Below are 71426 nucleotides of genomic sequence, written 5' to 3'. Positions count from 1 at the left end.
CAGTTGTGAAGAAGAACTCAACCCAGCAGCACTGGTTCTATGAATGAGAAGGTGAACAAAATATTAAAATAATTTTTATGAGCAGTACAACTATATAACAAAGCTTCAAACGAAAAATTATAGGAAACATTTATATAACACAGATAAAATCTATCAAATGGTAACCCAATCTCACGAGTAATCATTAATCATGAATGATGAACCTGATACTACTATCCCCTCCCTTTTTTTTTCTTTTACAACATAAATTAGGTCTCAGAAGTACTATAATAGTGCAAAATTTTCTAATAGCATACCTGGTCCAAATCTGAGAAGACAAGCTCTAAGTTTATAACATCAATATCGGACTTTGGATCAACTTTCCCATTCACATGAACAACGTCATTATCCTCAAAACAACGTACAACCTGTAACAGTAATGAATGTGTGTTTTCAAAAAACATAGAATGGAATATGTATGATATGATACACTTTCAGTTGATGGAAATATGTTGGCACTCTTCTAAAGTTGGGTTGGGCCTGTACAAAGATACATTGTCTTAAACACTTATGCTGTGTTTGGTTGGGGGATTTGAGGAGGGATTTGGAAAAGAAAAGGGAAAAGGTGTGTAAAACTAGATGAAATATAGGCATGTTTTATTCACATTTCACCTACATTTTCCATTTCCCTTTCCAAATCCCTCTCCAAATCGCCCAACCAAACACAGCATTAACATAGTTCAAACTTGAAAATTTGGTTTGAAATAAAGAATTGAATCATACTAGTCGAAACATGAATTATGAATTAACCATGTTTCGGGAATTTGAACAGGAGATGCTGCTCATGTAAAAAATTATACATAGAGCAAGTATTGAACTATACATGCTTATACATGCACGCATACGCAGAGGGGCAGACCAAGAGAAAGAGAGGAGGAGGGAAGGAATACATAAAATAATACATTCCTACAATTCAATTTGTGAATTTTGCATCGAGATCAGGAACCACTCATACTAAAAGGGAATTGCATGAGCATCTTATTATGCTTTGATAAAATTTTCACAATGCACTACAGAAAGCTAGAAATAGGTACATGAAATAGCCAAAACCTGAAGAATGGAGTCAACTTCACGGATATGCGATAAGAATTTATTACCCAAACCCTGTAATTAGACAATTTGATAAAGAAAATATCCATTACAACACAGCATTCACATGCCAAAATAATCTAAAAAGACAACACAACATGGATATTTGACTGACACCAAGAAACATCAGTGCCAGTAAAATGACTCGAGTATTCTCACCTCCCCTTGACTGGCTCCCTTCACAAGGCCAGCAATATCTACGAGTTCTATTGATGCTGGGACAGCTCGTTGAGAATTGCATAGAGCAGAAAGCACATGGAGCCGAGGATCTGGAACAGCAACAATACCTACATTCGGCTCTATGGTACAAAAGGGAAAATTAGCAGCCTGAGCCTTTCCATTTTCAACCTGCAAAAAGGATAAGCCTCAATATGAATAGTAGATAAACCTACCAAGGAAGCATCAATGCTAAGAATCAGACAAAGTAACTGTCCCCCAACCATTAACGCAGGAAAAAACCTCATCAAACTAAGTAATTGAAGCAAAGTTTCTTGTATCACAGGTTACAATACATAATTGGTCCTCGCATAGAAGGCTAGAAATGTGCTGTGTTTGTAAGTCTCTAGACCACCTGATATTTGTCCTAAATCGTGCACAGCCTAACCCATGTGTAGTTATGCAAATGGATTCATTCATCCTCAAGTGAAACAGCGGAGATACAGTCTAGATAGATATCCAATTAACATGAGAAAAACCCATCACCTGCTCTCCCTGGCACCTTTCTTTCTTTTTTTCAATAGGAGTTGGACAAGAAATTATACGCAATTGTGTTGCGAGTGTTGCCATTTAAAAAAACAAGTAAATAATTTCTTCATAACCAAAAGGGTGATTATGACTCTATATTTGTCATTAGAAATGAAATCGACCTAGCGTGGTTAGAGAGATGACAAAATACACAAATTGTCACGACTACGAATCACACAACTTGATCCATTTGTTAACTTTTGGAACACTGATTCTTTAATTTAGAAATTACCAAGCAAACTATGAATGCCAATCCTCCAAATTAAAAACAGTTTCGAGGAAACTTACTTAGTCCAGTAAACTATAACATCGAGGCGAATTAACTCCTCAACTGAATGAATTCAAGTAAAACGAAAAATCATCGAGATTTTGGGCATGAACGAGTGTGCTTGCTTGCTAGAGAGAGAGAGAGAGAGAGAGAGAGAGAGAGAGAGAGAACTCACAACGGCGTTGAAGAGAGTAGATTTGCCGACATTAGGGAGACCGACTATGCCGGCTTTCAAGGTCATGCTAATCTTGGAGGAAGAGGAAGATGAAGATGAGAAATGCCTCTGGAAGTGAGAGGTTTGTGCAATGTTTCGAGAGAAGAAGAGGGATGAGTTCTTCCATGGAAGAGACACCGCTGGAGCTATTAGATGATGACACGCTACCCTCGCCATTGTGTATGTAGGAATGAAGAAGAAGAAGAAGAAGAAGAAGAAAGACAAGATAGCCAGCCGCCTCACTTCTTTGCTTTATATCTTCTCCTCCCTCCCTCAACTCCACCCACCCCACCCCACCCCACCCCCATCCCATCCCATCCAAAAATAATTAGGGGTGGTTTGGGGTGTCCTAAATAATTGTATTTTTTTGTTTTTTTTTAACTAAAAAATTGAAGAAGAAAATATAGATGTTTGGGTTAACTTTTGACTTTTTATAGAAAAATGTGTAATAAAAAATTGTAAAAATTGATTTGTAAGAAAAAATTAGAATTGGGAGTTGTGCAGCTGTAATTGTTGACTTTTGGTGAATAGTGTTAACTTTTTAACTTTTTGAGTAATTTTTTGACTTTTTGACTTATTCTAGACTTGCCAAACTTGGCCTTAGTACTCCCACTAAAATTAAATAAATATATGAAAAATACTTTAAAATATATATATATATATATATATATATATCTAAAAGAATTTTTTTTCTTATTTAATTTACAATAAAGTTTATAAAAATTAGGCCTTGTCTGATTTGAATTTCAAATTATAATTATTTAAAAAGAAATATAAATTACTTTGATAAAAATAAATATTAAAATAGGAGATTAAAAATTTTTTTCAAGTGTTTGTATCCTAATTAGTCTATAAAATATTTTTGTATTCCAATAAGTCTTATTATTTGAACATTTGATCTAATAAATCTTAATTCTCACATTTAAAGTATTTTATGAACATTTCTACACTTACAAATATGTTTCGAACGGTTAGCAATTTGATGATGTGAATATTTATATTTTACAATGTGAATGTTCGCATTGACAGTGTAAACATTCACGTTGATGATGTAAACATTCACATCACGAAAACATTCACACTGTAAATATGAATATTATTAGAAGTATTTTTGATAACTATGGCATTTATAGGATTTATTGAAATATAAAAAAATAATATGAATTAAATGAAATATAAGTACGTGAAAAGATATTTATGTAAAAATATGCCTATTAAAATTTATTCATAGTTTTAAAAAAGGATAAAATTACATGAAATAATGAGTATTTTTTATTTTTAAATTTTTTTATTAAAAAAAATTGAAAACTGTTTTTGAAAATCAAACTAAGCGGACCCTTTCAACCAAGCATATTGGAAATTATTTGAGAGAAAATATTTCATACAAACTAGTGTGTTTAATTTCTATAAAAGTTTAGGAGAACAATTTGTTCTATTTTGTTTTCATTCCCGAATTTAATTTATTGTGAACTAAGGCCTCGTTTGGCAAGAGGCTATTTTAGCCAATTAGTCAAAAGTTACTAAATTAGCCAAAAAGTCAACAACTCATACCAAAAAGTCAAAGATTCTCTTTTCTCTCTACTTTTTGCACATCTTTTCGTAATTAGCCAAAAAGTCATCCCAAACATACAAGTTTTTTTTACCTACCTTTTTAGCCAAATAACCAAAAAGTTACTAAATTAGCATGTTCCCAAACGAGGCCTAAATAATGAACTTTTCACTACTATGTGAAATTGGCCTTCCAACATAACAATTTTAAAAAATTATCCTTATGATCATTGTACGGGGAGCAAATATTTCGGCAAGCCCGTACTTCTTTCTTCCAAACTCCTGCCTGTCCGATCGACCTGCGAGCACAACGGCGATGAGCTACTCGGCGGTGTGTGGCCGGAATATCCCTCTGACGATCAAGTTAGACACACACAGGGATAGAGAGAGAGAGAGAGAGAGAGAGAGAGAGAGAGAGAGAGGATGGAGTGTTTAGTGTAAATCTCACCAAATGTTCATCTGCCTCAGCGTGGGGGGCGCAGACTCGCTTATATACCTTCTGTGCCCCAAATCTACTCTCATTAGTCTCTCGACACGTGGTGCTGCTATTTCATCTGTCAGCACAAATCTAGCTGAATATCATCTAACTGCCAGCCCACACCACTGGAAGCTCGGCAGCCGGGCTGCAGCATCTCGACTGTCAACGGCCGTGTTGCGCAGCTAGCTAGAGCACTCCGCTTGCCAAGCTCAATGACGACCGAGCTCGGTTGCATTCTAGCTTAGCCGAGCTCGGGATAAGTCATGCTGGTTAGCCGTCGGCCTTCCTGTCGAACTAACACATGAACCGTAGAACCCAGTGAGGCAGCGGACATCTCGGCCGAACCTCGCTTGACCGCTAGTACGACATCAATTATGCAACTATGCCATTACCGAGCAAGTAGCTCGGTTTCATAGCAACTATGCCATTACCGAGCGAAAATCCTTTCTGGATGGGCCAAGGCTGCCACGGCCCAAATGTGTTCGGCCCACAATTTGTCCGGCCCTTACCACGGCCCAATCCAAATCATAAATCTCTCTCTCAATCACAAAAACAAAAATAAAATAAAAATTGAGATAAACAAAATTCCTAAATTTTTATCAAATAAAAAAAAAATTCATTCCCAATTTAAGCGATGTTTGGTTCATAAATTTGGATAGTGATTTGAAGAAAATAATAAAAAAAAAGTAAATGAAATGTGAATAAAATAAAATTACATTTCACCTGAATTTTATACACATTTTTCTTTTCCCTTTCTAAATCACTACACAAATCTATAAATCAAAACAGTCTTATTATATTCTCAACTTTTATCTTATCCCTCATAATGAAATTTTTAGTACGACTTTTAATTTTTTGACTATTTTAACTTAATTAAAAAAGTTTCATTTGAGAGGAATTTTTAGTTTTTTTATTTATTTATAATTTTGTGAAAAAAAAGTAAAATAATTATAATTTGAATATGATATTTTATTTTATTAATTTTTTAATATATTTTATCTTTTAGTTAACTAAATTAATCTCAACCTACCTTTCAAATTAATCCCAACCTACTTTTCAAATGAAGAGAGAGAGATTGGTTACTGGATTGATGGTGGTTTGGGGTAAATTTTAACTCAAATGGGGAGAGGCCCCCCAGTCCCATATTGATTGGAGAGACTCTCTTTAAAATATTTGATAAATCAGTCGAACTGCACTTAAATTTTAATGGTTCTTGTGTGAGTAATTTTCTTGACCACACTACCCGTTTAGTAATCAGCTAGAGAGCACCGGCAGAATAGATGGCTTCAGTTAACCCGTAACAGAAAGAAAAGGCTCTGGCGGTGGCTCTTCCACCCGGGGGCACTCCAACGATCAAGTCAGTATATCTCTCAAAGATAATCAAGTGCTAAACTCACTGCTCAAAGCATAAATTGCGTACCTTAGACCCACGGGGGTGCCTCCCTTTTATAGTTACCTTAATCCTAGTCCCATCGGAAGCCTGACTTCTGTGAACTCCAATTCAGTACTTACCTTGGACTTTTCAAGAGATAAAGATAAACTCTCCAAGAGCTTTATCCTTATCTTAGCTAAATCTCCTCTTTATTCTAGGACTCTTGTCCCTTATCCGTTTATCTCGGATTCCGATATCTTCGGAGATAACCTCGACATAATTACCAGGACACGTGGCACCTCGGCTGACATATCGGCGTCACCTTGCCACGTGTTGGTACTCAGAAATATATCCCCACAACTGCCCCCTAGGTTCTATTACCTCGGCATTCTGAGGTGATGGAACCTATATCGATACTTCCTCCTGTATATCGGCTCAAGAATTCCTCAGCCGAGATCATTTTATGGCCGACATGTTTTCTTCAGCAAACAAGAATTCCAGTGAATTTTTTCACGTATGTGAGCTGTCACGTATCATTTGCTTAACCGTTTCATTCATGCGTATCCACCTTATTGGACCGTGTTGATGACGCGCTTGCAAGTTGTCTCTCTCTCATGTGCGCCGTCTGACGTATACGTTCTTCTAGGCGTATTGATTATTTTTTGCCGCCGTTTTCATTTTTGACAAAACCTTTCCCCCTTTCTTCATTTTTCCACTTTTGCATTCGATTTCTCTTCGCTTTTTCTCTCTTTAGCTCCTGGATACGCCATTGTTTCAGTCTTCAAGCTCTGCAACTGCCTTCCATTCTCCCTTCCTGTGAAGCTTTCATCGTTCTCGTTGCATCCGTTACTGTCGTCTGACTTCGGCAATCTTCATACCGGCTTCACTTTTTTCTGGTAAGCCACTGTTCCTTTTGTTTTCAATTCTGTTGATATTCTTCATTTCTTGTTGTCATTATTGTTTCAAATTTTGCAAATCACATATCTGATCATATATATTCAAATGGTTTTGATTTTGCCCATATCTTGAATACATACTATTCACCACTTTCTTGCACCCTTGTTACTATTCTTGACCATTTATTTCTCGTATTCTTTATGCTCTTGATAGCCCATCTCTGTTCTTGATTCTAAAGCACGTCTTTGCCTTTCTGTCTTCCAGATCCGTGCCTTCGACCCTTGCTTTCATAGATCTAGGTTTGGGATTTGTTGTGTAGAACCTATGATTTAGTAAAAAACTGAAACTAGTACTTTACTTAAATTTTTGTCGAGGTCTTATTAACCCTCTCGTGACATTTTTTCTCTGAAATCTAACCCCTCTAATTCAGGCCGATATCATGGATATGTGGAGACATAGGGTAGATACTCCGACCAAACTTGAATATTTTAGGTAAGAATTCTATCCCTGCCGATGTCCATCTGAGGCTGGCTGGAGATAACGACTCCATCATGCCCATAGATGATTCGATGCCTTTTCCCATTGTAGCTTTCACTGAGTGCGGACTCCGGCTCCCACTCAACATCCTTTTTCGTGAAATTCTTCACTATTATAAGTTGAACCCCATGCAACTGGCAATCAATTCCTACAGAGTGATCAATGGCATCATAGCCTTAGCTAAACAGGAAAATGCTAGGATCACCCTAGCCGATATCCAGTATTGTTATACCACGTGTGCCCTTAATTTGAAAGAAAAATGCTACATTTATTACCTTAAGCCGAGGTCTACAGAATTCAAAATCGTAGCCAACCTCCTAGACTCCAACAAGGGGGCTGGAGATGACTATCTCATTACCTCGGGAAATTGGGAGTTTGCTCCAGATAAGGACATCCATCTCTACCCTCTTCCTCGATCAGTTTTAGAGGGCAAGGGTAAGAGCCCAGTATTCAGCTCTGCCTGTTTTCTTTCAAAGTCTTAAATACTTTGTCGGTTTCTGACGTATGTTCTTCTTGCAACTGTTCGTCAGCCACCGAAAAAATTTTGCCACTCCTTTGTTCCCAGCAAGGATTTGAAGAAACTTCTGGACTTGCCAGTCCATAAAAAGAAAGCGCCTGTGCTTCTCAATTTTATTCCATCATACAAGTCAACTTTGCCCGACGTTCCCAAAAGGAAGAAACAAAGCCTTTCTCCACCCTCTGCTACAACTCCGTTGACTGCATCCACATCATGAAAAGATCAAGGATCAACATCTGATCCAGCTGATCAGCCATCAACTTCGGCTCCATACCTGGTCCCAATATCAGAACGAAAACGTCGGCGGTGACTTGTCCTTACTGCCGAAATGGGTCGCCCTAAGCCTGTTGCAAAAGATCTTCTGGCCAATATTCCATCATCTGTTGATGAGCAGCCAACACAAAACCAACCTCCACCGAAGCCGAAAAGAATAAAGAAGGCTCAACCAAAGGCTAAGATAGCTTAGGTTGAATCTGAAAGCACTCTGCCTATTTCAAAGTTGGCTGAGAGTGATAAATCTCAGCCTTCTGCTGGGAAGAGGCGCTCTGAGTCTCAACCACCAGAATCCCAAAACCCAAAAAAGCCGAGGTCTTCCTCTGCCACAACCTCAGGATCAAAAAAACCTGATGCCCCCTGGGCCTCTACAATTACTTTGGAAGACAAGCCTGTCATGGCAAGTGATAATGCCGATGATATTAACGTCGGCGTCGCACTCAGTACCGCTATGCTTCTTTCAGGCGATTTGGAGCGAAACGCCCAGTACAGTGAGTACGAGAACTATGCTCTAATGCTTCAGCACTCCGTTCAGGTAAATGTCTTCTTTTTAATAATTTTCTTCTTTCTTTCTCTTTATTTTGTACTTTGAACATTCTCTAATACCTCTGTTTTCTTTCAGGCCATCCAACATGCCCACTATTTCTCAATGCAGTCTTTTGAGAATCGGGAGAGGCTTGTCGAGATGAAGAGGGAGTTCTCTTCCCTCCAAAAGACCAACAAAGGTCTTCAATCAAAGATGAAAAAACTGGAGGACCAAGCTGAGGCCGCAATAAAAGCTCAGACCAATGCCGAAGAGAAGGCTGAGGCTGCTGAAGCCATCAGGAAAGTGGCTGAGTCTCAGAAGAGAGAAGCTGAGGAAAAAATGGCCCAGGCCGAAAAGGAGCTTCAGGAGGCCTTGGCACCAAGGACGCCGAAATCAAAAAAGCTGATGAAAAGGCGTATACTCAAGGTATGGCCGATGTTACTGAGGCCTATGAACTTCAAGTGAAGCAGGCATGCAACAAGGGTTTCACCCTTGGTTGGATGTCCCTTTTGAAGAAACTCGATGTTCCTAAGGACTCACCGTTGAGGAAAGCCGATGCCATCCCTCTTCCATTCCCTCCAGCTCAACCTCCAAGTCAAGACGTCAGCGAATCTGAGTCTGAGGATGGTGACGAGGAAGAAGATGAGGCTTTGGTGAGAAAACCCAAAGATGTCGATGGGGCCAAGTCCCCTCTTCAAAATGAGCAAGTCCTGGACTTGACTCAAGATGAAGAGGGCAATGGAGTTGTCAAGGAAACTAACCCGAAACAGGCATCCTCCGACGTTCCTGTAGCCGACAAAAGCATTAATGAAACCCTTGCCCAGATTGATGCCGAGATCGCGGAGGAGAAGGCGACCGAGGTAGCTCTTTCAGAACCTTCCGAGGTCCAAACCCAAGTTGCTGTTGATGCTGATGAAGCTTAATTTTCATGTTTTTCCTGTCTTGTCTTTTGTACTGTTTTGTTTCCTTAGACAATGTAAGCTTTTTCATATGGCCGATGTGCCCCTGTTTCAACTGAATGCTTAACACAATTTTCCTTCAGTGAATGCTTGTATCTTTGTCTTCTTCTAACTGCTCTTACATGATTATATACTTAGAATATTTTGCATGTCTTATGTACTCTTCCTTCTTTGTGCAATCTTCTCGGGGTGACACACCTCGGATAGACAAATTTCTTGTAAACTTTTAACAGATGTTAAACATCATACTAGTTTAACTTAACTTGTAAATTATCTATAAATTTCAACAAGTGTTAAATAATGATTTCGGTTTAACTTCAACTTGTAAATTGTCCATTAATTTCAACAAGTGAAGATAAACAATAATCTCGGTTTAACTTCAACCTGTAAATTGCTACAAATTTTAACAAGCATTAAGCATTACTTCGGTTTAACTTCAACTTGTAAATTGCTACAAATTTTAACAAGTGAAGATAAACAATAATCTCGACTTAACTTCAACTTGTAAATTGCTACAAATTTCAACAAGTGAAGATAAACAATAATCTCGGTTTAACTTCAATTTGTAAATTGTTACAAATTTCAACAAGCGTTAAGCATTTGTATCTTCTCTCTGCCCCCAATGTGAACCTAAGTTCCACTTGAGTTCTCATTATTCAAAAACAACATTATGCATCTTTTATCAACTCACAAGTCTTGGAAAATTCTGCTAAGATTTTATTGATGACGTCGGCAAAAAGAAAAAAAATAACAAGGAACATCTAATGATAGAAAAATTTCAAATTACAAGTGTTCCAGGGTCTTGGCAATGCTTTGCCCTCATTATCTTCAAGCCGATATGCTCCATTGCCTAATACCGAAGTAATTTTGTAGGGTCCTTTCCAGTTTGGGCCAAGCTTGCCCTCTTTGGGATCCTTTTTGTTGCCAACAACTTTTCTTAGGACTAGGTCACGAACCTAAAAATCCCTTGGATTGTCCTTCTTGTTGTAAGCTCTAGCAAGCTGTTGTTGGTACGCTGCGAGTTGAATTGCAATTTTCTCCCTTCTTTCTTCTAAGAGATCTAGATCTCAGGCTAGAAGTATGTCATTAGTCTCATTCTCTACTCCCTGGGTTCTGATCCCTGGGATACCGATCTCCAGTGGGATGACTACTTCTGTGCCGTAGGCCATGGCAAATGGGGTTTCCCCTGTTGATCTTCTCGGTGTAGTTCGATATGCCTAGAGTACATTGGGCAACTCGTCTACCCACTTTCCTTTTGCTGCCTGCAGCCTCTTCTTTATCCCATCCAAAATTACTTTGTTGGAAGCTTCTGCTTGCCCATTGCTTTGGGAAAAACTTAGTGCTGAAAAGTAATTCTTTATCTTGAATTTCGCACAGAAGTTCTTGATGAGTTTGCTGTCAAACTGCGTTCCGTTGGAATGCCAAATCTGGTGATGATGTTTCTCCATATGAAGTTCTTGACGTCCACATCTCGGATTTTGGCAAGAGGTTCTGCTTCTATCCACTTCGTGAAGTAATCTGTTGCTACCAGTAAGTACTTCCTTTACCCTGTTGCTTGGGGCAACTGCCCAATAAGATCCATGCCTCATTGGGCAAATGGATACAGAGTTCAGGTCAGCAACTGGCTGGTGTATCAAAGGTGCGAACCTTTAGCATTGTTCACACTTCTTCACGTAGGCTTCTGCATCTTTTTGCATGTAGGGCCACCAATATCCCTGGGTAATAGCCTTGTGAGCTAGTGATCTGCCCCCAGCGTGGCTTCCACAAATCCCTTCATGAATTTTATATAGAAAATCTTCAACCTGCAAAGGGTGTACGCACTTTAAAAGGGGTCCAGTGAAGGACTTTCTGTAGAGATGTCCGTCCGCTGTCAGATTGAATCTTGTCGACTTCAATCTGACCTTATGTGCTTCCTTATGGTCTTCTGGCAGCTTTCCCTCTTTTAGGAATGCAACAATCGCATCCATCCAGCTTGGTCCCAATTCCACACACATTGCTTCTTGTTCTGTGATCAGTGGTTCTATGCTCGGGTTTGACAAATAGTCAACCATTATTGTCCTTGTTTTTCCAATTTGTATTGAACTTACCAAGTTGGCCAATGCGTCGGCGTGGCTGTGATCATCTCGGCTAACTTGCAGAAGTCGGCAGTTACGAAACAAGGCTGCCAACCTGATGACTTCCTTTGCGTATGCCGACATCCTCTCATCTCGGGTTGCAAACTCTCCTGTTGTCTGATTTACTATAAGTTGTGAATCACAAAAAATTATTACCTCATTTGCTTCTGCTGCCACTGCCAGCTTTAGTCCTGCAATCAATGCTTCGTATTCTGCCTCATTGTTCGTGGCCTTGAACCCTAATCGAATAGACTGTTCCAATATTTCCCCATCAGGAGATATTAACACTACTCCTGCCCCCGCTCCTTGTCGGTTTGAGCTCCCATCGACAAACAGACGAAAGAAGTCGCCGATGTAAATGCTACAGGGTCTGAGTTTTTCCTTTCCTTGTTCTTTTGCCTTTGGCTGGGCTTCTCCTTGTTTGCTTGGACATCGTTCATCTTGGCTCAACGGAGCCCGATGTTCGATGGATTCTGGCGTGAATTCAGCCACGAAGTCGGCCAAAACTTGGCCTTTAATTGCTGTTCTCGGCCTGAATTTCAGGTCGTACTAGCCCAAGGCCACTGCCCATCTTGCTATTCTTCCAGTTAAGTCTCCTTGTTGTAACAAGAACTTCAGTGGGTGCTCTGTTAGCACTATAATCTTGTGCGCTTGAAAGTAATGGTTCAGCTTCTTTGAAGCCATTACTAAGGCCAGCATTAATTTCTCTAGTGGTAGGTACCTTGTTTCTATATCGGCCAAGGTTTTGCTTACATAATAAACAGCCTTTTGCTCCCCATTTTCCTCTCGGATTAGCACTGCACTTACTGCGTGTTCTGAAACTGCCAAATACAAAAACAGTTCTTCTCCAAGTTCAGGTGTTGGAAGGACTGGAGCCGTGGTCAGATACTTTTTTAGGTCGACCAAAGCGGCCTCATATTCCTCAGTCCATAGGAAATCCGTAGCCTTCTTCACCAGGTTGAAGAAAGGTTTACATTTGTCTGAGCTTCTGTTGATGAATCTGTTTAGGGCTGCGACCCTTCCAGTTAGCATCTGCACTTGTTTTGCCGACGTCGGGCTCTTCAACTCTAGGATGGCCTTGATTTGATCTGAGCTGGCCTCAATGCCCTTTCTTGTTACCAGGTACCCCAGAAACTTACCTGATCCAACTCCAAACGCGCACTTTGATACGTTGAGTCGGAGCCGGTATGTTTTGAGTATATCAAAGACCTCTTTTAGGTCGGTAAGATGACCCTTAGGTTCCTTGGTCTTTACGACCATGTCATCAATGTAGACCTCTATTGTTCGGCCAATCAGGTGTTTGAACATTTTGGTTACCAGCCTTTGGTAAGTTGCTCCTGCGTTTTTCAACCCGAAAGGCATTACTCTGTAACAGTACAGGCCTTTTGGGGTGATGAATGCGATTTTTTCTTCGTCTGGGGGGTACATGGCGATCTGGTGGTACCCTCTGTAGGCGTCTAGAAAACTCATTCTTCCATGTCCTGACGTGGCATCTACTAGCTAATCAATTTTGGGCAGGGGAAAGCTGTCTTTGGGACAGGCTTTGTTGAGACTGGTAAAGTCTACGCAGACCCTCCATTTACCGTTCTTCTTCTTTACCACCACTGTATTGGATAGCCATGTTGGGTAGTGTACTTCTCTAATAGCCCTGGCCTCCAAAAGTCTATCTACTTCTTCTTCTACTGCTTCGACGTATATCAACGTCGGTCTTCTGGCTCGCTGTATTACAGGTTTGGCCGACCTGTCAACATTCAGTTTGTAGCAAGTGACCTCAGGGTCAATGCCAGGCATTTCGTAAGGTTTCCAAACGAACACCTCAATATTTACTCTCAAAAAAGTTTCCAACTCTTTTTCCTCTTCTTTGGCTAAGCCCGAGCCGAGAAGAAAGAAGCGATCTTCATCCCCATCCTGGACGAGGATTTTCTTTAGTGCCTCTTCGCTCTTCTCGGCTGGTTCTTTGCCGACGTCTTCTAGGATTTCCACGTCCTCATCTTCAATTTCTGCCTTCTCTGGCTTTCGCACGCTGCAGATAGATTTCATTGCTGCCATGGAGCAATTCTTCGTCTGTAGCTGATCGCCTCTAACTTCCTCTATCCCATGCTCTGTTAGAAATCGCAGTAGTTGATGCAATGTTGAGGGGACTGCCCCCATTGCATGCAACCATGGCCTTCCCAAGATGATGTTGTAAAGGGAGGGGGTGTCAATCACCATGAATTCTGTCTTGATCTTCTTAGTGCCGGCTTGTACTTCCAAGCTTGTTGCGCCCAGTGGCCACGTCGGCGTCCCATTGAAGCCGACCATCGGCCCATTAGATTGCTCCAAGTCATCAGAATGAAGGCCCAGCTCTTTGTAACATCTAACATACATGATGTCGCAAGAGCTACCTTGATCAATCAGGATGCGTTTCACTTGACACTCCCCAACTTGGAGGGATACTACCAAGGCATCATTATGTGGATGTTGGACCATCTCTAGGTCGACTTCAGTAAAGGCTATCGTCGGTCCCTGGCATTCTTCAGGCCGAGGTCTTTTATGTCCACCTGATTTATGTGCTGTAGGTGTTTTACCTTCTGGGTCTCCCCTCGTATGTCGTTTTCGTTCACTTTTGAGTGAATTACATTAACCACCCGTGGTCTTCCTGCACGTGGTTGCTAAGCTGGGGGAGGCGGAGCTGCTGGTGCTTGAGGCAATCTTGCCTGTTCTTCCCTTGTCCTGGCTTCATCGACAAGGTCCCTCAGATGGCTTTGCCTTACCAAGTCTTCTAAGTGTGCTTTTAGGACTCTGCAACCCTGAGTTGGGTGCCCTTCTTCATTGTGGTAAGCACAACGCCTACCGACGTTTCTTTCCATAAATTTCCATGGTGTTCTTGTCGATGCTCTGAAATAGGGTTGGTTCCGCATTTGATCCAGGACTTTGTGGACCAGGATTCGGAACACAGTCGTCACTGCCTGTTTAGCCCTCAATTCTATTTCTTATTTGATCGATCCATTGTTACCTCGGCTTCGCTTCGGCGAGCCGTTTCCTTTTCCTGCTTTGTCTCTTTGTTTCCCGACGCATCTTCCTCGGCTCTGGCGTACTTCTCGATTCTCGCCATGAGTTCTTCCATGCTTTTTGGCAATGTCTTTGCCAAAGACTTCCGTAGTGGGCAGTTATCTTTCAGGTCGTTCTTGAAAGACACGACTGTCACCTCTTGGTTGCATTCGGGTATTCGATTGAACACCTCGTAGTACCTTTTTGCGTAAGCCCTAAGGCCTTCATCCTTGGTGATTTTTAAAGCCATCAGTGCGTCGATCCTCAAAGACTGTAGTTTGTTCGTCACAAACCTGGCCACAAACATCTCGGTCAGGCCTTCCCAAGTCTTTACGCTTCCTTTTGGTAGTTTATGGAACCAATCTGATGCAATCTCCCCGAAGGATGAGGGGAATACTTTGCAGAGCAACGGCTCATTCCCACTATATAATGCCATTGAATTCTGGTATAGTCCAACGTGAAAGTTGGGATCTGACTTACTATCATATATTTAGAACCTCGGCATACTAAATCTCTTTGGTGCTTTAAATTTGTCTAGTTCTACCGAGAATGGTGTCTTCGGCTTAACCGGGAAAGTTACCTCGGCTTCAACATTCTGTTGCTTCCTCTTGAGGTAATCTCTCAAGTCTTTTTTACTTCTCCCTGGAGCTCGGCTATCTTTAGACTTCAATCTTTTCGACACACTACTTTCGGCATCGTGGTGAGCCCGTTTTGATCTTTCTCCATGGGTTGTGTCAAAGCAGAAAGCCTGCCCTTGAACATGCCGATGTTCTTTGGGCTCTGGGTCCTTCGTGTGATACGTCCTGCGGGACTCCTCTTGTCTCAGCTCCTCTCGTCCGATTTCCCTAGAAGGTCGGTGAGAGTGCCTTCCGCTCCTGGTGTGCTGAGGGGCTTCGGGGATTGTTTTCCTTCCTCCCTTCTGGGTATTAGTTGCTGGAATCGGCGTGTCATGCAGCGGGTACAGTGGCTGCATGACATTGTTTTGCATCATGAAGTTGACGACCGACTGCAGGTTTGCCAACTTGTTTGCCAATTCTTTTACTTCTTCATCCCTCCGCAGGCACCTATCCCTCCATACCTGGAGGTTATCTTCGTTATAGTACTTGTTTTGGTCTGTCTTCTTCGAAGTGTCGCCCTCCTGGCCGACGTCTTTCTCTCCGTGGCCCTGGTCACGAGTTTCTGCATTGTTGTTGTCTCCTTCAATATCAAGGTCGATAGGTCTGCCACTCCCAGCAGGAGTGTCGTCCCCAATCTTTTCTCTCTGTCCGTTACTGGCCATCTATTCTTCTAATTTCCCACAGACGGAGCCAAATTGTGTGAGTAATTTTCTTGACCACACTGCTCGTTTAGTAATCAGCTAGAGAGCACCGGCAGAATAGATGGCTTCAGTTAACCTGTAACAAAAAGAAAAAGCTCTAGCGGTGGCTCTTCCACCCGGGGGCACTCCGACGATCAAGTCAATATATCTCTCAAAGATAATCAAGTGCTAAACTCACTGCTCAAAGCATAAATTGCGTACCTTAGACCCACGGGCGTACCTCTCTTTTATAGTTACCTTAATCCTAGTCCCACTAGAAGCCTTACTCCTGTGGACTACAATTCAGTACTTACCTTGGACTCACCTTGAACTCTTCAAGAGGTAAAGATAAACTCTCCAAGAGCTTTATCCTTATCTTGTCTAAATCTCCTCTTTATTCTAGGACTCTTGTCCCTTATCCATTTATCTCGGATTCCGATATCTTCGGAGATAACCTCGGCAGCGTCGAGATAACCTCGGCATAATGACCAGGACACGTGGCACCTCGGCTGACACATCGGTGTCCTCTTGCCACGTGTTGGTACTCAGAAATATATCCCCACAGTTCTATTTGACAAAAATAAAAATAAAGTAGCTGATAACATGATAGTAACTAGAGATGCTAATAAAAATTCAAAATAATTAGATTTTAAATCCCAAAATTTGAGTTATAATTCTTGAAAGTAATGAAGAAAAAAGTGTACAAAATAAGAGAGAGCCACCCAACCTTGCAATGGGTTTCTACTGCTTCTGACTCAGAGCAGTGTACTCGAGCATTGTTTAGAACAGCCCCGAAAGTCCAACAAATTTCATTTTATAGCATACACATAGATAAAAATTAAAACAAAACCCTATTGATTTCAATTGAGTAGTGCTAGACCTACACATTTGATCCACAAATATATCCACAATAATGTAGCAAGAGAATGGGTCATCAATCATTATTAGGTGTAAAAATCAAAAGTTGACATCTATCCTAACATATCATTGTGGCTAGAATTATGAGAGGCTTTTAGGATCTTAAACATATTCCGATTTCAATTACATACCATCCATCATATGAAAGGTGGTCATCTCATTCCATCACCTCAGTGCCTTCTATGACGATCGCGATCACCCGGCTTGTTGGTCGACTCATCTCTTTTGTCTCTTCTATGATTATCAACATTTAACCTTTTATGACCTTCATCATCCCTCCCGCTTCCCCGGCTATCATTGTCCACACTTCTTTTTCTATACTCTCGCTCGTCCTCATTTCGCTTCTTAAATTCCCGGTCATCTCTCCGGCTGTCATCTTTATGCCCACGTTTCTCCGTATACTTTTCTCTATCTCTTCTCTCTTCATGATACTTATAGTCCCTCCGGCTTCCACTGGACTGACTAGTTCTACTCTCGCGGTTCCTCTCATGATCCCTGCATTCTCTACTTCTGTCACTGTGCCTTTGCCTGTCACGGGAGTTCTCATATTCCCTTTGCTTAAGATCCTCTGAACTTCGGCGTTCAACCTTTCGTTTCTCAATGTTGTCGTCTATTTCGTAGTCTCTACGTTTCTTTTCTTGTTGTGGACTTCTAGCAGTGTCCTCATCAAATACCATCTCAAACCTGAAAATTTATATTTCAATGTATGAGAAAGAGAGTCATCTTTTGATTTCTGTTTCAAGTATGGTAGGAGATAAGTCTCTTCGTTGGTTTGGTTGTTAAGTGGTATGCCCCTTTGAGTTGTGTATGCTTTTTCTTGTTTCAATAAAATTATCACTGACGGCCAAAAAAATGTAGAGAGAGAGAGATATTCATAACCACAAACAAAATTACTAACCTCGAGTTATCGTCTCCACCTCGCTGATTGTTATCCTCTTTTAACGTGTACTTTGGAGGTTGCTGTTTGGTGGAGGGATCCCCTGTACAATCCTTAGCAATGTGATCTGGAGCACCACATTTGAAACAACCTTTTCCTGCACCAAAATGTCTACAAAACGTCAAATGCTTCCCTGGATTAAGAAAAGTTCCAGGGATAAAACGGAATTGGGGTATTGGAGCTCCATATACAAGATACAAGCTGTGAAGCAAGAATGAAACTATGCCCGTGAAGAAGGAACAAAGAACACAAATGAACTTCTGGGCTCCTGAGAGTTAATTATCACATTTGCCTCGACAAACCTATCAAATATAGTTAGTTGCCTCAGTGAACAAGCACTTTTCAACATGAACTATCATAAGTAACTTGGCTGCAATGGAAACACAACCATAGGTTGGGTACCGTACTATAAACTTTATAAGAGAACAGCAGAGAAGTGTTAAACTAGCAGAAGATGAATCCCACACAAACCTTGGGTTTACAGACATCAAAAACTAAAAACCAAATACAAACCTCACGACTCAAAATCAAAGCAACAGATAGAAATAATATACTTTTTGAAACATGTAATGCTTAGGTGCAGAAACATCATGATGAGGAAAAATTAGTGGCCAACTACTGCACACCAGGTAGTCAAAAACCTGCATGATGCTCTATGTGGAAACAAATAATGCTAAGCTGCTAATCCAAGAAACTATAGAAATTACTCCAACACGACAATTCATGCCCCAGTACATCCATTCACTGATTGAATATAAAAGCATCTTACCTTTAGCCATTTGGCTATCTCTGCGTCTGTATTGGGACCACAATTTTGAAACACTTTGACTAAAATCCACATGTATCCTTCGATCATCAATTAAAGCGTTGTCCATCTGTCATAAAAATTGAATAAATCAAGGTGAACAAAACCAGTTCTGCCACCACTTGGCCAAAGCAATTCAACAGATTAGCTGTTATTACAAACTAGAATTAAGAACATAGCTGCATGCTTGAAACAAGAATGCAGCACTCTCCTTTTATCAAGTAAAACCCTAAGACTGCTTGCTATGGCAATTAACTGTCATTGTAGATTCATTATTAGTCATAGCATGCAAGAATGATACAATAGAACCTGCATGACTAGATACATGGATAAACATATGAGGGTGACAAGTTATGCAAGCAGAGAACAGATTCAAAACATGGGATTAAAAAAATCCAGTTGTTCAGCATACCTTAAAGTAAGCTTGTTCACAAGCCTCATTCGTTTCAAACTCTGTCAGAAACAGAATAGGAAAAAAGTCAGATTACATCATCAGATGTATGATGATTCTACATCAACAAAAAGGAAAAGCCAGTAAGAGAATCAATGATCAGAAGCACATCAGTTTGCCTATATCTAGACCATGTGGAAAACCGTAGAGAGAGAGAGGGGGGGGAAAGAGGAACCTTGACATCCATGATAATTAAGTTTTGCCAATGCAGTGAAAAAGTTGCTCACAGTTTGGGAGAAACCTTTTTCCAAATCACTGCCAACATTTCCTGATGTAAAGAAATTTGAGCGCACAAAGTAACATTTTCTTCTTTTTTCGGTATTTCTGAATTTTTTACGGAAACAATTCTAACTTCAAATTAGATTTGTTATCTCCCTGTAAATACAAATGGGTGGAAACTAGTGAAAACAGGCTGAATACACCATCGCACCAAGTAATTTGAAATGGACCAAAGCAATCCGAAATATTCAAACTAGTATGAACTGGAGGGTTTCCCAATTCACTTTCTAATGGAACAGAAGTTTCAGCTTAAGCAAACTAGGTTGCAACTGAGCCTTTAAAAATAATGCTCCCCAGTAAAAAACAGAACATATATATACTAATCCCTCTTTTCTCTTTAGATTTTCATTTTGTTTTCCATTTTCTCCTATGCAAAACTGCTCGCTATTGCAAAGCATTTTATTAAAATGAAAAGAAAAATACTCATTTGTAATTGCTCACTTCACAAATATCTTTTCTTTTTTTTCTCTTTTTTTGATAAATAAATAATTTTATTGAAGAAGCATCAAGATGATGCAACAAAAACAAGACTACAAAAGTATAATTACCAACTCCTAACCAAGAATGTCGTCTAGGAAATCTAAAAAAACAAACAAATGAGGATCAAACTTCCGTTCCATCCAACTATACAAAACTATTAGAAGGCCACTCTCAAGCCATGAAACACTATGGTGAATCTCTTGAAAAGTTCATCGATTACGCTCCAACCAAACTAACCACATCTGATGTGCAAACTGATTCCACATCTGTTCATGTTGTGTTTCCTTAAGTCTAAATCTTGTTTTCACAATGACTTGCATGCCAACATAAGTTCAAAGTCAAATTTGATAATCACAGTATTCTAAATAACCCAAGCTCAGAAATAAAACAAAAGCAAGACTAAACATCACAGAAGGGAACCCAAAATGTGCTGACACTTTTGCCATACCACATGCACCACCAAAAAGAGATCAATTAAAAATTATTAAATATCCTAAAGAAAAAACATAAAATGGTAACATCAATAAAACTGGCTGCCCTCGTGCATATTGACCATGAGTATGACTTGTCAAGCCTCAGGTCAGGGGTTCAAAGGCTGGTAGAGAGAGACGGAACAGAGAGGATGGGAAATATTAACAATAATAAAGTACAATAACACTCACCAATGAAGGCATAGCATAAGCTGTCTCCAGTTTTATAATCCCGGATAACTTCAGCGCTGCCAACATTTATTTATCATGAGCAATAAATTTTGCAGTACAAAAATAAAACAGAAAGAAATTCCAAGCATTTGGAAATTACGATGTCACCGTTCCAAAACGTGAAAAGATAGTATGCAAGTCCTCATCCTGCATTTCAAATTAAAAAAGCAGATGAATACAGGATTTTATGATAACAAACTGCAATAAAGAAACAGCATACAGAACACATTAGCATCTTCAAGATTATAGCACAGTAGGCTCCACAATCAGTGACAAATGAGAAGATAACAAGCTCTCACTTCAGTTACTGGATTTAGTTTACAAACAAACAGCACATTGTCAGGAGGCTTTATGTCAGCATCCGGAATGTCCCCTATCTGTGACGCAAATAAGAACAGTGACTTTAATGAAAATGTTCGAGTTGGATTGTAATTACTAGATGAGATAGCATATAAAATGCTTACACTCTCAAGCACTACTGCACTGGAATGTGCGTCTTTTGTACGGAGAATCTCCTCAAGCTCTGATGCACCTAATTGCTCATCCATGGGCACCCAGTCATCTTCAAGTCGTACATCATTTTCAACCTGATCACAACGTAATTAAATAATTATGATCATGAAGGAAAACAAATGTCAAAAAGGCACCTTATAGAAAAGAACCCAGAATAGATTACAGAAATAGCATGTAAAAGTGACCAATTTGACACAAATTAACATACTTTATACTAATCATAATATCTTGTCTGTGTTGGCATTTAAGGTTACTTGCCATAATTTGTTTCCCTAGACCCATCCATATAAATTAAGTATGTTTTGGTTTTAAGAAAGAGAAAACCATGGCATCATGCACATCAAGCTTGAGAAGAACTTTAATCTTCAAATCCAGTTCGGACCACCCTAAAAATGACCTTATTTTATGTTAACACTAAAAATAAAGACAGAGTTCAATAAGAGACTAAACCAGCTAACAGAAAAAGGTGCTTATAAACACAAATAAAGATGAAATCATCACATTCTGGTTTTTGCTTTTGATACTAGTGTTCTTATTCTTAAGATCAAATAGAGTAAGTCTCTTTGCATTTCAATCAACAAAGCATCCTTGCAATTTACCAAAAGGAATATCATTCCTGTTTTTCATGATCCTTTTGGCGAATTCGGTTATATATTACATATAAGTAACTTCAGTGATCAAATTAGAGAGGCATCAATTTTATTTTTCCATTTGGTTTCAAACTGCCTCAAAAGTTCAGGAAATCAATGGAATCTGCAAGTCATTCATTACCTCATCTTTTGGTTTTCCTTCAGGAGAAGCATCTGGAATCAACTCAGATAGTTGTGAAGGATCGTCAAAAGGATCATCTAATATGTAAGTGTGTTTGATTCTGTTAAAGCATCATATTCATTAGTTACTAGTCAACATATAACATCACCAAATACAAAAGGTGTGAGAATGCACCGTATATTTTTGTATGGTCTGCTTTTGTCATCCACGTAAGCTTCATTTATCCTCTGAAGTGTTTCATGCCCCTCTGCAATCTCCCCAAAAACCTGCAAATATGAAAAAATTCATCAGAGAATTTAAGATTTTATCACACAAAACCATAGGAGACAAGGATCTCCTTCAAAGGAGAATGGAAAACGAGCATTACTGACCCACGTCAACTGGCATGTTTGTTTTATAATGCCTATGAAAATTCACAGCTATTGCACAAATCTACGCCAATTGGTGGTTGTGGGTTATAATGGGAATACTACAATGTGTGAGAACTTCAACCCACCAAACGGCATGTTTGTTTTATAACAAAGTACAGATATGTTGATTTTAAAGACCGGGTAATTTTTTGTGTACTTCTATTCTATCCACAAGAACACCAAAGAAATGAAACTTGTTGCCTTGAGTTTTAACCATCTCACTTCTTGCTTGTGCTTGCATTTTGTATGTGTTCCTAAGTTTTAAATTTTTCTTTATAAAAGTGCTGACTTGCTTCTAAGGGGGGGGGGGGGGGGGGGGGGGGGGGACCTTTAGAAGCATTAGTCTTTGCATTACCTCTCACAATTCATTCTCATCATTTCTTTATGATAAAAGGTAGAAATTATGTACATGACACGTCAAAGGAATTGAAAAGACCTATTACAAAGTTTCCTGAAGACCATAATTTACATAAACCAGCAACAAAACTTTGGGTTAATTATTGAGACACCTCGCAGAGTAACCATTTTACCCTCTCAATTTCAAAACCGTACATTTGGACCCTCTCAGCTTTAAAATTGCATCACTTTCACCACTCTAGAAGAGGGACAGTTGTACAGTTTTTATAGTTGACGGGCAAAATGCATGGTTTTGGACTTGAAGGGGGTAAAGTGATGTTCAATGATACGTGAGGAAGTGTCCATCTAATTAACTCAACCCTTTTCATGGAAAATAGTTGAGAATGTCAAATTGCAAATCAACAAAATCATACAAGAACATCCTTAAGTTGTGAGCGAGTCACAGCTTTTACAACCATTCAAACAAAAAGAGTTTTAAGGCAAACATGGAAACAACATCCTTTATTTGATTAATGGAAAAATATTAAAACAAAAACTATTAAGAATTCCGGATTAGGAAACTCACAGTGTGCTTCCCGTCAAGATAGTCAAGATCGTCACGCAGTGTGATATAAAACTGTAACAAAAAAGAGTTTTGTGATCTCATAAATGTCATATGTCCAAAATTTTGTCACTACAACTGCATCAATTCACAAGTTAAATTTAAACATATATAAAATATCAAAAGAAACTCAAAAAAAAAAATAGTTGGAGAAATAAGTTGAACAGACTATTTTATAATTGGGGAATATTATGTATCAGAAGTGAATCCCCTGGTAGATGTGAAGCGTTATCCACATCTAGTGAATAAAACATGGGACTAAATCAGACAAGGGCAAATAAAAAATAAAACATTTTGGAAGTTCTAATCCTTATAAGAAAAAAAAAAAGCAATACTTGTGAAGCATTAAGATCCTCTCCAGCACTAGCCATGGCAACAGTGCCCATCTTGGTGTGTTTTAATTCCAAACGAATTTCATCCCCAAAAAAGCGAGCTTGATCACCGTATAAGAACCTGAAAGTATACGATGTCCAAATCAACATGTCACATCATTACACAGTCACTGATCTAACTGTTAAATTGGATAGACTAATAGAACAGCTCAATGAGGATTCTAAAAACTGTTATTGCAGTTTGGAAGAGGTTTTGATATGCATCTGAAACTAAGGCATAATTAGAGGAAATAAACACTATGGTGCAAGTCTTATCTATCATTGTGAAAGACAATGGATAGCTGGAACCATGGATAGAGTTAGAAACATTTTACATTGGTCATTAAAATGTGCCAGTTCACTTACTTGTAGATGGAATCACCACCAGTCCCTGTTCCAGTAGGATCACCAGTTTGGGCAGTAAAATCCTTTTGAACCGTGTGAAATAAACAACCGTTGTAGTATTTAATCCTGCATCAACAACAAGAAAGGAAAGAGCCGTGTTATTGGTCTAATCTATACGTAATGATGATACCAGGTGTGTCAAAACATGCAATATATGTTGCATAGTACATTATTAAGTTCAATTAGAGATTGCTTGAATATACATTACATGTGAAAAATAAGGTGGGTCAACCAATCTAATATAAGAAAAATCAATTGAAATAAAAAATAAAGGGCATTATCCAGATTTTAGTTTCTCATTGGCACACTGGAATGTGACTTAAATAGGTCGCCGTAATTTCAAATAACAAATCTATCATTCGAAATCCAGGCCCATGCATATTCATCAGTAAATTATATATGTACACAAATATAAAGGAGGGCATCTTCATCAGAAGATGATATGATGCTAAATCGCATAGGCAATTAGCCATTATCTTGAAAATCAAAAAACTGATGTAATATTATCAATTGGAGAAATGAAATCCTTTGTTTTATTGATCATGCTATAAATGACACGCTCACAATAGACACATTCCAGAATCATGAAGCTGCCAAATACACCCCTAAACAAAATACCCATCACGTAGTAATGTGTCATTGAAGAAAACCCATCTTGAGGAGATGCCTAAATTTAATCAGTACCCATTAGTCCACTGACCTATGCCACTTCTTTCAAGAACAATTCAAGTACACAAACACATATGACAGTTTAATTACTGATTATCAAGGCAAAAAACCCTAAACCAAATTCAACAACTTGGATGTGTCTAATTCCAACGAATTACACCAATTCAGGGAGAGGTTACAGATATACAAGATCCACTGAACAACCCAATACGCGTAATAAACATTTTTATTGTTTGTCTAATCTCCAGTGTTTTCTCAGCGACCAAACAAAGGTGAGAAATCAAAGAACAGTGTGATTAAACTTACTTGCAAAGCTTCAAGAAGTTCTTGGTGGTGAGGGGACAGAGATCGGTATGCAAGTCCACGACGATATCTCCTAAGCTCGTAACTATCAGAACCGACATTCTTCTTCGCTTTTTTCTTCAGCAATAATTACTAGGGCACCGCTGGTCTGGTACCCAGACTGGCGCTTTTCCGTTCGGTGATCGGTCTCTTGGCCAACCCTGTTTCAGTTGGCGGACGACCTTACACGTTTTTTAATTAGGGCTAGCTTGTCGTACAGCTAATTGGTTATCATTTTTCAAAAATACTTTTTAAAAAATTTTATTTTTTTATTCAACAATGATTCATCTCACTAAAAACATCACCACTAATAGCACTAATGCATTAAAAAAGTAAAAAAAAAAAAAAAAATACAACTTCAAGACCAAAACATCACATCATTAATAACGGGACCCACTGCCACCTAATTAGTGGGAGCACTAATTAGTGCTCCCAAGCATTTTTCTTTTTTATTTTTATTGAATTTTTTTAATATTTTAAATAATTTTTTTAATTTTTAGACATACCTAACATATATATATACTTAAAAAGTAAAAAAAAAAATAAAAATTCACTAAATACTAAAAATATAAAAAAATACGAAAATTTAGTACATTTTTTATATTTTTATGTATTTATTAATTTTTAAAAATATTTTTTCATAAATTTTTTACTTTTTAAATATATCTAAGTAAGGTGCATCTAAAAAAGTAAAAAAAAATGTTTAAAATTTTAAAAATATTCACTAAAAACAAAAAAATACGAAAATCAAAAAACTCAATTTTCAAAAAACTCAATTCAAAAAACTCAAACCAAACACACTGAATACTTTTTTTTTCCTTCTTTATTTTAAGTAATTTTTAGAAAACTATATGGAAGATTTTCAGTTCTGATATAGAGTACTAAAATAGCAACTCTAAAAGGAGCTCTAAATAGGTGACATCCAATGTGTGAAACTGTAGCTCATTTGCATCTACAGTATTTGCACTGTGTAAAAAAAAAGAAAAATTTCTGCTCAAATGTAGATCTGAGCTCATATATATAAAAGAAAAAAAACAAAAGAAATTCCTGCACATTTGCATATAGATCTGAGCTTCTCTTCTATCGTCTCTCTCCTCCACCATCCGGCATTTCCCCTCTCCTCTGTTGTCCCTCTCCCCTACCGTCCGATGTTTGCTGTCTCTTTTGACATTTGCAAATCTGTCCTCCGCCGATCATCTTCTCCACCGTCCAACATCTTCTCTCTCCTCCACCGTTCGGCGTCTTCGTCGAACTTGGACTTCCACCTTCCTTCTAGTCAGGTTTTGTCTCTATCACATTGCAAGATAGATATTAAAAATTAAAAATAAAATAAAAAAAGTTCATGAAACCAATTAGAAGTTTATACTTCAGGTCCAAACATTTGAGTTCATAAAACCAATTAGAAGTTTATACTTCAGGTCCAAACATTTGAGTCCAAACATTAGAAGTTTATACTTCTGGTGAGACATTTGAGTTCAGAAATCCCCTTTAGAAGTTTGTACTTTAGGTCCAAACATTGGTCAGACATTCTGTTTATGTACATTTAGGACTGGGTTATGTATGTTTATACTTCAATTTTGGTTTCGTATGGATTTTGCTATATATATTAGTTTAACACACATTCTATTCATGTATGTTCCCCCTCTCAAAAAAAGGAAAAAAAATTTGTGAGCAATCCAAACAAGTTTAATCACCACGATAAAGAAGCAATCTTTCGGTCCATTATTCAACACCCTCCACATCTCAATCAAAGTTTAATCTGTTATTAAAACACAATAATCTGTTATTGATTTTTTAAAATAATCTGTTATGATAATAATCTGTTATTAATTTTTGAATAATCTATTATTAATTTTTGAATAATCTGTTATTAACAGATTAATAACAACCTCAATAATGATTAATTTTTGAACAAATTAATAACAGATTATTGTATTAGTCTATTAATCTATCAAATCATTTGATTTCAGTTTAATTTTTGAATAAGCAGAAATGGAGATTGATTCAAATAGTGGTGCGTCTGTTTGGTAACGTTTACGTTTTTAGTTTATATTTACAAATATTGTAACGCCCTTAAAATAATAGATAAAACCCATCTCATTAGACATGCATTGATATAAAATAAGCTAACCATTTCTATTTATCAGAGTAATTCTACAACTGTATTACATGTTAACAACAAAAGCAAATACCATAAGGGCTTACAGCTTTCCAAGTTAACACTTGGTTACAAAAAAGAAGAGTACTAACTCAATACATATTAAGCCCTTGGCTTGAATTTACATGTAATACATCAAAATAAATAAAAGAAGAGTCTTCAACTCTCATCAACATCCAGGCTATGTCCTTGAAGGTGGCATACTACCTGTACCTGAAAATAATGTCCCATAAAGGGTGAGTCAACGCCCAGTAGAGATATGTTAAACACAGTATGAGCAATAACTAAGACATTAGCAATTGATAAATGTTCAGTTTCCATAAACCAATTCATAACTCGGTCTAATTTCATTTCAATTTCCATTTCTTATCAATTTCACAATTCACATCAACGGCTCAGAACCTGGCCAATCCTTTATATGAGACAATGACTCATATTAAAAATTTCCCCATTTTCAATAGATAAACATATTAGTTATATCAACATCTCAACAGATAAGCATACAAGTTGTATCCACACTTCAACAGATATGCATATTAGCTATATCAACACTTCCAATGACAAGCATATGAGTTGTATCAACACTTCCAATGACAAGCATATGAGCTGTATCAACACATTATCTGACAAGCATATGAGCTGTATCAGTGGAGTCCATCCCCTATCTCCTCCCAAACAACATCCAGTTTAGAGGTCCATCCCCTATCTTCCCCTAAACCGTGGAATACATCCTTTATCTTCTCCCACACACACACAATGCATATATACACAAAGGTCATATACGCAATCAATCAATACATAACGTTAATGTATTCTATCAACTACCATACTCTATGACATATCCAATTGATTAGTTTTAGTTTGCCTAATCATCATGCATTGTCTACAACAATCAAAACTACCCTCCACCGGTAGCCCAAGCAATTATTTCTAAACAGATAATAAAAGCTCTAACAGATAAAATATCAATATTTTCAAAAGTGAGCGATTTATAAATCCAACTCCATCATTTCACAACATAATGAGCCAATTTCATTATTTCCAACTCAATTCCATAAGTTCACGATTTTCCCAAATTAATTATACCAATTAATTTTAAACAATAATTAGGGCTTTTACCCCCAACTCTCGATATTAACCCAAAGGTTCCAATATCTCCAACCAACAACAATATCATCATTTGAAATCCAAAATAACATATTATGAGCCAAAAATCATAAAACCCTCTTTAATACATTATGAAACCCTAAGTCCCAAAATCAACCAAATTCAGCACTTTATCAAAACAATTAAAAATCTAGGTTAAAGACTATAAGAGTGAGTAGGAATCCTTACCTCAAAAGATGACACCCAACGAAGAAGATGATGAAAACGAACTTGCTCCAAATCACGAGTTTCTAGGATCAAAAGATAGCCCTCGACGATCAATAACTCTTTTGTAAAGGCCAAAGATGAGGAAAGCACCCTAGCTAGGTCAATATCTAGAGAGAATGCAAGGTTTTAGAGAGAGAGAGGCTCTCAAATGGCCTTTTCGGAAAAGTAAGAGAGAGAAAGGATGAGAAAAAGTGATTTAAAACTGCCTCACAGCCAACTGATATACGACATTCTCGCTCGAGCGGAAAACACAACGCTCGAGCGTCAAGAACAAAAACTAGGTCCGCTCGAGCGCAAAAGGACCCGCTCGAGCGCCAAGACACAAGAATAAAGTAAACCCGCTCGAGCGCGAAAACCAGTCCGCTCGAGCGTAGATTTTCCCCTCCCAGAACTTACACCCAAAGGTACTACCCGCTTGAGCGCCAAAGTACCCGCTCGAGTGCCACCGCTCGAGCGCAAAGAAACTCGCTCGAGCGTGAAAAACACACCTGCAGAAGTTTTGTAGGGACACAAAAAACTGGGAGTGTGCAATCTCCGCTCGAGCGCAAGAAGACCCGCTCGAGCGAACCTCCTAAAAACTGGGCAACATAAAAACTGGGCAACAAGAATTGAAACCAAAGCCTAACCAACCTGTAACAACTCTACCTAAAACATCCTAAAACTCAATTAAGCGGAATTAAAGGATGACAACAAGATAGATACAACTACCAACATCACGAAACCGAGTCCGGAATACAACAGAACAGTAAAGGGACAACCATGATCGCTATAAATATTTTATAAATTGGTTTTTGTTTATTTTTTGTTTATTTTTAGAAAAACATAAACTACAAACGCGTTTGGTAATTGACAAAATGTTTAAAAAATTTAAAAAATATAAAAAAGAGTGAGAAATGGCAAGTGGTGGCAAGTGGCGGCAGAAGACGGTGGTGGAAAGTAGTGACGGTGGGTGGCGGGTAGCGGGTGGTGGGTAGCGGGTGGTGGTGGCGAGTGGTGGGTGGTAGCGAGTAGGTGGCGGTGGCGGTGGCGGTGGCGGTGGTGGTGGTGGTGGTGGCGGGTGGTGGTGGCAAGTGGGTGGTGAATGGCGGATGGTGGGTGGTGACGGGTGAATGGTGGTTGGTGGGTGGGTGGATGACGGTGGCGGGTGGTAGCAAGTGGGTGGTGGTGGTGGTGGCGGCAGTGGTGGCAGCGGCGGGAGACGGGTGGTGGTGAGAGGTGGGTGGTAGCGGGTGGTGGTGGTGGTGGTGGTGAGTGGGTAGGTGGGTGACGGTGGTGGGTGGTAGCGAGTGGATGGTGGTGGCAAGTGAGTGGCGGGTGGGTGACAGGTGGCTGGGGGTTGGTGGTAACGGCTGGTGGTGAGACGGGTGGTGAATGGTGGTGGCAGGTGGGTGGTGAGTGGTGGTGGCGGGTAGGTGGCAGGCGGTGGATGGTAGTAGCGGGTGGTGGGTGGTGGCGGGTGGTGGGTGGTGGCGGATGGATGGTAGGTGGGTGATAGGTGGGTGATAGGTGGTGGTGGTAGCGGCAGTGAGGGGTGGGTGGTGGTGGCAAGTGGATGACAGGTAGGTGGTGGTGGTTGGTAGGTGGCAGGTGGGGGGTGATGGTGGCAGAAGATGGTGGTGGAAAATGGTGGCGGGTGGTGGCTAGTGTTGGGTGGTAAAAAAAAAAAAAAACTCAAAACTCAAAATGGAAACACATTTTTTGAGTTTACATTTTTGGCCAAATTTATAAACTGAGACCACTGATTTATAAATCAAAAATTTACTAAACAAGTTTTTATTTGAGTTTTTTAAATTTTTGTAAATATAAACAGAAAACTGAAAACGTAAGTGTTACCAAACGGCACCGTAGTGTTTGGTAACGTTTACGTTTTTAGTTTATATTTACAAAAATTTTATAAATTGATTTTTGTTTATTTAAAAAAAAACATAAATTACAAACGCATTTGGTTTAAGCAAAATATTTTAAAAAATTTTAAAACATAAGCTAAAAAAATATGTTTATTCAAGCCCTAAGATATTTATATTTATTTTTTATTATTTATGACTATGGGATCATACACATTATAATTGAAAAAAAAAAAGATTTAATTAAAAAAAATTAATTGGAAAAAATTAATATATTTGAAAAAAAATTATTTGAAATTTTTTTTTTAATTTGTTAGTCAAGTTTTTAAATTTCTGTTTAAAAACCAATATAAACTCATTTTTTAAGTTTACGTTTTTTCTCAAATTTACAAACTGAGACAACCATTTATAAAACAAAAAAATTATCAAACAAGTTTTTATGACAGTTTTTTAAATTTTTGTAAATATAAACTGAAAACTGAAAACTGAAAATAAAATAGTTACCAAACAGACCCTTATTAAATGAGAGCGAATAAGTTGAGGAACCTAAGAGAGGTATGTGTTTTACCCCAAAGCAAAAAGCGTACACATTTTATGCCAAATATGCTAAACATGTTGAATTTTCTATAGCTTATAAAACGCAAGTTATTGGCGATGATGGGAAATTAAGATACTTTGGGAATGAATGTTCTCGATCTGGGAAGAGAATAAAAAAATCAAAAGTAAACCCGCTAAAGTCATTTCTATCCACAAAAATTGGTTGCAAAGCAAGGGTATGAGTGAGCCTACAAAAGGATAGAAGATTTATGTTAACCACAGTTAACCTTGAGCATAATCATGACTTGATTCCCACCGACTCACGTCATTTTGCAATGAATAAGAAAATTCTTACTCCTATGAAGAGAATATTAGAAATTAATGATCAAGCAGGGATTGGGGTATCTAGGAATTATAACTTTGTTGAAGCTAGGGGTTTTAAGTCATTAACATTTGATGAGCGAGATGCAAGGAATTACATTGACAAAGGTAGAAATTGAGGCTTGGAGAAGGAGATTCCGATGCACTTTAAAAAGTATTTTTTGAGGATGCGCGCACAAAAATCGGGCTACCATCCACTCGCCACCATTTATAAATCAGTGGTCTCAGTTTATAAATTTGGCCAAAAAATGTGAACTCAAAAAATGTATTTCCGTTTTGAGTTTTGAGTTGTTTTTTTTTTACCACCCAACACTAGCCATCAAGCAGAAGACGGTGGTGGAAAGTGGTGGCTAGTGTTGGGTGGTAAAAAAAAAACTCAAAATGGAAACATATTTTTTGAGTTTACATTTTTTGACCAAATTTATAAACTGAGACCACTGATTTATAAATCAAAAATTTACCAAATAAGTTTTTATTTGAGTTTTTTAAATTTTTGTAAATATAAACTGAAAACGTAAGTGTTACCAAACGGCACCGTAATGTTCGGTAACGTTTACGTTTTTAGTTTATGTTTACAAAAATTTTATAAACTGATTTTTGTTTATTTTTAAAAAAACATAAATTACAAACGCATTTGGTTTGAGCAAAATATTTTTAAAAATTTAAAAACATAAGCTAAAAAAATATGTTTATTCAGGCCCTAAAATATTTATATTTATTTTTTATTATTTATGACAATGGGATCATACACATTATAATTGAAAAAAAAAGATTTAATTAAAACAAATTAATATATTTGAAAAAATAATAATTTGTTAGTCAAGTTTTTAAATTTCTGTTTAAAAACCAATATAAACTCATTTTTTAAGTTTACGTTTTTTCCTCAAATTTACAAACTGAGACAACCATCTATAAAACAAAAAAATTATCAAGCAAGTTTTTATGACAGTTTTTAAATTTTTGTAAATATAAACTGAAAACTGAAAACAAAATAGTTACCAAACAGACCCTTATTAAATGAGAGCGAATAAGTTGAGGAACCTAAGAGAGGTATGTATTTTACCCCAAAGCAAGAAGCGTACACATTTTATGCCAAATATGCTAAACATGTTGGATTTTCTATAGCTTATAAAACGCAAGTTATTGGCGATGATAGGAAATTAAGATACTTTGGGAATGAATGTTCTCGATCTAGGAAGAAAATAAAAAAATCAAAAGTAAACCCTCTAAAGCCATTTCTGTCCACAAAAATTGGTTGCAGAGCAAGGGTATGAGTGAGCCTACAAAAGGATGGAAGATTTATGTTAACCACAGTTAACCTTGAGCATAATCATGACTTGATTCCCACTGACTCACGTCATTTTGCAATGAATAAGAAAATTCTTCCTCCTATGAAGAAAATATTAGAAATTAACGATGAAGCTGGGATTGGGGTATCTAGGAATTATAACTTAATGGTTGTTAAAGCTAGGGGTTTTGAGTCATTAACATTTGATGAGCGAGATGCAAGGAATTATATTGACAAAGCTAGAAATTGAGGCTTGGAGAAGGAGATTCCGATGCACTTTAAAAACTATTTTTTGAGGATACACGCACAAAATTCGAGTTTCTATTATATGATTAATGTTGATACTGCCTTTTGCATTAGAAACTTGTTTTAGACAAATGCAATGAGTCGGGCGGCTTATGAAGAATTTGGAGATGTTTCATTTGACACAACTTATCTCACTAACAAATATGATATGCCATTTGCTCCGTTTGTAGGAGTTAACCACCATTGACAGTCGATTTTGCTTGGTTGTGGGTTGTTATCTAGTGAAGGCATTGATACATTTGTTTGGTTATTTAAAACATGGTTAAATTGCATGCCAAATCAATCCCCAAAAGCTATAATAACTAATCAATGTAGAGCTATGCAAAATGCTATAGAAATCGTATTCCCAAATACTCGACATCGATGGAGTTTATAGCATATAATGAAGAAAATTTTGGAGAAATTGAAAGGCTATTCCCAATATGAATCCATGAAGTTGGCTTTGCAAAATACAGTGTATGACACATTCACCAAAGATGAATTTGAGATGAGATGAAAAAAGATGATTGTAGAATTTAATCTTTATAAGAATCAGTGGTTGGGGGTATTATATGATGAGCGACATCGATGGGTTCCTGTCTATGTGAAAGATATTTTTTGGGCTGGCATGTCAACCACACAACGAAGTGAGAGCATGAATGTCCTTTTTGATGGTTATATCAATCCAAATACTATATTATAGCAATTTGTTGAACAATATGAAAATGCTTTGAGAAGTAAGGAAGAGAAAGTGAAGAAAGCTGACTTCAAGTCTCGACACAAAGTGTTTGATTGCCTAACTTTGTATGGTTTTGAGAAGCAATTTTAAGATGCCTACACCAATGTATAATTCAAAGAAGTTCAAGCTGAAATGAAGAGACTAATATATTGTCAGCCGTGTCTTGTGAAAGAGAAGGGTTTAATTTGCGCATATTTTGTGAAGGAAGCTGTAGTAGTTTTTTGAAAGATGAAGCATATGAACTTTATTGTGTATTATAATATTTGATGTTCAATGTATGTGTCGGTTGTTTCAATTTAGGGGCATTATGTGTGCTCACTCACTCGTTGTACTCATTGCAAGATGTGTAAATGAGGTTCCAAATAAATTCATTCTACCACGATGGAGAAAAGATTTGGATAGAGGGTACATATGCATCAAAACCACATACACTGGATTTATGGATGATTTCAATGCAAAGGTCTATGATAAGATGAACAAAAAATTGATTAGCATTGTACAAGTAGCTGGGAATTCTGAAGGCAAAATTAGAATAATCGACTGTGGATTTGATGAAATCAAGAAAAGAGTGATGAAAGATGATGAGGGTGATGAGAGTAATGTACCAGCTTCTACTAGTAATGTACCACCTATTACTAGTAATGTATCATCTTCCTTGATTAAGAGCATTAATAGAAAAGCAATCAATAATACGAAGTTGCTTAGTCCTTTGGTTGCTCAGCGAAAAGGTCGTTCCGTTATCAAACGAGAAGTCGCCAAAGCAGATCAAATTATCAATCGGTTGAAAGCAACCAAAACAAAGCATAACAAATCAAAGGTAAATTTCTTGGTATTCTCTATTTATTTTTCAATATTGTATCATTTATCTCTATTGAACTTATCATTTATCTCTATTTATTCATCTTGATTAATATAGGGTACTAAGGTGCTTGGAGCTCAAGCTCGATCTCGACATCAACCTAGTGCACGTAGAGAGCTTTATCCTTGTATGGTTGCCATGCAAAATAGTATGCATGTGCCGATACGTGTACATAATACGAATTTACATCGACCAGTTTATTTGATTTTTCAATAATGTACATTAAACTGTTTTTTTCATGTCATTGTAATTGAATAGGGACAAATAGTAAATGCGATTGGAAGCACACCGGGAAGTATGGACATTATGAGAAGACAAAGTTTGATGACTGCTCTAACTCAAATTTATGGAGTCGGCACATCTCTTACCCCATCGGAATGTATTGGAGGCACACCGAGAGTTATTGATATGATGAGAACTCAACAATCCATAAGTGCTAATAATGAAATTTATGGAGTCGTACCATTTTCTTTTGTTGACTTGAATATACAAATTGACCGAAATCACTCTCGTTTTCGTTAGTTGGAAACATGTAATTTTAATGCATTTTATGTGACTGAACTTGGAGTTCATTTTGTAGTGGGAGTTATTTCATGCATCTATGTTTGTTACTTGATAGAGCTTAATTTATGAGATTTATAGAAATTTGATGCTGGTTTGCTATTATATTTGTTGTCTAGCTCTATACAGATGTGGATGGAATAGAGATACTTTGGGAATGTTTTATGTTGCAGGATCGTACTTGGAGCTAGAGTGGTGTGTGTTGTTTTATTTTTATTTTTGTTGTGCTTTTGATTTGGATTTGTCAAGGTGCTGTTAATGCTACTGATTTGGTGCTTTTCATGCTATTGATTTGGTGCTTTTTATTCTATTGTTTTTCATGTTATCGATTTTTGTGTGTTAGTAGTGGTCAAGCAAAATGGCTTATGAAACTGTGAAGAAATTTGTGTTCAAAATCTATTGACAGATTGTGTTCAAATTGTGTTCTAATCTATTGAAGAAATTTGTGTTCAAAATTTATGTATTACTAATGCTACAGATTGTTGACAGATTTGTGTGTTACTAATGCTACAAATTGTTGACAGATTATGTTCAAAATTTATGTTCAAAAACTGTCAAAATTTGTCAAGAATCTGTGAAGAAATTGTGTTTAAAATCTGTCAACAATTTGTCAAGAATCTGTGTTCAAACAGAGAAACATAATCTGTGTTCAAAATCTGTCTAAATCTGTCAATAATCTGTGAAGAAATTATGTTCAAAATCTGTCAAGAATTTGTGTTCAAACTGAGAAACAGATAAACATAATTTGTGTTCAAAATTTGTCCAAATCTGTTAAGAATCTGTTAAGAAATTGTGTTCAAAATCTGTCAACAATCTGTCAAGAATTTGTGTTCAAACAGAGAAACAGATAAACAAAATCTGTGTTCAAAATCTGTCCAAATCTGTCAAAAATTTGTGAAGAAATTGTGTTCAAAATATGTTAACAATCTATCAAGAATATGTGTTCAAACAGACAAATAGATAAACAAAATATGTGTTCAAAATCTGTCCAAATCTGTGAAGAAATTATGTTAAAAATCTATGTTCAAACAGATAAACAGATAACTTTGAAAGTTCTAATCAGATAACTTTGTAAATTATGCCAATTAACTCCGAAAACAAAACAAACAATCCACATGATTAGATCTTCATACTTCTAAAAAATAATTGTAATATATCATAAATCTTCATACATATCATCTATTTCTACTTCTAACTTGCACAAAAATTATTATATCTTCTTAATTAATACAACACTGATTACAAGCAAGATGAAGATCCCATAAATACAACACCAACTTCAATTTATGTCTGTTTGCAATTTTTGTATCTGCGCGCTCTGAAATTGAAGTTGTTCACTTTGAAATCGAAGTTGTTCGGTGACAGTTGATATATTGTCCATTTTCACTTGTCCTTCATCTCTACATTGTGAATTTGTAGGCAGCACCATCCAATAAAACCATCGCAATCATGACAACAATAAAATAACTTGTTTTTGTTTCGCTCCGTCTTAGAAATTCGAATAGTTGTTTTTCCTGACATTTAGGACAATTTTTGTTGCAATATATCAATTGATTTGAGGTACTGCCGTTAACACTTGAAGTAAACATTTACAAAAATATGAAGCCAAATGTTAATAATTTAGACAACATATTCTTCTTCAGAACAAAACTTGATTCCTTTTATTGGCATAGGTGAAATTCATCATGCCAAATAGAAAGCACTACTACCTATGATAATTTGAGCAAACTCAAAGGTTCAAGCAATTACAAGCAATCTGAAAAACAGGGACAAAATAACTTCATGGATTCATACACTGCAATTACAAAGTTCAGAGGTTCAATTTGAGTTGAATTCAGTTTGCTTAATGAGGCTATTGCCATTTCTTTCATATCAATTTGCAATTGCTGTGGATACAAACTGGACCACTTCATTTTTATCGAATTCAACATGCATTACTTAGCATCCAACTCTATATGAAGTCTCACAAATTCTAACTATGACCAGCCCGTAATAAAGGGGATTTTTGAACTCATTGTCACATAGCAAGATAGATAGGCATTATATGTATTTAAACAGTTATACATGAAACCAATTTTCTTTTTCAACTTCTAAACAAAAAACATAAACAACAGATTGTAATTATCAATTTGCAATTACTGTGGATACAGACTGGACCACTTTGTTTTTATCAAATTCAACATGCACTACTTAGCATCCAACTCTATATGAAGTCTTAGCAATTCTAACTATTACCAGCTCGTAATAAAGGGGATTTTTGAACTCAATGTCACATAGCAAGATAGATATGAAATGAGGCATTATATGTATTCAAACAGTTATATATGAAACCAATTTTCCTTTTCAACTTCTAAACAAAAAACAACATCAACAACAGTTTATAGTTCTAAAAAATAACAATAATTCAATTGGAAACCAACAACAACAACAACAGAACAAAAAACAGTATATCATTCAAAAAAAAAAAAAACAGTGTAAATTCGTATGGTTTTGTTTGTTTGGTTCCAAAAAACAGTGATATTATCTCAAAATTAGTGTATCAACAAGAACAACAACAGCAACAAGCCCTGATCATCATTTTCTCTTACTTTTTTTCCTTACAAAAACCCTAATTCAAGAAACCAGAAAAAGGCGATTTAGATCAAGGTTTTTCAGAAATTGAACTGAAACATACATTCAAACCCCTACACACACACATAAGCCCTAACCCTAAATCAATTTGTAGTTATATACCTGTATCGCTGGTTCAGGTCAGAGACAGATAATCGGTTGGTTGGACAGAGAGAGTCGAGAGAACACAGATTTATCGAGAAAAGACAAAGAGTCGACAGGAGTCCGACGAGAGACTCGATTGGAGAGAGACTTGATCCTCGGAAAGAGAGACTCGACTCGATCGTCGGATGGAGGGAGGCTCGATCGAAGAGAGCTTTGATCATCGAAGGGAGGGAAGCTCAGTCAGAGAGAGGTCGGAGAGAGCCTCGATCGTTGAGGAAGGCTCTATCGGAAAGAGCCTTGATCATCGCCAAGGTTGGATTGAGAGACACAACAGAGAAAGAAGAGAATAAATGAGCAAATAGAGAGAGAGAGAGAGAGAGAGAGAGAGAGAGATAGAGAGAGAAGTCGAGAAAATTGAAAACTCTAAAAATGATTTTGAAATTTGAAATCAATGAGAAATAGAGAAAAAAGGGCGAGTTAGCAACAGTGGCTGCCACGTTAGCGCCATATCATTAGAGCAACTTTAGAGCCGTTGCTTTAGAGGTCCAAAACATTATTCGGAAGATTTTTTACTTCTTAAATTCATCTTATATACATGAATCTAAAAATAAAAAATAATGCTCTAAGTCACGCTTGAATTTGATTAATATCAATGAGGCGAATACGAACTTATTTGAGCTTGTTTTAGAAATTAGGAAAAAAATTTATTTCATTAACTTCTTTTTTTTTTTAATAAAAAAGTATAAAAAATAAAGAGATAATGTGACCTAAATAAATCAATAAATTATTAAGTTATTTTTTCTAGTTGTCAAACTAGGCCTTAATTATTGAGCCGAGCTCAATAAAAATTTTCAAGTTTAATAAACAAACGAGTCAAACTTAAACCTGCAAAATTTGACTTTGACTTAATTATTTACAAATCTAGTTACATATGCATAATGAGAATTGTTTTACATTTTAAATTTGGAGTGGGGAATAAACACCCACAATTTAAAACATGTATAAGTGGCCAAGACTTGCATGATAATAAACTAGTGTCTCAAATATATAAAAATATAAATGAAAATAATAGTGAATTTTGTATCTACAATGATCATACTAACACTTCACTTTTTGTTTTTAAGAAAGGTAGAGGATTTCATTAAGAATACGAGGCTTCAGCCAAAATCAAAAGAGCAATTCGGATGGAACATCCTCTATCTAAGTTCGCAAACTTACAGTGTCAAAAGCTAGTCGGCTCAAACAATGAGCTACCGAATTGCCTTCCCTAAACACATGACTAACAACCAAAGACTGCGGGCTATTTTGGAAAGATGGTTATAATCAGTTTTTTGGTTAAAAGCTGATTATAATCAGTTTTTTATGAGAGAGGAAAGTAAGTTATAATTTGAGAAGTGGATTATAACCCACTTCCTAAAAGACCCCTGAAACTCACTCAGGGAACCATGAACAGCTTGTGCTAGGTGACCAATCCGAGACAAAGCCATCACTGGGTCTTGAATTGCCTTTATCACATTGGGTGATTCTCCCTCCCAAGTGAATATTTAGTAATGTTCGAATCCTTTGCAAACTTCACAGCCCGTAAGGCCCCCGTTGATTCCACACAATTAACATCATCCCAAAATTGGATTGCCTTTGACATCGCAGCCACCACATTGCCTTGAAAATCTCGGACAATGACCCTAATTCCAACTGCCTTAAGCTTAGATTTCACCGACCCATCGAAGTTGACTTTGTAGACACCTGTCGCAATAAGACACCAGCAACAATGACAACGATTGTGCTGAAGGACAGCAGCATTGTGGATCACCTGTTTGTACTCATTCAAATATTCACTTGCAAAACTTACAATCTCCAGAGCTTTTCGGTGGACTTGGTTAGGTATGAGAGAGTTCTGATCGAACCAAATGCACCAGCAAACAATTAAGAAAAGCTCTAAAGTACCTTCATCATGCAATTCCATTAAATCTCTCAATCCATTGTAACGCACCAGAGTTACACATGAAGCATAAAAATTAGCGAGCATGTATTCCATACAAGGGTAGTAAATTCACAATTATGAAAACAATGGGCAGCTGTTTCTGAACCCGATTGGCACTTGGGACATAAGTTGACCTCAACCACTTTATGCTTGTAGAGATTAGACTTGACGGTAAAATATTGAGGCATAATTGTTACTAACACTTAACTTTGATCCTTTGAACACTTAGGGATTGTTTGGCATATTTAAAAAATATATTTTTTTTTAGGGTCACATCACTTATTTACTTTTCTACACATATTTTTGTAAAAAGTAAATTTTATTTATTTATTTAGCACTGTTCAAATAAACTCTAATACTTTATTTAGTTAATTAGAATAAAATAAAATGATAAATTTTTAAAAATTACAAATAAAATAAAATTTTAAAAATAATTATATACATGAAAATATTTGTATACATTTAATAATAATTTTATCATTAATCTGAATTATATTTTTTAAAGTAATTGATTTGTTTTTTTTTTTTGTAATTTTTAAAAATCTCTTATGGATAGACCAGCACATTCATCACCGACCTTCTGACCCTCGATATCTAGGCCCCGCGCTAATCTAGACGCAGCCAGGATTGGATCGGAGAAGGAGGTACTTAAGAGTATCTCTAACCCATCCTCCATATATATGGAGGATTCTCTCCTAAAAACAACTCCAACCCATCCTCTATATCCTCCTCTATAGGATGAATTGATCCTCCAAATATAGAGGGAGGATGAAAAAATAGAGGAGACTCTAAAATACTATTCACTCTATATTTATTAATTATATTCGAAATAACTTTTAATGTGTAAATTTAATTTTTATAAAAATGACATCAATAAAAAGTATAAAATCATACCTTTAAAATGAGTATAATATTAAATATGTTTTACAAAAAATTTAAAATTAAATATTTATTAATGAACAAAAATTACTTTTTGATTGGAGTTTGAATGAAGGAAATGAAGGTTTGTAGTTGGAGTTTGAATGAATAATGACCTCCTCTATATTTATTTTTTGAATAAAAAATATTATTTCCATCCTCTTGAGAAGAGGATGTGGTTGGAGATGCTCTAAGACACATTTATTGTTGTGCTCTTTGTGAGAGATTATCTCGAATATGTTTTTAATAATCTGAGCAGATTATATTGTAGGGTTCGTCATATAAATCATTCATATAAAAAATCAAATTGATTAGATATTTGTAACCTTACAACCAAAGTACATTTATTTTTATAAAAATTAACGATTAACACAATTTTTATAAATTTTTAAAAATAATTAGGACCTAAACATAAAGTTATGAATATTTGATTAATTTAATATTTTACATAAGTAATATTTTGGACAAACAATATAATATAAATGATTCAAATTATAAAAAAAAACGCTCAAAAAGATCTTAAGGCACAGCAATACCGCTTCTCCGAATCGGACCCCATACAGAGATCACTGACTCACTCACTCACAACCCATAAATAAAATTATAATAATATAGTATCATTATTACTAAATTCATTTGCCTAACCTTTCCGTCCAGCCTTTTTGTTCTCTGTCATCAACACCAAAAAAAAAAAAAAAAAAAAAAACACGACGACAACAACAACAACAAAGCTAAAAAAGCCAACCGATCGATTCCCAACCACAACCCCCAAATAAAAATCACTAAACCCTCCCAACTTAGCATCTTCACAAATTTTTCTCTCTCCTCAACCTCCCATCTCCACCCTCATCTGTCTCTCTCTCTCTCTCTAAAAAATCAAATTTCGATCGTTATCCTCAATACCCAGACTCGCAGAGGGTCAGGGTATCTTCATCTCCTCCGACTCTGCCCCCCCCCCCCCCTCTTCCCAAATCTATGTATTTCTAACCCAACAAGCATGGATTTCTGTACCCAATTTATTGTACAGATATCCCTGTAAACCCTAGAAATTTATATCTTCAAGGGTTTCTCATATTGTCCCCTTTTTTAAATTTTTGTTTTTGTGGGTAGTTTTTTTTTTTTGTTTTTGCGTTTTTTTTAGGGTTTTGGATTTCTGGGTTATTGTTTATTGTTTGTAGAAGCTTATAGATATGGATGGATTTGGAGATGGGGGTAGTATTCAACAGATTCCCAATCCTCACGATCCTCATCAATTCGGCGTGAATTCAACAGGTTCGCTCTGATTTTCCCGCTTCGTTTTCACTCTTGAGGTTCAATTTTTCGCTCTGTAACGGCTATAGATCTGGCTTTTTTTGTTTGTTTTGGACTTTCTGCTTCTTTTTATTTTTCTTTTTTTATTTGTTAATCTTCAAAATTTAACTTATTCTTACCAATTGGAAATAGAATAGAGAAAAATGAAAAGAGGGTATGGGAGTTGAAAGCTTGTGTTGACTCTCAGGTGTTTTATTGTTTCCAAATAGTTATGAATGTTATTATCCTCAATGAACAATTAGACTACTGTTTAATTGTCATTATAAGAATGGATTGGTTCAACTGCACATATGCACTTTAATATGAACTTATGGGTTACTAATAGTCCCCGAAAGATTCGAGGCCTCTATTTCCCACTGAAGATTGGTGGTTAGTCACTACATCATTGTCGAGTTTGTTAGATGGCAATATAAGATTTGAGGTTATTGGTTATAGGATTTGTGTGCTTTCTTTTGTTGTCAATCGAATTATATGACTGCTCGGCATGGATTTAATAATGTTGATGTTGGCTTATGGGATTTTATATTATGTTCAAGTGGTTTCCGATTCCAATATGTGCATTAGTTTATATTGTCCACTTTAGTTTTGTCAGTTTGTTTGCCCCCATGTGTATGGATTCCAACTATTGATTCAATGCTCGATTTGTTCTTCACGATCTATGTGCTTGTTCTCTGATTTTTTACTTTTTAAATGTAGGAGATACAGTATTTGATGCATCGCAATATGCATTTTTTGGTAATGATTCTGTTCAAGAAGTTGAGTTGGGGGGGCTAGAAGATGAGGAAGATGATTTCCAGCCAGTTGGGCTTGATGAGGAAGATTATCAGTTGGATCGAGATGAGGTTACTTTCTTATTTTTGGTTTTACGTGTGTATAGTATTATCCAATATCCACATGTTTGAATGGAACAACGGCTTGTGGGTTTTTTCTTTGAGTGTTCCTCATCTTGTCTTGCATTTTATTCAAATCCCATACAATTTTTTGCTTCATTATTTTAGTGATTGTAAACTTTGGTTGTTCTTTGGGTTCAATTGTAGATTTTGGTTTTTGAATGAAGGTTTATCCATTATATATTCCAAGACAAAATATGTACAATTTTGTTATTTGGGCTTACCATCTTGTTGTGTTTTGAAATTTCATCTACTAGGCAGATTGATTGTTAGAGTTGTTTTAGTTGGTAAATGTTTCTTGATGTTGTTGATGGTAGTGTTAAGATTTCTCTTTTGCCTTTTTCTCATGTGAAATTGATTTGAGTGGCAAATTTGTTCTGGAGATTATTTAGATGCTAGTAGTAAGTTATTTTTCTAGTAAGTTCTCAATTGTACCTTTTTTCATTCTATTAGAAAAGTTGATTTGGCTGATGGCCTTCAGAATGATGGAAATGGTAATATATTACAAATTTTGGTGCATAATTGACAAACATTCCTTGTATGGTTCTTTCTTTTTTTGCTTCTCATGCTTGCTTCCTATACTTTTGTTTTCGTTTTCTTTATATCTATTTGAATGGGAGTGATTCCGAGCTTTGGGGGGCTTCTCCTAATGCCTAAATCATTAATTTGTGCAACTAATTAGTTTATTTTTCCTTCCTCACAGGGCGAGGATTTAGGATCTTTATCTGAAATTGATGATCTTGCCAGCACGTTTTCAAAGGTTGGAATTCTTTTGCAGAAATTCGTTGGATAATTGATAGATTTGGAAAATCAAATTTTGTATTTTCTATTACAGCCTTGTAACTTTTATTTTAGTTCATTGTCTTCCGCTAGTGCATAGTATCATTTACTTAGAAAAAAGGTGCATAGTATCATTTTTAAAGGCGATATTATAATTCATTGGATATATTCAAAACTTTCAGGAGAAGGGAGGCTTCTATTGCCATATTATATAGAAATCTGATGTTCACAACAAATATATTGTCTGTTGGCAAAGCATCATATTTCAAAAGTTTTTTCTTTTAGGAAGCTAAACACACTTCTCCACGAGTACCATGCGTCAACTTATTGTAATATTGGCTCACCATGGGTTTTGGGTTGTGGTCCCAATTGGTTGATTTGACTTTGAAAATACTTTTAACTTTCTTGTTGATCATGATAATATTTGTATTTTCAAATTTTGATTAGATATTGAGCTTGGTTCCTGCTTGATTTCTGTGTTCCTTTTGCTTCTTTCCACAGCTAAACAATGTTGTTAGTGAACCAAGAAGTGCAGGCGTTATTGGTGATAGGGGCTCCAGAGAAAGTGAGTGTAATTATCGCATATTTGTGCATATCATGAGATTATTATGTTTTGAATGTTACTATTTTGCTTGTCTAAAAAGAGAAATTATTGTCTCTTTTTTGATTGGTGTATACTGTATTCATTAAGATGAGTTGGGTTAAAAAAATTAGCCATGGTAGGAAAACTGGCAATAAATGTGCCTATATTTGCATAGACTTTGGTAGGGATGTCATGGGACACTAGCATGGATATTGGTCATATGGGTATGATATGAAATATGCAAGGTAGGCATGACGAGTGATGGGTGGATTAGATATTTTTTTTGTGATTGGAATGTAATATGTGCCTTAAGGGGGTCAATACATGTGGAGTGTACATGAGTGCCTTGAAGCTAGAACCCATCAGAAGCATGTCTACTTTCCAGTAATGTTCCTGAAATCCAAGACTCCAAGGTGTTGGACAATACATGGGGAAAACGTTGCAAGAGATAAGTGGACCCTTAGACCTAGTAGTTGTTTGGGATGTACTATATAAGTGCACTTTTTGATTTTTTGGTTAAAGAAGTAGAGAAAAAAAAGATGTATGTTTGGGATAACTTTTTGACTTTTTATGAAAAGATGTGTGATAAAATATTGTAGTAAAATCAAAATGACAATTTTACCCTTATGACTTTTTGGGTAGTTGAATTCAAAGGGCAAAATAATAATTTTGCCCTAGTGGCTTCCCCACCAAGCTACTCCTGAATAGTATTGACTTTTGAACTTTTTAAGTATCTTTTTGACTTTTCTAATTTATCCCAAACAAGGCCCTAGTCTAAGCACTTACAAAAAAGAAAAAGAAAAATGGAATGCATCCTTCATTAACTCTATTTAGCCTCTTGTGCTGTTCAATGTTACAATTGTGTGTCAATGACTAGGTCTTGTAATTAAATTGGACTTACTATTGCAATTGTTCAATCTTTAGTTGCTTTTACTTTAACTGCAAAATATTCATTATAGGTTCATCAGCTGCTGAGTGGGTACAAGATGCAGATTTCCCCAACTGGTTTGATCAGCCAATACTCGATGCAGATAGCACTGAGGAAGTTAAAAGATGGTATTCACATCCACATTCTCCTTCTGCTCCTATTCCAGAACCAAAACCTCTGTATAGAACATCTTCATACCCTGAGCAACAACCCCAGCACCAACACCAGCATTTTTCCAGTGAACCAATTCTTGTACCGAAATCTTCATTTACTTCGTATCCTCCCCCTGGTGGCGGATCTCCACAAGCTTCACCAAACTACAACTCACGGCATCCTAATATGCCATATCATTCTGGTGGGCACCAGATACCTTTGTCTTCTTCTAGTCTCTCCCCCTTCTCGAACCCTCAGCTTCAGTTGAATACCTTACCTCATGGGTCGCATTTTGGTGGAAATCTCCCCCAGTATAATACTACAGGTCTCTCTGTCAACGGCCGACCACAGAACCAATGGGTCAATCAGACTAGTGTTTTTCCCGGAGATCGTTCCAGCCTCTTAAACAATTTATTGCAGCAGCAATTACCTCATCAAAATGGTTTAATGCCCCCACAGTTAATGCCACGACAGCAATCACATCAACGTAGACTTCATCATCCATTTCAGCCATCATATGGTCATTTATCAGGTCTGCAGTCCCAATATAATCCACATATTTCTCCATCTCCGCCAATGATGAACAAGCTTGAAGCAGTTCTTGGGATGGCTGATTTGAGAGATCAAAGACCTAAATTAATGCTGAAAGGCAGACAGAACTTTCGTTACTCTCAACAGGGCTACGAGAATAACCAGAAAATTGAGACTGGGTGGCCACAATTCAGATCCAAGTATATGACAGCCGATGAAATTGAGAGTATTCTTAGAATGCAGCTTGCGGCAACACACAGTAATGATCCATATGTAGATGATTATTACCACCAGGCTTGTCTTGCAAGAAAGTCTGCTGGTGCGAAGTTGAGACACCATTTCTGCCCAACTCACCCAAGGGATCTTCCTCCCCGAGCTCGTTCTAATACCGAGCCACATGCTTATCTCCAGGTTGATGCTCTTGGGAGAGTTGCTTTTCCTTCTATTCGTAGGCCACGGCCACTTCTTGAGGTTGACCCTCCAAATTCATCCAGTGCTGGCAACGCTGAGCAAAATGCATCTGAGAAACCCTTGGAACAGGAGCCGATGCTTGCAGCTCGAGTAGCTATTGAGGATGGCCTCTGTCTGCTCCTTGATGTGGACGATATTGACCGATTCCTACAATTCAATCAGCTCCAAGAGGGTGGGACCCAGCTGAAAAGGAGGCGGCAGGTCCTGCTGGAAGGGTTGGCAGCGTTGCTTCAACTTGTTGACCCACTTGGCAAAAATGGCCACACTGTTGATCTGGCTCCCAAGGATGATCTTGTATTCTTACGATTAGTTTCTCTTCCCAAAGGCCGGAAGCTTCTCTCAAGGTACCTTCAGCTTCTCATGCCTGGTGGTGAGCTAATTCGAATAGTCTGCATGGCCATTTTCCGTCACTTGAGGTTCTTGTTTGGTGGCCTCCCAACTGATCCAGGAGCTGCTGAAACAGCCATCAACCTTGCGAGAATTGTCTCATCTTGTGTACAAGGCATGGAGCTTAAAGCACTAGCTGCGTGTCTTGCATCAGTGGTTTGTTCCTCGGAGCATCCTCCGCTCCGCCCCATTGGAAGCTCCGGTGGAGATGGGGCTTCTGTTATCCTGAAATCTGTTCTTGAGAGGGCAACTGAGCTCCTAACTGATCCTCATGCAGTTGGCAATTGTAGCATGCCAAATCGGTCCTTTTGGCAGGCCTCTTTTGATGCATTCTTTGGCCTTCTGACCAAGTATTGCTTTAATAAGTACGATACTATCACACAGTCCTTACTCATACAGGCTTCGCCTGACATGGCTGTCATTGGGGCAGATGCAGCAAGAGCTATTAGTAAGGAGATGCCGGTTGAGCTCCTACGTGCAAGTCTTCCTCATACCGATGAGCACCAGAGAAAGCTCCTATTGGATTTTGCGCAGCGCTCCATGCCAGTGTTAGGATTTAGTGGTCAGGGCGGAGCGAGTGGTGGCACATGAGTTTTGAATGGTGCTTTCCTTTGATGCAAGAGAGAGAGAAACCGATTCTTGAAGAATGTCAATAGGGTGTAACAGCCAATGATAGTGGAGTGCTGGTCGACACTTGTTTTTGTTGGAATAAAATGTGGGACATTGTGGAGTTGAAGCACAAGGGATTACAGACACTGTAACCAACAGCAGTCAATTTTTGTTTTTCAGGTTTACTTTCTCCGTGTTTTCTGCTCGAACTTAGCTGTTTTCTTTTGCTTTTTATTGTTTGTTTTTGTTTTTGGTTTTGGACTTGAGAGCTTATTTTGATGCTCTGTTGTGGAATTTGGGATAGTGGTAAGGAAGTAGAGGTTAGAATGTACAGGGGGGTCAATTTGGAAGGTTTCCCATGTTCCTTGGCTATTAATCTTTGAGGAGGTGGGAAGGATATTGTTTTTATGTCCGTCGCCAGTTGGGTTATTGCTGTTGTTCTGGTGGAATATAGGCTCTGGGAATGTGCAAATGTTGATACTGTTAGCTTGTCAAATTTGGGTTGATCATGACTTTTTAGAACATCCCTCTTCCCTGAAATCACTACCACAAAATGGGTGTGTGACCAATGTTATAGTTATTTCTGTTCAAAACTTGTGTTTCATTTTCTTCTAGTGTGAATGTGTTATAATCACTGTATACTAATATTCTAATTGGATTCTATTTGAGTGCAAATTTCCTTAAGACTGCGTTTGACAGTGCAATACGCTTGCTTTGGATTTATAATTGGATTCTATTTGAGTGCAAATTTTGAACTAAGATAGGATGGTCATTTATTTTATTTCCAAACCATGCATTCTGTGCTGCCAAGTACACTATTTTATTCTTTGGCTCACAGTGGTGGGGTGGGGGTTTGGTTGGGGTTTGAAAGAAAGAATGGAATATATTAGGAAAAGAATAATAGCATAAATTATACTAGCCTCCATAGATTTAAAAGAATAGATTAAACTTTACAAGTTTGACATAATTATATTGTATTCATTATAATTTTAATTTACATAATACTTAATTATTTTTAAATAATTTATTAGAAAAAAATTATGTTAGTATATTTTTTAAATTGAAATGAATATTTCATCGATTATTATTATGTTTACATATTATTTGCATTAATTCTCTTATTAGAAAGGTAATTAGTGTAATTATGTTAAATGTGTGACATTTATTTTTCATATATATATATATATATATATATATATTTAAAATCTCAAGCTAGTTGTAACATAGAGTTATTCAATTCCATTTAGAAATTTGTCCAGTTTAAAAAATTAATAACACCAACAAACAAATTCCATATTGTCTATTACCATGGTTATGGAACTATAAAATATGGTTCTATAATTGTAGAGTTAACTCTGTTTATTTATTTATTATTGTCAAATCTTTAATGGAGGTCATTTCTATCCAAAGAATATTGAAAGCAAAGAGTCAACTTCACACAAGTCGCATATCTTAATGGCCTCAAAGGAATGACAATTTTCTAAACAATGTTTAAAGGCTTTAGCAGACTACAACATACTATCGACGATGAATCAACTTAACTATATCTCCCTTCTACCGGTGTGTTTTCTAATTTGCTTTGCCCTCAAAGGGTTAAAAGCTACAACATATAATAATCACATCAACTATGGGGATGATGACCACCACCCTCCTGTGAAAGTCTAACAGAGGCAGCCCGGACCACATCAACAAGCTCTTCGTCCAGTTCTTCGAGTTTACCAGAGTTGCGCAGATGATGATACAAAGGTGCCATGTAATTTGCCGCGGCTTCAGATAATTTCCATTGAGAGAGATTAGCAGCGATTTGAAGTATTTTTATAGACAAATTTCTGGCGGAGTCCAAACAGGATATCACCACTCTAGTGCAGTGTTCATGAACATCTCCTAACAGCCAAAATTCAGCAAGCCAACAAAGCTCGACATAAGGATGCAGCTCATTTAGCTTCTCCTCAACATCCAAGTTGTCCCATAAACAGCTGGAAATGGGCTCCGGCAATTCACCGGAATAAAACCAGTTCACTAGCTTATCCAATGCCTCCCAACTAACTGGAACCTTTATCGTTTCTGAATGGCTGCAAGCAAATAAAACATAGCACTCAGAAGAAAATCTAATAGAGATAATGAAAAAGGATATCAAAAACTAATTAAAAAGAAATTCAAGTCTCGTGTTTTTTGTTATTTGGAATAGAATAAAATAGTGTGAAATAACAAATGCGGCCTAAATTCCTACTTCAATACTCCCACAAGGGAGGTTGAAGGTTCAAGTCCCGGCAGGAACTTGGCAGCCACGTAACTCAATGGATTGAGATCTTGTAGGCTGATAAGGGGCAGAAGTCCCCAATTCTAACCCCTTCCCCCCTAGGTTAGGTTAGATTACATGATACAAAATGCAATTTGTACTAGTAATTTTATTATTATTTTTTTAAATAGGGTGATTTGTAACAGTTCCAAATCAAGACAATCTACTACACCACAAATATTAGGAGAAATGAAGGGGGTTCGTCCCTCCTAAACCTAGTAGATATGTTTGGGGAAAAAATACATTAAATGGAGCATAACAGCACCAACCCAAAGAAGGTAGACGAGTAAGGAGTTGGATTTGACCTTATCATGCGTATGATTCATGAGAAATACATAGTTAAGTGCCTATTGGTAGTCTGCTCATGGGGGCATTACTTAAATCAGCACAAATTACCAAATAACAACTCATCCCTAAGTGCTTATAGATGATATATAAAATAAATCATGCTAAACACAGGTTTTCCATTTTATGCTGAGCAGAGAACACCATAAAATGTTAAACCTATGTTCCAAAACACAATTATGATCATGTATGCCCAAGCACTAGAAAGGCATAATTGAAAGTGTTAAGACATAGAAACAACAAAATTTCATGTAACAATCTCTATCGATAATATTTGATCGGAAGTAATTTTTTATTGATTTCATTTCATGCAAACTTATCATGCATCAAGAACACGAATGTATATCTGCAATATAGCTTTAATGTATCCATAAGCACCTTTCTTGCATCCCTGACCGAAACAAGGCCTGGAAGTACTCGCAGCTTGTCCACAAAATAACTTTATGAACATGCATATGCGGCATTGATACAGAGCAAGTGCTGCACGTCCAATGTATTTGATCAGTTGCTTTAGCTTCCAAGATTATGTCCCTGAAACAAAAAAACAGATCGGATTGGAACATGATTTTCCAAAACACACATATTTATGGCGACTTTTTAAAAATTTTCTCTGCCAATCTACTCTTTTCTGTAGTACAAACATAATCAGTAAACATCTGATCGGTGAAGATGTTTTCCAATTAATGAGTTGACAAGAGTCACAAGCCATACAGTGGATTATTTACGTTGGATGATCTAAAACTTTGTTGGAAAATATGATCTAAAACATTTGACAATGTTATACAAATTATGTATTCAAATCTTCAAATAAAATAAGCTACCTACTTGTACTATTGGCACTACAGTTTCATTCACCAGCTTGTGTAAGAAATTTCCTTCAGACTGTTAGCCCAATAGACAATTGTTTTATTGAACAACAGGAAGGCCCAAGAGTCTTTGATGCCCTCCAAATTGTTGCTTATAATGAATCCTCAGAGTGAAATGTAAAAAATTGATGTGAAAGAAAGAAAAGAAAAGATCAAGAAAAGTAAGCTACAAAATGGAAATTCCTTTAGAAAGAGTTTCAAGGAGAAAGTCATACGAGAAATGTTGTCCAGCTGGCCCAAGAGCAGAGGTAAGATTCAAGCTTGGAACAGGAGTGCCCCATTTTGGATTTTTTTTGCAAAGCAATTGTAATAGACATTGCAAATTGCAATGTCTAGCAAACATTTTCAACTTCTTCACAAGTTCAGCTCCTGCTTGTAAATATCCCAAGTAGACATATTCCAACAGCTTCAGCAATGCCTGGCGGTCCACCTGAGCTGATAGATGAACTTCTTTCTTTAATCTTCCACATTTTTCTGCATCCTTTCTTACAAAAGAACCATCACATGATCTTTCATTACAAGGAAGCTTTTCAGGAGGCAACAGTGACGGACATTGAACTGTTAGAATGACACCATGAACGCTTAAAGGCTCTCCATTTGTAAGAATGAGTTCCAAATCAGAAAGTTCCTTCTCATTAAGTGCTTTCCCAATTCTTTTTCCAATTTTATTTGGGAATCCATAGAATCCAAAATAACTAAGAATGTACGCCGCGTACCATCTTGGTCCCGGAGTAGAAGTGTCATCACTACATATTCCCTGAAGTTCACTAACTAATTGAGCTTCGTTATAGTCCACCTGACCAGCATGGTGCATCAACTCGGCTAGTCCCCACAGACTAAAGAGCAAAGGAATGTCTTCACCGTCCCAATCTTCTGTATGAATCCAACAACAAGTCCTCTCGCTAAAAGTATTATGCAAATGAGGGGCCACACTAGACCTTTTTATGTGAACATCATTGCTCAGGCACCACCTTACGATAGCTATCAATGTCTTTATCCCTTGACCTTTTATAACATGCTTTCGATATTGAGGCAGGCCTGAATAACAAGCCAAACTCATCAAGTTTATGGTGGTTTGAAGGTTATCAGGCAATCCAATCCTGTTTATGGAATTGTTTAGTTTATCTAACAAATATTTCAGATACTCCTTGCCATTGGGCCTCAATATTTCAGATAGTAATAGTCTGGCTTTAGATGCAATGTATTTGCAGGGAGAGTAGATCATCATGAGAACTGATCTAGATGCTGATTCATTCCTACATATATCAGAGATATCATTTTGACATAACTGACGTGTGTTGTGAATTGAGTCCACAAAAGACAAACTGTCAAAAAAGCATGAGCAACAGTAGTATAAATATAATCAGCATCTAGAATATAAAGGTAAACATTAAGTGGTGATAGTAATGAAAAGTAAATAGGCAAATTAAAATGGTTGATGCTAATGGATGTATATATTACCACGCACATGTGATAAGGAGGTTAACGCAAACTTCATCTCCATGCATCTTGGCATTGACATCTTCCGGACAGTGTGCGGCAAGCCCTCCAAGAATATCCCAGATAAATGGTCTCAAAACAAGAAGAAAATTTGCACTTAAACCCTTTTGGGCTGTGGCGATCTGTTCTTCTAATGATAAGAAAGTTTGAGGTTGATGGGTTTTATGAAAATTGTTCAGTAGTAGATTAAGAAGGACATTGCCGATGCCTAATTTCCAGAAATAAGTGTGATGCTCCCCAGCCCAACGAGTGATTAGGGCCAAGCGGCACACCTCCATTAATAAAGCCATCTGGTCTTTAGGAATCTTACCAGAATGGGAGCTCCAACTGCTCAATCCATTGATTATGGATTTAACAATGGGCTCACAACACATTTTCATCATTTTTGAACACCCTTGTTCATTTATCTGAGAAATCAACAATAAGAAACTATATATAAATATATTGAAAAAACATAAGCGTCCAAAAAGGAATGTGAAAGGTATAAGTCAAAACAATTACCGCTAAACATTGAGCTAGTTTAAATCCCTCTATCTGAACAGAAATACAATTTGACATCGCCATGCAATCCTCCATCATATATAGAACCGTTTCCCCTTTTTCTAGAAGCTTCTGGGCTCCATTACCACATAACGCTGGTATTTAGTATTAGGACGCGTTTTAATAAAAGTTCCACAGTATAATTCGGGGGGAAAAATCAGCTGAATAAAGAAAGAAATTTACCATAAAACATGAGTACCTAAAGCAGAATACAGCTGCAAAACTGCAAGTTTGACTGAAAAATTAGGCTCGAGACTGATGACCCCCAAAATTTCCATCAATTTAGAATCACTCCATACACAAAACCTAGAGGGTGGCCACCTCCACAACATTTTACTCAACAGAGACACCATCTCCTGAAAATATTCGATTGGCTTAGTTCCACCAGAAAAATCTTGTATGTTATTGACTATGTGCACAACTGTGTTTGTTTCTTTCAAGATCTTCCACACTTCTCTCTCCCTTTTACTGCTTAGATTTGAGAGGATCAACTTCAAAGCAGTGGCACATGAAACAGCAACTTGCAATTGCTGGGAAGGTAACAATGATGTCAAATGACAAACAAGGTCTAACACATGAGATTGTAGTATTGAATTGGGCAAAATGTTGACCATCTTTACAGCCACATTTGATGCCAAACTCAACGTGGCTTCATTTTTTAATTGAAGAATGCCTTCCAATGCCCCAACTATATCAGCAATGGCATCCTGGAAATGTAATGCAATGACAATGGCTAACAATCAGAAGTGCTCACTTAGCATAGAATCAGTATAATCAGATGCAGACATAGATAACCTAATTTTATATGTCTCTGTGTTTGTATATTTTTTCCTGAAGATTTTTTCATATGGCTATTGTGTTTGTGACATACCTTTACAAGTGGATGCTGCAATATTGTGTTTGTCTCCGCAGAAATACAATCAAGAAACGCATCAATCGAGCGAATTACAAGTCTCTGTATCTCAATGTCTGCACACTGCCATTTCCTTCCTTTGTCACCATAAGATCTGTCAATGCACGGGTCAATTTAGGGATGATAGAAAAAAGGTATCGATATTTCACATTTATCAATGAATGAATTTTAAATGAGCAAGTACTTTACCAGTAACTAGGCAACTATAGAGTCGCATAAAACTGTTAAAGAGTATGCCATATTAATGCATTAGGTAAGTTCCCCAGTAAGAAATTGAATTGGTTCTAATTGTATCACCCAGACAAGACAATATCACCAAACAACCCCACTGCGAACATCTTGAAATTCTTACTATACAGAGATATGAGGGGAAAAAAGAGTACTACACATTGCGCAAAAATATTCATGTACCCAACCTCGCTTGATTGGGGGCACAGAGTTTAGTTAGGCTTGGTCGATCACATCCAATAAGATTATGAATCTTTTTTAGAGAATTTTTGGGGATTTTAATTACCCTTTATCCCTCTACTATTCCACTACAATACCAAGAACAAACAACCACATAATATTATATATAGAATGAAACCCAAGAATCACAAGACCCAAGATCGTACAACCAAAAACCCATTTGTGTAAACATTACAGAACTGAATAAAAGAACAAACCACGGAATATTATATATAGATTGAAACCCAAGAATCACAAGAGCCCAGACCGCACAAACAAAAACCCATTTGTGTAAACATTAAACAAGTGAATAAAGATCATTGGCAAGCATAAAGGAACAATTTGAGAATAGTTTTGTGATAAATTAAAAAGAGTGATTGAGAAATCAAGATGTGGAGGTTATGCCTGAGACCGAGGTTGAGGGCATGGTAGAGGCGCTGGTGGAGGGTCAACATGTGACCGCTGATGCCGCGGTTGTTCTCTGCACTCTGCTCCTGGTCCTGTTGTCTCCACGATGATCTCATCATCTTCTTTTTCTTCTTCTTGGTCTGTCTGTTTTTCTTGTTTTGATTTGAGGCTGAGACAATTTGACAGAGCCTCCTCTAAAACAACCATTGGATTCCGAGTTTATAACAGTGGGTTGAGTCGGTTGTTGGTCGTCCGAACGAAAAATGTCATAATTTCCAAATTTTTTATTAAGGAGAATGCCATAGCCGTCAAACGAATTATTAAATATTTTATTATGAAAAATGTTTCAAACTCCCAGTCTTTCTCACCCCCTTTGACCCTTTTTCCTTTTATGGGCTAGTTTTTGTTTTTGTTTTTTTTTTCACTCTCCACCTGCCACGTACGTGTGAGTTGGTGAGAGTAGTCATTGAAACAACAATGATTCATTCCACTAAAAACATCACCACTAATAGCACTAATGCATTAAAAAAGTAAAAAAAAAATAAAAAAATACAACTCCAAGACTAAAACATCACATCATTAATGGCGGGACCCACTGCCACTTAATTAGTGGAAGCACTAATTAGTGCTCCCAAGCATTTTTCGTCATTGAAATGAGTCTCTACCACTGCTGTTTTATTAAATCTTTTATAGGAGCATGGGATTTATATACATATGATTTGTGTAAATATTATATTTAAGTAAAAAGTTTAGAAAATATTTAATAATTTAGCATGACTCTTTTATTAAATAGAGGGACACTTTTTTATAAATTTTTTTTCTTATTTATATTTCATTTAGTTTATATTATTTTTTTATATTTCAATAAATCTTATAAGTGATATATTATCAAAGTACTCCTAATAATATTCATATTTACAGTGTGAATGTTCCGTGATATGAATGTTCACACCGTCGATATAAATGTTCACACCATCAATGTGAATATTAACATATCAATATGAATGTTTATACTGTCAATGTGAACATTCACACGTCAATGTGAATATTCACAATATAAAATATAAATGTTCACGTCACCAAATTACTAACCATCCAAAAAATATTTATAAGGGTAGAAATGTCTATAAAATACTTTAAATATGGTAATTAAGATTTGGTAAATTAAATATTCAAATAATAAGACTTATTAGAATACAAAAACATCTTATAGACTAATTGGGATGCAAACACTTAGAAAAAAAAAATTCTAATAAATCTCTCTTAAATAAATGATTGAATGTCTCATACAAGTATAGAGTCTACAAAATTGTACATTCCATATCTATATGAAATATTTGGTCATTTATTTAGAATCCCTACTCTGGCATTACCTTGTCTGAATTGATAATCTTAGGTTTGCTTTTGGCTACGGTAAAAATTACTTTAAACTTGTTTAATTTGGATCTTCAAGATTCACTTTTTTAAAAAATTAATTTTAATTTTTTTTTAATTTTTATTAATTTTTTTTAATATTTTAAGTAATTTTAAAATTTTAAATATACCTACCATAAATACAATTCAAAAGTGTAATATTTATAAAAAAAATTAGAAAATTGACTAAATATAAAAAATACATCAAAAAAAAAAAGAAGCTAGAATTTAATACAATTTTCATATTATTGTGTATTTATTAATTTTTTAAAATATTTTTTAGATACATATAAGTAAAAAGTCAAAAAATTACTTAAAATTTTAAAAATATTCACTAAAATTAAGAAAAACAGAAAAAACAGAAAACTCAATTTTTAAAAATTCAAATATAGAAAAGTGAAACTAAACACACAGATTTTTTTTTATTTTACTTATAGTGATTTTATTATTATTGTTTTAAAATGTTAAAATATGAATCACTTTTGTAATTTTGAAAATTATATATCGCCTCTTCAAGTTTCAAATTGTATAACAAGTGATCAATTTTATTATTAATCATTAAGTTAATTGACAAATTTTAATAATGTAAAAAATATATTTCAATTAACAATTCAAATTATTTTATTGTTATATAAAAAATTAGTTAGGATTTTTTTTTTAAATTAATTTTGTTAAATAAAAAATTATAACAATAGACTATTTATAGTTTTTAAAACTATAAGAGAAATCCATATTTACTTTATCATAATTATAATCAGTCGCAAATGTTTTATTATTATTTTATGACTTTATTTTCTTTCTTATATTTAAAAAAATAAAATAAAATCAGTCTAGTCTAACAATAATTAAAAATAAAATAAAAGTCATTAAAAAAACACATAAAAAATACTAGTACAAGGCAATAGTCTTATTGTCATTTTTATATTTCACTCTTAAATTATAAATTTCATCTAATTAATACTTAATTTTTTATTTCAATTTATCTTAATTTCATCGGAGATAATTAATCAAAAGTAATAGTAGTAAAAACTTAACCTAAAAGGAGGAAAAGTATTTTGCAAATTAGATACAATTAAACATTTATCTTTCGATACCATCTAAAAAAACAAAAAACATATTTCTTTTGCCTCACGCTGTACTATACAACTTACATCTTAAAATCCCATCTTGATATTCAACTCTAATTTCAAATTAGTGGAGGAAAAAAAAAAGGTTTGATTTTATGATTTAAGTTATTTAATTTATTTTTTTTTTTTGTTGTCATAAAATAAGACTTTTGGCCGCGTTTATTTGGCGGGTTAGATTTGATAAGATTGTTAGTAAGAGGATGGTTGATAAAGAGATTGTTAGGCCTCGTTCAATAATATCACATATTAGTTTAAAAATCTAAAAATTATTAAAAAATCTAAAAATCCAACAAACAATATAAAAAAGTCAAAAATTTTCCTTTATTGCTATTTTTTGCATATATTTTCATAAAAAATTAAAAATTCATCCCAAATATACTAATTTTTTTTACCTCATATTTTAGTAAAAAATTATTAAAATAGTATGTTCCCAAATGAGACGATAATGTGGGGATTGTTAGTGAGGAAATTAAGTAAAATGTGTTTATTTTTATGATAGTATGACAGATGGTTAGTGATAAAATTGTTAAATTATTTGTATATAAAATAAATAAATAAATTATTTTTATATGAAAAAAACTAAAACAAATATTAAAACAAACATGTGCACTTGGTAAAAAAAATAATAATTAAAAAAATAATTTTTTTATATATAATAAATTCAGGCCTTGTTTGGGAACATGCTAATTTAGTAATTTTTTGGCTATTTGGCTAAAATATGAGCTAAAAAAAATTAGTATGTTTAGGATGACTTTTTGACTTTTTACGAAAAGATGTGCAAAAAGTAAAGAAAAAATAGAATCTTTGACTTTTTTGTATGGGTTATTGATTTTTTGTTTTTTTAGTGACTTTTTTGCTGAAAAAGCCACTTGCCAAACAAGGCCTCAATCTTTTCACTATTTTTCTAATCTTACCAAAAATTCAGCCAACCTAATCCCCCTACTGAGGGGAATTACTAAGCTCCTTGGACTATCAGTCTGTCATCCAATTTCACTACCAAACATGCTGTAGGTGAAATTCACGACCATAATAGTTCAATCCAATCACCCGAGATGTGAAACAAACAGGCCTTTATGGTTATTGAACCACATTACTTAATTTTTATTTAGGCCTTGTTTGGGGAGTGGCTATTTTAGCCAAAAAGTCAAAAAATTACTAAAAGTTGTCACATCACCTCTCTACTTTTCTGCATATCTTTTCGTAAAAAATCAAAAAATTACTAAAATAGCCTGTTTCCAAACGAGGCCTTAGTATTGCTCTCATTAAACAATGATGGTTTGGTACAACTCACGCGAATTGTTTATAATTTTATTAATGTATTTTTGGAGTTTGTGAAAAAAAGTTGATTGTTTGAAAACTAATGAAGGAATGCTTTTGATTAATACCTATTAGCGAGTGATATATGTGACATGTATGTAATTCAAACAAATAAGAATAAAAATAAAAAATAAAAAAATTAGTATGTATGTTGCCGAAGCGGTAAGAAAATTCTTAATGAAACCTAAGGTTTTAGGTTCTAACCTTGTTGATCTCTTTGTATAACTTGGTGTCCAAACTTTCACGTAATAATAATATAAATAGATAGATATGATTATCAATTTTAAATTTATAATAAGTGTACGAGCAAGAAATAGTCTTCTCGTATAACCCTGTTGATCAAGTCTGCGCTCCTCAAAACGTTGTCGCTTTACTCCCTGAAAACATAAACGTGAGCTAGCCGACAGGTGTGTGCCAGATACCTCTCCGATGCCTAAGTCAGCAAAATAGACAAATAGACAAAAGCTCTGTGTATTCGAGAATCAAAGTTATGTTACCTCTCCATAGGTGATGTTGTGAGCTTTTATAAGTTCCGTGCGGCACAATCCAAGTAGGACTCTTACTCCTCCATGTAGAGTCCTCCTAGAAATCACCTTCCTGAAAGATAATGCTTATCCTTCAACACCTCCCTCACTGCTTAAACCAAGTAAGATGGTTCTACCGCGGTTGGGTGTCAATACGACCGAGATAACATGGCCATGTTAAAGCCACAGACTAGACCGAACTCCCACTAGCTCAGTTCTTCCTTTCACTGCGTGTACCTCGATTTGACATATTCCATCTGTGTTGTCTGAGACCGGGCTAATCACATCGAGCTTGGACCGAGCTAACCAATAACAAGGTTATGAGGAAAGCTCAACATACTTCGGCCCAATATAGTACGACCAAGCTAACTGTCACCACATCGACCATGGTGACCGAGCTAACCACCAAGCTCCTTCGGACCGGGCTATCGGCAAGGCTCCTCTAGACTGGACTAATTACAAGGCCCTTTTACTCAGCTCTTCTTACTGTGGCCCATAGAATGACCCATTACTCAGCTCGGCCCAATTTATATATAAATTACCCTCTCAATTGCCCCTTAATTCCATCTGCGCAGCGTGATAGGGATTACCTGTTACCAGCCGAGCTTAAAAAAAAACTTGAGCCTTCCAACCGAGCTAAATTTACATCGTGCTACCAATTTGTTCGGTCAAAACGTTTCTTCAGTCTCTAACTGAATCGATTTCTATTCCAAGGACACATGGCAGACTCTGATTAGCCAAATGCAGCTGTCACGCCGTCTTCGTACTCCGCATTTTTTGAACAGTCCCGCCTTTTTGTCCTTCCCTCTACACAAAACAAACTCTTCGTTTTGAATCTATCACTCCACTATTCATTACTTTCTCTCTCTTCGAACTCCTTCTCACACATTAACCGAACTAGGATACTGTTTGTATTAGATGCAAGCCTAGTCACAACCAACAACCGCACTAAAACTTATGCCATACTTGTGGTTTCCATAAATTAGGGACTTTTCGTTTCTGCAACGCCACACTAGAAAGCTTCAGCCCCCAACCGAGCTAAATCTAGGGGCTAAACCAGCTCCCTTAGTTCAAAACCGAACTAAGAATGCTGTCCCAATGGCTCAACCGGGCTAAAAGCCCCTTGCTTAAACCGAGCTAAGACTGATAGCATCCCATGTAACCGAGCTAGGACTTCATTTATCTTGCCTATATTCCTTGTAGCACGGTCCCACGATCTGTGCTTAACATCTTTATTTTTTACTTTGCAGACGCTGACTAGGTTGCCCAGGCACTCCTTTGAACGTTCGACCGAGATATCCAACATCTTCTCAGCGCCGAACTAACACTTAGGCTAAGTTATACATAATTTAAATCCTTATGGGTAAATATAGGTTTTTAGTGAACTCACCAGGTGCTTGGCCGAGTTCCGAAGGGACTACCATATCCCTCATGATGTTCATCCCACTTTAGCCGAACTAGATACCATACCCTGGGGAAACCCTGGCTTTGTTCCCTTTACACTTCTTTCCATTGTAGGAACGGGACTAAGATTTCCTGCACAGCCCCTTTTATGTGAGTTCCTCATACAAACCAACCTCTGCCCTACCCAGCTTTCCACAAATTCGTACCGTATAATAAATGGCATCGCCGAGCTAAACCGCAGGGCTGGCTTTAATCTCAGTCTAGCCGAGCTCTTCCACCAATACTCTATAGGATCAAATGAAGATGACTGGGTTTACTATTTAAGAATAAGGCATCGGCGTGAAAAGATAATAAAGAATACCCCAGATAAGGACGTCAATGATGATGATTTCTTCTGGGTATCTGGAAACTTTGAGGACTATCAAGCCCAGATCTCGGGCGACAGAATAAATTGGAATAAGGGTGAAGCCGGTAAAATTACCTCGGCTCAATTCCATGCTTTTCTTTACTTCGGTTTTCTTATGTTGAACCGCACTGACTGTCGTCTTTTTTTCTTCATGCAGATTTGACCTTTCTCAAGTCCCAATGCAGCTATCCCAACTTGTAACAACCCTCACCACTGTTTACTGATTAAACACTAATTACTGCTAAATTGAGACTAAACATGTTAATTGACTGACTGACTGAAATCTGGAACTGATTGATTGTCTGTATCTGTTTAAGTGCATCTCTATCTATTCGACTGTTAAACTATCTATTCATGTTTTATGTTTTAAACTGCAAATTGAAGGCCTTATAGGTGACCGAATCTGAAATTGATTAGTGATATGTGTTAATCATAATTTATGTGATTTTATGGCATATTTATTTGAAATGTGATTTGGTATAATTAAATAGATTAAAATAAGTTAAATTACACAAGTTGCATTATTTACAACTTTGCCACTTAGTAGCCCACTTCATACCATATGTTGAGACTTGAATTATACATTGTTTAGCCTCATTTCCTCAGCCATTCCTTGAGTCCTTAGCCGACTAGAGATAGAGAGAGTGAGGAAACTTGAGTTCAACAATTTTACCTTGGTGATTTGAGGAAATTGAAGGTTGATTGCATGTTTGAACTCCTACACCTAGAATTGGAGACTTAAGGTAGAGATTATACCTTCTTGTTCATGTATTCAAGTTATATGTTGCATGGTTTATGGAAGTCTAGAGATTAAGGTCATGAATTAGCTTAATTTGTTGAATCAAAGCTTAATCTTTGCATGCATGGGTATACTCTTGCATTTTGAAGTTGTTTTTCACAAATTTGCCACATGCATGTTCATATTTTGAGTATAGTTCATGATTTTACCATGTTTTTGGAAGAATCAGCTCATTAAAGCTTTGAATTGGTTTAAACTCATGCATGTCATGTTTGAGTTATGTTCTTGGAAATTGGTTTGAAACTGAGTTTAATTGAATTACCTTTGGGCTTTGATTTCTCAAATTGATCTTTGAAACATGTTATACTATGGGTTTTGAAGTGTTTTCCAGAAAATTAGCCCAAAGGGATCGAATTTGGTATATTGAAACTTGTTTTTGAGCTTGAGGTTCAAATTTAGAAATTCTAGATTTTAAACTCACGCTCGAGCGGAGTGACTGGCGCTCGAGCGTGAAATTCGTGCATCCAGCACTTTACACTATTTTACAGTCCGCTCGAGCGAGGACTTGTGTCACACGCTCGAGCGGGTGTCGAGTGCCCAATCGAGCGTGATTTTCACACATCCAGTACTTTTACTGTAGCTTGCAGTCCGCTCGAGTGGATTGATTCACGCTCGAGCAGAGACCCTTGTCTGCATTTCCGCTCGAGCGGATATAGACACGCTCGAGCGTAACCCCTGTTTTCTGAAAATTCTGAAAAATGTTTAAAAGTGCATCATTGCATCCTCATTCTATCCCAGACATTCCTAGGCCTAGTTTAAGGCATCTTAATGAGGATATTGATGTAGAACCACACTGAGGCAAACTAGGGATTAAGTTATTATTTTCCCAACTGTGTAGCTTAGTGTGTATTCATTCTGTAACTGTGTAGGGTTGGCATCTGGAGACGCGTACTAGCTTATTTGTAGCCCAGAAATCTGTGAGTAACAATGTTGTAAAGATATGTTCGAAAATGAATATTTTCTGAATGATCAACTGAACTGTTTACTGTTAATTGAATGAATGTTTGTCTTCTATTCTGAACTGTATCGTAGCATCCTTAGCAACTATTGTTACTGTTACTGCTACTGTTACAGAGATCTCTGTCAGTTCCTATTTTGGAACTTCTGTTTACTGTTATGATGGCCATCGTTGACTGTTCGGTCTTTCAAGAGCTACTGTTTACTGTACTGTTTTGCTAATGGATGTACCACATATGACTGTTATGACTGAATGACTGATACACTGAATCAATTGACTGTTTTCAATACTGAAAGGACATTCATTCTTAACCTCTTTACGCATTATGTTATTCACTGGGCCTTAGCTCACTGCTTATATATATATGTAGGTGTTCAGGCACTAGACCGGAGCTAGGAGCGTGGGTTAGACTCCCTTTTGTCGAAGCCAACCATCGTGCCTCACTGCGAGGTTCCGAGCCTGTCAAGCTAGGGCTTTTGGGGTGTTTTAATTTCCCCCTTTTTGTATCTGTTTTGTAATTGCTGTACAGACTGAATGGTGTTGTACTGTACTGTTCTAATAGGGATTAAGTCCCTATCCTGAATGATTGTATATAGTGTACATGTATGTATAGATTGTTCTGTTATGAATGTGTATATATATGAAAAGTCTTTTTACATACAGACTGTCACAGCTCATTGGACATCTTTTAATTACTGTTTTGGCTTCCGCCAGCCCCTGTACTCTGTATTACTGTATTACTATCAAGCAGGCCTTCGGTAATCTCAGATTACTGACCGGTTACAGTACTAAACCCATAGAGGCGGGTTTGGGTTGTGACACAATTTAAACACACTTCGAGCCGCACTGCGATATCCTAATAGAGGTTGGGCCGAGCTACTGAATTTTGAATCGACATACAGATACAGTAGTAAGCGAAAGACCAGGGTGACTGACTTTTTGTTGGAAGCCTCTCCTGAACCGGACCCATCCTTGCCTGAAATTAACCTGATCCGACTAACTGCTGAAAAAGAAATGGCCAAGAAGAGAGCCGTAAGAGCCTTTCTGACCGAAACAAACCAGCCCGAGGTACCACTGATCGGCCAAACACAAGAGGCCGTGGTAGCCCTGCCAACCCATCAGCCTTCAACATCTCAGGCAAGTTAGCGTGCTCGAATTTCTCCACCTAAGCCACGCCTTGTCGATGAGGATGAAACCGTGCTTCCTCCAATCGCAGTACCAAGCCCGCAACCTGAGAGCTTGGACCGAACTAACTCTTCTAATTGGGCACCGAAATTTTCGTACCAGAACCGAGCCATCCGAGACACAGATTCAGTTGTGGCAGACAAAGATCATATGCTGGCTTTCAATCTGGCTAAGAGCGTGTGTCTGCCCCCTGATATGGATCATCATGCCCACCTAACCGAGCTAAAAGCTATCCGTTCAGCCACCAAATCAATGGTGCTAATGATTATTCTTTCCTTTATCTTCCTTTTTTGTGCGACTTTTAGCTCGGTTCTTACTCCAATTTGCTTACCATGTTTATGCAGGCCATGCAGAAGAATCAGATTGCTCATAAGCGTGTGCTAGAGCTACGCAAAACAACAAGGCAAACCTTGGCAGAGGTTGACCAGAAGAAGGCTGAGCTAAACGAGGCCAAACAAAAAATGGCCGAGCTTCAATCTGAGGTCGCCCGCCTCACCGGTGTAGTTAACACAGCTGAGGTGGAGAAACAAAAAGCTTTGACCGAGCTGAAAGACTACTACCTGCGTGAGTTTGCCACCATTGAGGAGACGAAGACGGTCGAGATAACTGACCTTGAGAAGAAGATCGGTGATGCAGAAGACCGCGGCTTCAAAGAAGGTGAAGCAACCTACATTCTGCAGTGCAAAGCTGCCAAGGATCTATTTTTTAAGTGCGGGTGGAAGGCGGCGGTGGAACATCGCGGTCACGGTCCAGAGACTGAGGTTTTCCTGAACCCTCCATCGTACTTCATACCGAGCTACATGGCAGAGTATGCAGCCGCCATTCAACAAAAATTCCTTGAATCTGAGGATGATGACGAAGAGACCGTGCCTAATAATGCGCTGGTGATCAATGATCCTGTCATTCAATCAGCTCGGGCGAAACCACCGGTGGAAGACCTGACAACCGAGCTACCAACTGAAGCCGGGCTCCGATTTGAACTGGATGCTGATCTTGACGACCTGTTTATTTGACTTTGTATTTTCTTCTTTTTGTCTTTTGGAAAGCAAACTGTAACCGAGCTGAAATCCCACCCTTTTGTAACTCTTGATTTGCATTCTCAATGAAATTGTCTCTTGTTTTCTTTACCTGTCTGTTCGGTTTACGTCTATGATATAATCTGAATGAAGTAGTTTCTCTGGCCGAGATATTTTATCCCGGTCTTAACTTTGTAATTTAGCTGTCCGTATCTGCCAACCTCTTTAGCCTAGATTCTTATCTTGGCTGAAGAACAACAAGTGTTGGTTTTTTCCAGCCAGGCTCTTCAACTTAGATCCTTACCTCGGTTGAAAAACAATAAATATTGGTTTTTCCAGCCAACCTCTTCAGCCTAGATCCTTATCTCGGCTGAAGAACAATAAGTGCTAGTTTTTTCCAACCAACCTCTTCAACTTAGATCTTTATTTCGGTTGAAAAACAATAAGTGTTGGTTTTTCCTGCCAACCTCTTCAGCCTAGATCCTTATCTCGGTTGAAGAACAACAAGTGTTGGTTTTTCTAGCCAACCTCTTCAACTTAGATCCTTATCTCGGTTGAAGCACAATAAATGTTGGGTTTTCCAGCCAACCTCTTCAGCCTAGATCCTTATCTCGGCTGAAGAACAATAAGTGTTGGTTTTTCCAACCAACCTAGAGTAAAGTGTTTGGTTATTCTGACCAAACGTCCTGCAGCCTGGATCTTTATCCTGGGCTTAGGAGGGGTGTTGGTTTTTCCAGCCAACCTCTAAGTTGGTTATTCCTGCCAACCTAAAGTAAAGTGTTTGGTTATTCCGACCAAACGTCCTGCAGCCTGGATCCTTATCCTGGGCTTAGGAGGGGTGTTGGTTTTTCTAGCCAACCTCTAAGTTAGTTATTTCTGCCAACCTAGAGTAAAGTGTTTGGTTATTCCAACCAAACATCTTGCAGCCTAGATCTTTATCTTGGGCTTAGAAGGGGTGTTGGTTTTTCCAGCCAACCTCTAAGTTGGTTATTCCTGCCAACCTAGAGTAAAGTGTTTGGTTATTCCGACCAAACGTCCTGCAGCCTGGATCCTTATCTTGGGCTTAGGAGGGGTGTTGGTTTTTCCAACCAACCTCTAAGTTGGTTATTCCTGCCAACCTAGAGTAAAGTGTTTGGTTATTCCGAATAAACGTCCTGCAGCCTGGATCCTTATCCTGGGCTTAGGAGGGGTGCTGATTTTTCCAGCCAACCTCTAAGTTGGTTATTCCTGCCAACCTAGAGTAAAGTGTTTGGTTATTCCGACCAAACGTCCTGCAGCCTGAATCCTTATCCTGGGCTTATAAGAGGTGTTGGTTATTCCGGCCAACTATGCTTTCAGTGCTCCTAACTCACTAAAACAATCTTTTACAGAAAGAAACGACTATACTGAAAAGGAACTACTTGTTTTATTGAAAAAGAAAAAATTACAAATTCTTGAAAGAAAAGCTAAAAATAAAATAGTTTGAGATTGGCAGTGTTCCATGGCCTAGAAATGGCTTTCCTGTCTTCGTCTTCCAAGAGGTATGCACCTTTGCCAGCTAATCCAACCATTTTGTAAGGTCTTCCAAGTGGTATGCACCTTTGCCAGCTAATCCAACCATTTTGTAAGGTCCTTCCCAATTGGGCCTTAACTTGCCATCCGGGTACCAGGGTGTTCCCCATTACTTTGCGCAGTACCCAATCTCCAATCTTGAATTGTCTTGGATGTACGGTCTTGTTGTATTTCCTAGATAACTCCTGTTGGTATGAAGCGATGTGAACCAGTGCTCTTTCTCTTCTTTCTTCTGCAAGGTCGAGCTCTAATGCAATGGCCTCTCCATTTAAGTCTGGATCAAAATTTTCGCTTCGAATGGTGGGGAGGCCAACTTCCAATAGGATTACTGTTTCCATGTCGTAGGCTAAGGAGAATGGTGTTTCTCCTGTTGATCGTCGAGGTGTGGTACGGTAAGCCCATAAAACATGAGGAAGCTCCTCAGCCCACTTTCCTTTTGCTTTTTTTAACATTTTCTTCAATCCATCCAAGACAACTTTGTTTGATGCTTCTGCCTGGCCATTTACTTGGGGATATGCCGGTGTAAAGATGCAGAATTCTATCTTGTACTCCTCACAAAAGCCTCTAAAAACTTTACCGTCGAACTGGGTGCTGTTGTCTGATATTAGTGCCTTGGGTATGCCGAACCGAGTGATTATATTCTGCCAGACGAACTTCTTCACATCTTTCTCCTTTATTGATGCTAGTGCTTCTGCTTCCACCCACTTTATAAAGTAGTCTGTTGCTGCAAGGAAGAATTTTCTGTTACCGGGTGCTGTTGGAAGTGGTCCTACTATGTCCAAGCCCCATATTACGAAGGGCCAATGGCTAGTTAGGGGTAGAAACTCTCTGGCTGGCTGATGTATTTGATGTGCGAACTTCTGACATTTCTCGCACTTCTTGACATACTTCTCTGAATCTGCTTGCATGTAAGGCCGCAAATATCCTTGCGAAATTGCTCTGTAAGCCAATGATCTCCCCCCTTGGTGGCTTCCGCATACGCCTTCATGAATCTCGAACAGGAATGCTTCGACCTTGCTGGGATGGACACACTTTAGGTAAGGTCCTGTGTAGGATTTTTTGTATAAGGCCATTGATGGGGAGAGCCAAAATCGCTGTGACTTTGCTCTTATCTTGTTGGCCTCTTTCTTTTCTTCAGGTAAAATGCCGTCTTTTAGGAACACTATGATGGGATCCATCCATGAAGGGCCTAGTTCGGCGCAACATACTTCTTCTATTTCAGGTTTTTCAATGCTTGGTCTGGGTAGGAAGTCGATCAGTAGTGGATGTGGGATGGATGTATCTGCCATTGAAACAAAGCCTGCTAGTTCGTTTGCTCTGCTATTTTCTTTTCTGCCAATCTGTTATATCCGCATTACTTTGAACTTCATGATCTCTTTTCTGACTAACTTTTGGTACTTAGCCATCATTTCATCATTTGCTCCATAGTAGCCTGAAATTTGGTTTACCACCAGCTGTGAGTCATTGTAGACCATGAGCTTGGTGGCCTTCATGTAGAATGTTGATTTCAGTCCTGCTAAAAGTGCTTCATACTCCACTTCGTTGTTTGATGCTGGGAAGCCAAGGTTGACTACCTGTTCCACTACTAGGCCATCTGGTGAGATGAGGACTGTGCTGAGTCCTGCACCATGCCTATTGGATGCTCCATCCATAAAGAGCTTCCACATCTCTCCAACGAATAGCTTCCAGCAGGTGGAGGGATCGGATGATGCCTTGGGGTTCTGAGTGTTGCTGGTGTTTTCTTTAAAGTCCACACTTACTGTTTGCCCCTCGCTATTTGATTGTACAAAGTCTATATTTGTCGATGGGTCTTTGCTTGGTGCAGCATGGTTTGTTTCTCCCTCCTTTTGTTCACTCTGGTCTGTTCTAGGATGTGGCTGGGTATCCTGTATTAGGGGTTGCGCTATTCCGGCGTCACTTTCCATCCCTATTTCGGTTGTACCCGTTAAGTCAACTGGGCAGACGTGATGACTTCCTGGTATGAATTCTGCGACAAAGTCTGTCAAAGCTTGGGCTTTTTATCGCGGTTTCTGGGTTGAAACTTAATGTCAAACTATCCCAACTCTACTGCCCACTTCAAGATTCGTCCAGAAAAGTTCGCCCTCTCAAACAAAGCTTTTAATGGAAAAGTTGTGAGAACGATTATAGTGTGGGCGTGAAAGTAGTGCGACAATTTCGTTGAGGCCATCATCAAGGCTAAGGCTAGTTTTTCTAATGGTAAGTACCTGGTTTCTGCGCCCAGCAATGTCTTGCTAACATAAAAGATGGACAGATGTTGGATTCCTTTTGCTCAGACCAACACTGTGTTAATTGCGTGCTGTGAAACTGCCAGGTACAAAAATAGTTCTTCTCCAAGTATTGGGGTCACTAGCAGCGGTGGAGAAGACATGTATTCCTTCAAACTTTCTAGGGCACGATCGCATTCTTCATCCCATTCAAACTTGGCCTTTAGTGCTTGAAAGAATGGTCGACATCTATCTGATGACCGACTTATGAACCGGTTTAGCACGACTGCCATACCAGTGAGATGTTGTATTTCTTTTACTGAGTTGGGTCTCTCTAATTCCTGAATTACTTTGATCTGAGAGGGGTCTCCTTCTATACCTCGGTTGGTCACCAGAAAGCCTAGGAATTTGTCTAATCCTACACCAAATGCGCATTTAGATGCATTAAGGCGCAATTTGTGCTTCTTTAGGATCTGAAACATCTCACCTAGGTCCTTGAGATGGTCATTCTCATTCTTGCTTTTGGCTACCATATCATCGATGTAAGCCTCTATTGTTCTGTCTAACAATGGTTCGAACATCTTGGTGATCATCCGCTGGAATGTTGCCATTGCATTTTTTAGGCCAAAGGGCATGACCTTGTAACAATACAGTCCTCTTGGCGTCGTAAAAGATGTGACCTCCTGGTCTGGCTCGTACATAGCGATCTGATGGTAACCTCTGTATGCATCAAGAAAGCTAAGACGGTTGTGTCCTGCCGTCAGATCTACCAGTTGGTCTATCCGTGGTAAAGGAAAGTTGTCCTTTAGGCATGCCTTGTTGACTGTTTTGTAGTCCACACAGACACGCCATTTTCCATTCTTTTTCGGCACCACTATTGTGTTGGATATCAATTTGGGATAGTGCACCTCTCTGATATCTCCTGCCTCTAGAAGGTTTCCCACTTCTTCCGCCACTATCTCGGCGTGGTGGAGTGCTGATATGCGAGTGTGCTGTATGATTGGTCTTGCAGTTGGGTGGATATTCAATTGATGACAGATGAAGTTTGGGTTGATGCCAAGCATGTCATACGGCGTCCAGGCAAACACTTCGATGTTAGAGGTCAAGAATTTCATGACCTCTATTCTCTCGGTGCTGGACATAGATGAGCCAAGCAAAAAGAACTTTTCCGGGTCCTTTTCATCTATTCTTACCCGTACCAAGTCTTCCACTGCCTTCTGTTCGGCGGCTTTGCCAACATCCGCAAACAATTCATTACTCTCAGGTTCTTCTACCATCTGAACAAACCCTTTGGCAGCTCTGTTGCCATTTACTGTGACGAAGCATTGCTTTGACATAATTTGGTCTCCATAGACCTCTTCAATTACTCCGGCTTCGTTGGGGAACCGCATTATTTAATGATAGGTTGACGCTACCGATCGCATGGCGTGCAGCCATGTTCTCCCCAAGATTATGTTGTAAGTAGAATGTGACTTTCAATACCCAGAATTCCACTTGTTTCGTCATGCTTCCTGCTCTGACTTGGAGGATAATCTTGCCAACTGGCCACTCTGGCATTGAGTTGAATCCGATCAGGGGAGATACGGCAGGTGCCAAGTCTTTGTCCTCCAGTTTCAACTGTTTAAAAGTTTCGTAGTACATTATCTCACATGAGCTCCCTTGGTCGATCAAAATTCGCTTGACGTCGTAATCCTTGACGCGGAGAGTGACGACCAGTGCATCATTGTGAGGGCAATATATCCTTGCCAAGTCTCTGTCTGAAAAAGATATGATGTTCGTGGCCTCTGTTTTTCCCTTTTTGATGGTGGGTTGCGCATTTAATACCTCCCTTAAGTGCTTAGCCTTTTTTATCATTCCCTTGAGCTCACATATTCGCTCAGGTTCGAATACCCCATGTATTACGTTTATCACGCCTTGAGGTGAGGCGTCAATCAGTGTTCCGTCTGGGTGATCGTGGTTTTGGGGGGCTAGTTGCGTCATTCCTTCTATGCACCGGTCCAGGTGACCAGCTGCCACTAACTCCTCAAGATGCTGTCTCAACAGCGTGCAATTTTCAATGCGGTGCCCCTTTTCCTTATGGAAGATGCACCGAGATCTTTCGTCGTAATCCTTTTGCGCTTCTCCCAGCTTAGCTGGCTATCTGATGAAAGGTTCATCACGTATCTCGCTGAGAATTCGGTAGATTGGTTTCTTGAATACCGTGGTAATGGCAGTGCGGACTCTCAACAATCTTTTATCTTGATCTTCTCCGTTGTCTCGCTTGCCTCGCCCATTCTTGCTTGGACGTTCTGCCGCGTTGACTTTTGTCGAAGTCTTTTTATCCGGTATTGTGGTTGTACTAGACTTCGTTTTAGCACTGGCGCCATCCTCCTCCACTGGCGCCATCCTCCTCCACCCGAATGTGCTGGTGTACCCTTTCCATTAAGGCTTCCATTGTGAGGGGAGGCGTCATGGTAATTGAGTCCCTCAGCCTGTTTCTGACTAGAAGACCTCTTTTGTATTGCACGATGGCAAGATTTGTGGGGTAATCTCCTATCTAGTTTAAGGTCTCCCAATAACGACTATTGTAGGATCTCAACGTCTCCTTGTCGCCCATGTCAATGGAGAGTAACTGATCGATTTCTACTGGGGTCTTGGTGTTCGTTCTGAACCTTGTTACGAACGCCTCTGCCAATTGTGCCTAGGAGGCTATGTTGCCTGGTAGCCTTTCGAACCAAGTTAAACCTAAGTCGCCAAGGCTGGATGGGAATAGGATGCACATCAAAGCCTCGTTTCGCCTGTATACTGCCATGACCTGGCAAAAATGGCTTAGGTGCATGTAAGGGTCTGTCTTCCCTTCGTACGTCGTAAATTTAGGCTGGATGAAGCCTGAAGGTAAGGGTGCGTTCTCAATCGCCGGAACGAACGGCGAGCTATGTAACCTTGCTAGTGCTTTATCTGTTGGTTTGTAGGCAAGGTACGGTATTGGCATTCCTATCTCGGCGCTTC

At 37.6% G+C, this 71426-nt stretch overlaps 4 protein-coding genes across 14 annotated transcripts in view; 1 reads left to right on the top strand and 3 right to left on the bottom strand.

The window, feature by feature from the left end:
* LOC145797426 (GTP-binding protein-like protein) overlaps positions 1-2649 on the bottom strand; it is a 5851-nt gene extending 3202 nt beyond the window's left edge. For 5 of the 6 annotated variants that reach the window (XR_014338980.1, XM_082884552.1, XM_082884551.1 and 2 more), the window contains exons 1-4: positions 2316-2644; positions 1288-1476; positions 1090-1143; positions 297-407 (exon numbers count right to left, since the gene is read on the bottom strand). Coding sequence is in view for 4 of the 6 variants with exons in the window: in XM_082884552.1 (XP_082740678.1) it covers positions 297-407; positions 1090-1143; positions 1288-1476; positions 2316-2531 (570 nt within the window). In the remaining 2 variants the exon portion in view is untranslated. Of the gene's footprint in view, positions 1-296; positions 408-1089; positions 1144-1287; positions 1477-2315 lie in introns of all 6 variants that reach the window. The other variant, XR_014338979.1, reaches the window with a different exon arrangement.
* Positions 2650-16740: 14091 nt separating this feature from the next.
* Positions 16741-25158, bottom strand: CYP59 (cyclophilin 59). Of its 4 annotated transcripts, none has more exons than XM_082884547.1 (14): positions 24877-25158; positions 23863-23967; positions 23461-23578; positions 23090-23140; positions 21932-22023; positions 21758-21857; positions 20938-21060; positions 20773-20850; positions 20574-20620; positions 20435-20490; positions 18975-19015; positions 18527-18632; positions 17719-17854; positions 16741-17504 (listed from the first exon to the last, which is right to left on the bottom strand). In XM_082884547.1, exons 1-14 carry the CDS (start codon positions 24972-24974, stop codon positions 16991-16993), a joined length of 1665 nt encoding a protein of 554 aa, XP_082740673.1. In that variant the 5' UTR covers positions 24975-25158; the 3' UTR covers positions 16741-16990. The 4 variants fall into 4 exon arrangements, with proteins under 4 accessions (XP_082740673.1, XP_082740676.1, XP_082740675.1 ...); XM_082884550.1 differs by having other exon boundaries at positions 17719-17868; positions 24877-25138; XM_082884549.1 differs by having other exon boundaries at positions 23090-23203; positions 24877-25065.
* Positions 25159-41171: 16013 nt separating this feature from the next.
* Positions 41172-47788, top strand: LOC145797425 (protein PAT1 homolog). Its single transcript, XM_082884546.1, has 5 exons — positions 41172-41824; positions 42560-42705; positions 43457-43513; positions 44035-44098; positions 45076-47788. The coding sequence occupies exons 1-5, from the start codon at positions 41743-41745 to the stop codon at positions 47175-47177; spliced, it is 2451 nt and encodes an 816-aa protein (XP_082740672.1). The 5' UTR covers positions 41172-41742; the 3' UTR covers positions 47178-47788.
* An 840-nt stretch (positions 47789-48628) lies between these two features.
* LOC145797424 (BTB/POZ domain-containing protein) lies at positions 48629-54818 on the bottom strand. Of its 3 annotated transcripts, none has more exons than XR_014338978.1 (8): positions 54518-54798; positions 53617-53752; positions 52945-53452; positions 52707-52840; positions 52167-52612; positions 50665-52030; positions 50218-50370; positions 48629-49267 (listed from the first exon to the last, which is right to left on the bottom strand). XR_014338978.1 is itself a non-coding variant. In XM_082884545.1 (8 exons), the coding sequence occupies exons 1-8, from the start codon at positions 54630-54632 to the stop codon at positions 48817-48819; spliced, it is 3060 nt and encodes a 1019-aa protein (XP_082740671.1). In that variant the 5' UTR covers positions 54633-54818; the 3' UTR covers positions 48629-48816. The 3 variants fall into 3 exon arrangements, 2 of the variants coding, with proteins under 2 accessions (XP_082740671.1, XP_082740670.1); XM_082884545.1 differs by having other exon boundaries at positions 50921-52030; positions 54511-54818; XM_082884544.1 differs by having other exon boundaries at positions 50921-52030; positions 54518-54792.
* Positions 54819-71426: the final 16608 nt, after the last annotated feature.

The sequence above is a fragment of the Camellia sinensis genome, chromosome 8, assembly GCF_055761805.1.
Source record: "Camellia sinensis isolate YWXY chromosome 8, ASM5576180v1, whole genome shotgun sequence".
Taxonomy (NCBI): Eukaryota; Viridiplantae; Streptophyta; class Magnoliopsida; order Ericales; family Theaceae; genus Camellia; species Camellia sinensis.
The sequence above is the reverse complement of the archived record's forward strand: the minus strand, read 5'-3'. Positions and strand labels throughout refer to the sequence as shown.

What these genes read in the sequence shown, in the direction of transcription:
- LOC145797425 (XM_082884546.1), top strand. Translation starts at nt 41,743, where the DNA reads ATGGATGGATTTGGAGATGGGGGTAGTATTCAACAGATTCCCAATCCT. An exon ending in ATTCGGCGTGAATTCAACAG is followed by an intron (nt 41,825 to 42,559) that starts GTTCGCTCTGAT and finishes TTTTAAATGTAG; the next exon opens with GAGATACAGTATTTGATGCA. An exon ending in TTGCCAGCACGTTTTCAAAG is followed by an intron (nt 43,514 to 44,034) that starts GTTGGAATTCTT and finishes TTCTTTCCACAG; the next exon opens with CTAAACAATGTTGTTAGTGA.
- CYP59 (XM_082884547.1), bottom strand. Translation starts at nt 24,974, where the DNA reads ATGTCGGTTCTGATAGTTACGAGCTTAGGAGATATCGTCGTGGACTTG. An exon ending in AGGATCTTAATGCTTCACAA is followed by an intron (nt 23,141 to 23,460) that starts GTATTGCTTTTT and finishes TTTTTGTTACAG; the next exon opens with TTTTATATCACACTGCGTGA. An exon ending in CTTATGCTATGCCTTCATTG is followed by an intron (nt 19,016 to 20,434) that starts GTGAGTGTTATT and finishes TGTTTCTGACAG; the next exon opens with AGTTTGAAACGAATGAGGCT.
- LOC145797424 (XM_082884544.1), bottom strand. Translation starts at nt 54,720, where the DNA reads ATGGTTGTTTTAGAGGAGGCTCTGTCAAATTGTCTCAGCCTCAAATCA. An exon ending in CTACCATGCCCTCAACCTCG is followed by an intron (nt 53,753 to 54,517) that starts GTCTCAGGCATA and finishes GTGCATTGACAG; the next exon opens with ATCTTATGGTGACAAAGGAA. An exon ending in TGCAGCATCCACTTGTAAAG is followed by an intron (nt 53,453 to 53,616) that starts GTATGTCACAAA and finishes TTACATTTCCAG; the next exon opens with GATGCCATTGCTGATATAGT.